The following is a 72089-nucleotide window of genomic DNA, read 5'->3' as shown; positions in this document are numbered from 1 at the left end:
AAAATGATAAAAAAAGATAAAACAAAATAAAACATATAAAATATAATAATGATAATGAAGTATATATAATAATAATAGTAAAGAAAAAAATATAAAAAAATTAAATTTTTTAAAGCTCTTCCCCTCCTCTTTCCAAATGTCCGAACGATTTTCACAAAATAGCATCGGGTTCCTTAGATCTAAAAAGTTAGTTTCGAAAAAAAAACCCTCCGGTCATCAGCCTTTCGAGTTTTTGTAGTTTTACAAATCGAAAACAATAAACAAACGACACATGCAAGCCTAACAATCGAAAAATGTAAAGTTTTTTTTACCTTTGTTGCCTTCGAAACTTTGCAAAAAAAATGCTTTGATTGCTCCAAAATTTTTGTTCGTATTTCGTCTATCAATTGTGTGTTACAATAGTGACTTACAATGGCTATTTATAATGCTTATGATCCTATTTTAGGAGTTTGAATCATAGTAAAACTCTATCCTATTTTTAGGAGTTTGAATCATGGTAACACTCTATCATATTTTTAGGAGTTTGAATCCTAGTAGAACTCTAACGTTATGTTTATTTTCTGAATCTCACTAAATCGATCGGGACTGTTGAAAGTGTTGTACCTGAGCGAAAAGGTGTGTTGACAGTTGTCCATCTTTGCCCATAGTCGTGTAACAGGGATAGAGCAAAGATTAAAAGACACGTTTTTCGTACAGTGGAGTTGAAAATTGACTCTGATGTTTCAATAACTCCCTGTCGAATTGAGTTGCGGATGACTCCTCCGTCGTGAAGTCGAGTTCATCTTGAAATGATATGGAATTGAAGCCGTAATTCAAAATTTGAATCAGCACTTGGCTTCTCATTGCCCTTCGGTCTTCTTCTCGGTTTAAAGACCTTAGATCGGAATCGAACTCAAAAATCTTCGTTGACATATAGTTTTTCTTGACTTAAGCTATTCTGCTTGAAAATGGTTGCTTGTTACTAAGGCACGGCTAACCCAGGTCCTCTTCTCGACTTGAAAACCTTGACTGCCATCGGAAAGTAACGTGATTGATGTGTCATCGAGCTGAATGGAGTCGAACTCGACCAATTTATTGACAGATAGCCCTTCTTGCCTTGGGCTATTCTGTAAATTTGGTTTGCCTTTGAGTTGAGTGTAATCGAACTCGAAGGTCTTCGGTTGGCAGATAGCCCTTCTCGACTTAAGCTATGCTGCAAATGATGTGTCTTGGAGGTGAGTGTAGTTGAACTCGAAGGTCTTTTGGTGACAGATAACCCTTCTAGCCTTGAGTTATGCTTAAAATGATGTGCCTTCGAAGCTGAGTGTAATCGAACTCGAGGGTCTTTAACAGATAGCCCTTCTCGACTTAAGTTATGCTGCAAATGATACGCCTTGGAGCTAAGCGTAGTCGAATTCGAAGACATTTGGTTGGAAGATAACCCTTCTCGACTTAAGTTTTGCTGCAAATGATACGTCTTGGAGCTGAGCGTAGTCGAACTCGAAGGTCGTTTGGTTACAGATAACCCTTATAGCCTTGAGTTATGTTGTAAATGATGTGCCCTCGAAGCTGAGTGTAATCGAACTCGAGAGTCTTTGGCAGATAGCCTTATCAACTTAAGCTATGCTGTAAATGATGTGCCTTGGAGCTGAGTGTAGTCGAACTTGAAGGTCTTTGGTTGGCAGATAACCCATCTCGACTTAAGTTATACTGCAAATGATATGCCTTGGAGCTGAGCGTAGTCGAACTCGAAGTTCTTGGTGATAGATAGCCCATCTGGCCTTGATCTATACTGCAAATGATGTATCTTGGAGCTGAGCGTAGTCGAACTCGAAGGTCTTTGGCAGATAGCCCTTCTCAACTTAAGTTATGCTACAAATGATATGTCTTGGAGCTGAGCGTAGTCAAACTCGAAGGTCATGGTGGCAGATAGCCCTTCTGGCCTTGAGCTATGCTGCAAATGATGTGACTTGGAGCTGAGCGTAGTCGAACTCGAAGGTCTTGGCTGATAGACAACCCTTGAGTTATACTACCCATAGTTTATTAAAAAATGGCTTCCATTCATAACTCTAAGCCTGTCATAATTCTCCAAGTGGTTCCCTTGAGCGGGTCTGAACAAAACAATGTGATTTTTGGATGACTCCCCTTCACAGGAAAGCCCACTGATAAATTCCTTCATCCGGATATCTTTTATCGTGGAATTGAAATCTGGCTTGAAAACATTAATCGGGAACTAGCCACTCGTCGTTGAGTTGATTTGAACTGGACACTTTCTGAACTGGTTCTCGAACTCATCTGAAGTTGATTATCGATCTTTCAATCTGTCGAATTACTTGAGGTGTAGCTTCTTGTTGCTGATTTAAACAACCACCATCAATCTTTAAAGGTTCTTTTGAATCGAGTATCATTCGTCTTGAAGTCGAAACTTGAATCTAAAAGCTGTAAAAAAATCATGTATGCAAAAAATAATAAATGTGATGCTCTTAAGTATGCCTAAGATGCATGCAATATGAATGAGTTATGTTTTATTTCTTGGATTGGAGTCCCATATTTTGCCTTCCAATCTCGTCCATGGAATCGATCGTGCCCCATTCTCTTTTCAAGCTTTGGCTTTACAGACCTTTCATATATGAGACTGTGCTGTTTGAAAATGTTTTTCTCCTTTTTCTTGTTTTAGGAGGGAAAAGGATAACAATTATGGAAAATATTGTTCCTTAATTCAGTCTCGCAATTGAATCAAATTATAAACATGAGTTCAAAGTATATCAAAAGAATCAATAGCTCTTTTAATGCTTTTAGAGTTATAGCTCTTTGAAAAATGTTCAAATGGATGAGTTGACTTTAGGTTGACCTAATGTTTCAGCCATAAAAGGTCATTTTTTCGATTATTGCAACATGTTTTTCTTTGGCTTGGCATTTTAATTGGATGTAGACAAAATGACGCAACTAGCATAACTAATTACTAGACCTTTTATTTCAGTTCTCTGTAATCTTCCGTTTGTTCAAGTTTTGTAAGCTCCTCTAACAAAGGTAGTGCAGAAATATCGGTCTAAAAATGAAATTCTTGAGTGCTCGTGTGTATTTGACTATAACAGGTGTTCTTTAACTCCCTTAGTCCATTTTTACCGAAAATCATTTTTTAAATTAATTCGTCATTATCTGGCTAGCTAAATCCATAAAGCCGGGGCGTTTTACCAATTGCTCTAAAGGGATAGCTCAATATGTAAATACCTTTATTGTTAGCTGAATCTTATCCATAAAGTCAGGGCGTTTAACCAATTGCCTTAGAGGGATAGCTCAAACTTTATTGTATAGTATAATCACCTTTATCTGGCTAGCTGAATATTATCCATAAAGTCGGGGCATTTAACCAATTGCTCTAGAGTGACAACTCAAGCTTTATTGTATATATATAATATTATAATCTGGGTATACGGATCCAATTTCTTAAGTTGGTCAAGAAGAACATGTTATAGTCTAGGTGTTTTTGAACGTCAAGGAATCTCATCTTTAGAGTTCAATTTCCAAACAACTGACCTAAACTAGATTTGCTTACTTGACTATTCCATCTGTGAAGAACATTATCATCACTAAACGTCTTAAACAAAAAGTATAGAAATGTCATATGCAAAAGATGTCCCATGTTGTCCGCACCTATGCGTATCTAAATACCTAAGTCTCTTTTCATCAATTCTTGTAAGGGAAATGTATGGTGTTCGGGCTTTTCGGGGTAAAGTCCTTGTTTGTCACTTTGCCAAAGATCTGTAATTCTGAATCATTTACAGAGTTTTTAATTCAACTGATATTCAAAGAATTTCAAGTTGTAAATTTGATTTAATGCTTAGCGTAAATTCATTGAAATATCCTTTTAAAAAGAAATATATCAAAGTTCAAAAAATAGGTTTCAAAAAGAAAGATGAGAAAGTTTAAAAAACAAGTCCAAACAGAATGCTGAAAAATATAATAAAGCCTCATTAAGATGCCCCATTATTTCAAGAATATCGAGGATTAGGGCCTTCATTTGCACTTGCTCCCCATTTTCAACTGTTTCACTTACCGGGACTCCTTTTGATGTGCTCTCAGCTGCATAAATTTTTACTTCGGGAATGTCCTAACTTTCATCGTAAAATTCCCGCCCTTTTCTATTTGAACGAGTGTTATGTGGATGAGGTGTGTCCAACTCATGTTAGTTAATGTGAGTGAAAAAAATGAAAATAACAAAACACAAAATATGTTTAAATGCATAATGCATGCAATGTTCGAGGCATTGATCCAAAATATGTGTCTGTTATTATAAATAATCCTTATTGGGGATAAAAGTGTTACGTCTTAAGAGACAAAAAACATTTTAAAGGTATAGACCCCGAACAGCTTCGGACTGGTTGATTCATCTTCTGCCTTTTTCTATCACCTGTTGAATATCCTGTCGAGCCGTTTCAGCTTCTCAGGTTAAATTATGCAAGTGTCGAGCTTCTTGCTCCAAAAAGTCTTGAATGATTGCATTTCCGACTTTCACTCCCTATTGAGCTTGCTCCTAACGAAAGCGCCATTGAAGCCCTCCATCGATAGGAACTATCCAAAGTTTATCTGCTTGTTTCTTGAATTCGTAAATAATGGTCTCCAACTTAGCTAGGGTTTCTCCATCTTGTTCTCGTGATTTTTTAAAGGACCATCTTGCCTCTGTAACCTTTGTCAGCTCATCCCGGTCCATCTTGAGTATTCTCTAACCATAGCTAGACTTATGAGTTTTACATCTCTTGTATTATAACCCCTTTGTCCATTAATGCAAATTGCTCATGTTTAACAAACACGTTTTTGGTGGATCAACACCTCTTTTAAATGATGTGAATGATGAAAATAAAATAAAAGAGAACAAAAATAAAAAGAGTTAGTGAGGTAGATCAAAACAATAAAAATGAAAAAATCCTACCCCATAAGATATCTACCTCACATACTTATTATTCATACCCAGACATGATCTCTAACCCGCATGCTAATTTCAAACAAATCCTAACCGCATATTTGTCTAGTTCGCATGCTTTGAACAGAAAGTAAAGCAGGAAACAAAATAGCCTAGGGTTTGGAATGAGGTTTTGGGTGGACTCTAATTCTGGGTAATCTCCCGGTTTAGGTTCTAAAGAAGGTACCCGAGTTCCCCTTGCTGGTGCCCCCTTGGGCTTGACAGACCCTTAGTACTAAGCCCATTACAAGCTTGTGTGGACTAAGTTAAACTCGAGAGGAAACATTCTCTTATGCCCGCACGGTGAATAAATTCACACAAAGACATAAGTTATATGAATTCCGAAGGCTACTTGCTAGGCCCACACGGTGAATAAATTTACACGAAGGTGTCACTTTCACCCCCACTTAAAACGGATTTGGAGCTCGGGTTTAGAGCCTTAGATGAAAAACAAGTTTTGAAAAGCTAAAATCATTGAGAAAACTGTCAGCACAACTATTTATTTGAAAAAATATAATCAGAAATAAGTAATAATGATCGAAAAATTATCTTAAAATTTAAACTTACCATTTTCATTAAAAAGATAACTGGAAATTACCTTAGCCTGACTCACTTACCTATCCCCAACGGAGTCGCCAAGCTGTCACGGTCGTCTTTCGGGTTGGGCCCGGAATATGGCTTCGACTTGAATAGAATATGTTAGAGTCGCCACCGATCATTTTAAAATAATATTTAGGTAGATCGGACACCATCTTACATGATCTGCGTTTTACCAGAGATATGTCGGGTTCGAGAGTCGGTTACGATCAAGGAAGGATTAGCACCCTTGAACCACATTTTCGGTACTACGCAATTTCTAGTTGTCTTAAATTAAGAAAATTGTAATTTAAAATTTAAAGGTAAAAATATGATCTCAATTACTTACCTTATATAGTTTTAAAGGTGTACCTTAAGAGAGTCAAGAAACGTGTTAGATAAAAAATAAAAATAAATAGAATAAAAAAAATAAAAAAAACGATTGATAAAAAGGGATAAAAAAAGAGTGAAGATAAAAATGAATACGATAAGAAAAATAAAATGAAAAAGAATGATAATATATACATAATAAACAAGTAAATAAAAAATAAAAAATAAAACAAATATAAAGAAGATAAAAAATAAAGATAAGGAATAAAAATTAAAATGAAATAGAGGAAAAAATAAAAAAAAAGGTAAATAGAAATAAATAGAATAGAATAATAATAATAATAAATAATAATAAAAACAGTAAGTAAAGAGTAATAAAAGAAAATAAAAATAGAAGGGTATAAGAATAATAAATAAAATATATGTATATATGTAATAATAAATATAATATTTGCAACAAATACAAAATAAGTGAAAAAAATGTATATATATATATAATAGTAATACATATAGATAAATAATAGAGAGAAAAAAATATAATAGTGGTAGGAAAATAAAATAAAATAAGATAAAAAAAAATATAATAAATATGCATATAAATAAAATGTTTTAAAAAATAAAAAAAAAAGATAAAACAAAATAAAACATATAAAATATAATAATAATAATGAAGTATATATAATAATAATAGTAAAGAAAAAAATTATAATATAAAAAATTAAATTTTTTAAAGTTCTTCTTCTCCATTTTTCAAATGTCCGAATGATTTTCACAAAATAGCTTCGGGGTTCTGTAGATCTAAAAAGTTAGTTTCGGAAAAAATCCCCTCCGGTCATCGACCTTTCGAGTTTTTGTGGTTTTACAAATCGAAAGCAATAAACAAACGACACATACAAGCCTAACAACCGAAAAAATAAGGTTTTTTTCCTTTGATGCCTTCGAAACTTTGCAAAAAAAAATGCTTTAATTACTCTTAATTTTCTGTTTGTATTTCGTCTATCAATTGTGTGTTATAATAATTAGTTACAATGGCTATTTATAATGCTTATGGATCCTATTTTAGGAGTTTGAATCATAGTAAAATTCTATCATATTTTTAGGAGTTTAAATCATAGTAAAACTCTATCCTATTTTTAGGAGTTTGAATCCTAATAGAACTCTAATGTTATGTTTATTTTTTGAATCCCATTAAATTGGGGTTGTTGAGAGTGTTGCATCCGGACGAAAAGATATGTTAACAATTATAATACAATAAAATATTTTACCTTTTTAATAGAATTTGAGCTTTGAGAGGGTTTGAGTTTGAGAGGGTTTGAATGTTTGTGTTAGATTTATGTTTGAATGAAGAGGGGAGGGGTATTTATAGGAACAGGGGATGGGGTTAGTCGGATTTCCCATAAATGGGAGAAGTGTGAACGGTTGGGGTATTAATGGAAGGCGCGGATGGTGATTGGCGTCTTATTGACGTGTGTCAGAAATTTAGAAAGGTGCAGATGGCGATCCGCGACTATCATTACGTGGCGCTCAGATTTGGCATGGATGACTATCTGCTCCTTTCATGATGTGACGTAAGCTCAAATGAAATCTCGTAAAGGCACAAATAATTATCCGCGCATTGTCAGAAAGGGTGTTAGATCGATAAAATTAAGAAAATAAGTGCTTAATAAGTAATTATTACATGTCATGTTGATATTTCGTTAAAATTGCCCCCTAAAGAAGTAAGATCAGCCACAAACTGACACTTCAAAAATTCGTACAGGAGGAAACGGCTGTCAAATTTTCGTTTGGTCTTTTAAGTGACTCGAGGTTTGGAGTCAACGGTTTGATCTTGACATCTTTAATAAAGTTGATGTTATCGCTCCCAGAATTTCACTGCTTTTTTCCTGTTATGTTTGCCCTACTATCTGTCAATGGATTTAGACTTTTTTTCAAGTATGATTGTTTTTGTTGTATGAAAAATATTATGTTAAACGGAAGAAAATTTGAATTTAGGTTTACTTAAAGACATGTATTAGATATTATCTTTAAAAATCTTTTGAAAGCTGTATTTTTTTTTACAATGATCGGTTGTACAAATATATTATTTTGATGCAAAGAAGCTTATGAGAAGGGAATGAAAAAGGGGATAAGGAAGGGGTATAGATTTGGATAGTTTTGTTGTACGATATTTTAATTTAAGGTTAAAAAACGACGAGAAATAAGTGCGACCTAAAATATTATAAAAGTTGTCACATTTTAAGTTGGATGTTAACTTAAAATATTAACTTTTTTAATATTTTCGATTGGTAACCGAAAATATTATAAAACAGATTTTCAATCGAAAATTGGTTAAAAAAATTAACATTTTATTGATATTGTCCACCTAAAATAATATAAGGATGGTTACGTGTCCTCCTAAAATTCAATATTCTTTCAATTAGTTATTTATTTTATTGAATGCTTGAAATTTTTTATATCCACCATGAAATCTGAATTTTCTTTGATTAATTACTTATTTTATTAACGGTGTTCACCTTAAATATTTTTTGTACGCACCACCCTGTTTTAAAAAAATTATGTTGTTAATATATATGTGTCAATCTTAAAAAATTATTTTTAAATCCGTCACTAACAAAGCTGTCCTATTACTATCGCAACCAGCGGAGAATGTATTAAATCTCTTAAAGGAAACAAGTACGTTTCTATTATTTTTGAAAATTTTGTAAAAGTAGTTTAATATGTTAGGGGAGGAGAAAAAATAAAAAAATTTGTATACCTATTTTCCTTTTAGAAAGAGAGAACTAAAATCTTGAGCCCCTCATTTTCTAAATTTATAATTGGCCAACCCTCCATTGAACTGTATGCTTCTTGGATCCAGAACTAACATGTTTTTCATTTTTATAGTATATAATAATTCTCTAATAGTTGGATAATGAGGCTGATCAGAATCAGGTGAACCTTTTTCTATATACAAGTTCGGCAAATCTATGGTCCTTACATGTAACTCTTCTCAAAGTAAGAATCTATTAGCATTTTGGTTTTCTTTATTGCTTGAAATAATTTAAGACTTGAATGTAGAGCTATATAAATACAGATGTATATACCATTCCTAATTATTTTTGGAAGATGATTTTGACACGAAATTACTACAACCATGTCACACTACCTTTTATCTATGCATGCAACCCTTAACTACCATCCCAACAGAATAATAATTTCGGGTTACACTAGAAAAAGGATATTTATGCACAAGAAAAGCCAACTCACCTTTTTGGTCACACCCGAACAACTCTCCCTTTAACATGAAATGTAGCATTCGACGAGTTATTTCTAAGCTGAAATCAGTCACCTTCGTTAGGCAAACTTCGAGTATTAATAAATGCTTTCCACTACCCTACCATCCTCAGCAATATAAGGAAACAAACCAAAACACTACTTCGTTTACTTTATAAAAATGCTAGCAGCACATAGCAATGAAAATATTTCAGCATTCGCATGGTAATGACGCATCGCATTCACCATTTGAATATGAGTTGTATGACACTCGTGTTAGGCATACTCTTAGACATTACAATATAATTCCCAATAAATAAATAAGAAAATCAGCTTGCTTATATGGCTTTCTCAAACTTACAAGAAAAAATGAGCAGCTTTCTCATTTACAAATCTATGTATATTTTCCAGAAAACCAAGCAACTTGTTCTAAATCCCCTTATTCCTTTGGGAGTACGAGTGAGCAAATTTCAAGGCACAGTTTATCCTAATATTATCAAGTTCTAAATGTATTTTCTAGTTATTCGTACCAGAAATTAAGTATTTGCGATACAGTATGTCTCATCGGTTCTCGTAGGAATCCTGAAAAAAGATACTTCTGAATATATACACCCACACATATATAACGACAAGGAAATTTTATACATACGAGGGTATTCTCAGATTCCAAGGTGTTGTAAGGCCGGTAAATAAAATCAGGAAGAAGACTTTCCACCTTTTACAGAATCAAGACTGATGTTTCTGTTAGGTAGCGGTTTCAGCTCTGCACATCATCACATGCCAACCCCTAAATGGCTGCCGTATGCTGCCAACTTAGCAAAAAGAAGAGCAACATCTAGTCCACAAGAGCAAGCGGATGCTCAACAAATAATGGCATGACTACACAGAGAAGCAATCAAGAATTCAGAGATAAAAGGAACATAACCAAATAAGCCATATGTATATGCTGCTAAATCATCTTCATCCACGTCATAAACGGGCATAGTATTGATGATAACGGGGACCTCTAATTACTTTACCAGGCTACAAGTCTAGCAATATGGAAATGACCAAGACAATAAGAACAAAGGAAACCATCTTTATAATGTGAGAACAGAAAATATAGCTTTCATTAGTAAATAAGAAACTAATAACTATGCATGTATATTCTTTTCAGTATGGTAACTGGCAATTTACACTCCGCTTTAAGTACATGTACCCACTAAGTGCTGAAATGAATCAATCCGTATATGTAATATGAACAGATTTTAATTTGAAACTTTTACGTACAATTGATGGTAGAGCCATCCCCCGGAAAAAATGGCAGTGATTTTACGGTTGCCAAGCATAATATACAGAGTGGTTGTCACCTAATTAAGGCCATTTTAGTCCTTAGCCAATATGAAAAACAGATGACTTGAAGGAACTTGACAGATCAGGCAGCCTAAGAGTTGCAATAACCCCGGCGGCCAGAGCACAGAAGGAAGCCAAAATAAAGGCTGGTATATTTCCCCCACCAAATAGAGCGTCCCACGGACCTGCACCAAGAGATACAATCATCTGAAGAAATCAATAATGCATTGAAAATCAGTGTTAACTAAAATGACTAACTCAGAACACACAATACCAGATCTTCATTCAATTTACAATACAATCGATATTTTGCTTCTTTTCCCAAAATGTCAAAAGAATACGAGCTTATTTAAATACAGAGCACCCAAAATATCCAGATATTTGAAGCTAAGATTAGGTAGAGCATAAGAACAAAGAAAAACCCTTAAACAGCAAGAAACCTTAAGAAATAACAAAAAGAAAAATAATATATGCCAACATATCATATTCTATACATGTGGAACAACAATTGCAAGGTTCAAAGCTCCAATTGCCAATCCTGAACAAACACCTGTTGTTACAGCCTTTTTCCAATTTGGAAACTGTATAGAGCAGAACTAGATAAGATAATTGATATATAAACCTTGGCCACCACCAGAATCTGCAGTCAACTCTGCTGTAATGGAAAACGGAACGCTATAGGTAATCTTTAAGAAAGAAAGAAAAAACAAATTAATTTGCAAAAATTGCATCAAATTTTCAAACAAAACCTGAAGGATTATAGAAATTTACTCCAAGTAATTTGATACATACAGCTAGAGGAAAGCCAAGAAGGTTGAATACAACCAGGACAGCACTCCTGATTGCTGCACTCCCTCCAAATGCATGTTCAATCCCTTGAGAACATTCTTTGACAGATACCAAACTAATGATAGCTGTAAGGGCCATACAAGCAAACACAGTATAGTTACTCATTGCCCAAACAAGTCTCGACCCCATCCGTTGACACATTGGTTTAATAAAGAATGAACTAACACCCAGAACAACCTACACCAAAATTCAACGGAAATATGACAGCTTTTTGAAATGAATAAAAAAGATATCTAATCACCTACATCCCTCAAGGAATATTATATTACAATAAAGCCAACAGATGAAGTGAAAGAAAAAAACACACACTAAAGACTAGCAACTGGTGTTCAATTTTGAGTTCTTATAGAATTTAATAGCAAACCAAATGCACCTTCTCTGACACCTTGATCATACAACTTTATTTCAGAAGCATTCCCTTTTGGATCACCATGGTATACTTCTCTTCCCATCCAATCCGTATCTAATAAAAAAATGGAAACCAGGAAAGCTGCAAATAAGACCCGAATAGACATGAACACAACAATAATTAATTTTTGCTTTCCCTCTTCCTGCTATCCTTCTCACTGGGGGAAAGGAAAGGGTAGTGAAATTGAAGGCAACCATCAAACAATTGGCTCATGGCCATTTCTCATTTTTCAAAGAACAAATAGTGTAGATAACAAATTGTTGAGACTTACCCAACTGAGAGCCTTAACAACAAGAACTGAGTGCATTCCAGGCGGTAAATGCCTTAAACTAGTCAATAAGTTGACCGATACAGCTCCAGGCCCATCACTAAAAACTTCATTTTGAACATCTGTATCTTTTGAATTAGCATATCTGGAGTTTGACACTCGTTCATATACATTTTCCGCACTGTTCCTGTTAGAATTGGCAACAGCGGACACATCAGGTTTTAATTTCGAGTGTTCAAAGCCATTTTGTCTGGAATCATCCAACAAAGGAGCAGAATCTGATAAACGAGTTGACTCATTTGCTGGCAGTGGAAGTGGAACCTCCTTAGCAAAAGATATAGTCACAGCAGTACAAAATAAGAGAAATACCTGCACAAATGCCAAATTTTTTAACACATACAGGATGGCATTGATTAAGTGATAGGAAACATGTGCAACCACAACATGCACAAAATTGGCATTCAAACAAACAGATATTTTAGAGAATATACACTGCAACTTCATTGTGAATCTTAGACTATAGAAGCAAAAACTATTTCTAGGTCAACTCCGGACAATATAAGGATGACAATAAATGATTTTCCTAGCTCATTGAATCAGCAGTATAGTAATAGATGCAACTAATGGTCCACCACATAAAAAGATAATGGAACTCCAGATCAATAGTTTCACTCACAGTACATGTCATGCTCATTTTAACATACTTTGTCTAAAGAATCGATAAGCATAACTAAGCAACACGGCATGATTCAAGCCATAAATTGACAAACAATGTACTGAACCATTATAACATCCTAGAAAGATCTATCCTTGTGAAACTTCAATGTGTAATGCTACTTACAACAGAGACAAGAAATGCTGCTTAAAGATTGGCACAGGCTTCATAGCAAGCTCTACTTTACAAGAAAGGAAATCATCTGTATCGATATCATTTATAAGAATTAGATCAATAATCAAATGCAGTATAAGATGAAATAAATAACTTTTGTCTCCATAATTGTTCATTTTATCACAGAAAAAACAGATGAAAATCTTTTTACCTATGCCAACTCCAACTAGCACCAGCTGAAAATCCCAAGATGTTTCCAACAGCCATCCATAAACAAAATATAGCATTAGAAGAATTGTGTTGATCAGGACCTGTCATGTAGCATTTTGTCATGCATGGTATTAAAGCACGCATAAAAACTAACATCATAATGTTACCATGTACAGACTGGAAATTCTCCGTATTTCTTAAGAAATAAGTTCACCTGATAGATCTGCCAGAAGGGCACAAGCTGGTCCCTAAGAAAATGAAAATTCGTTATCCACACACACATACAACGGCAAACTTGAAAGGAAGAACAAATCACCATGGGAGGCTTACCTGCACTGTATTGTTGGCAAGATCCAACATCCAGAATCCAATAACAAAGACAAAAGCCGCCCTTGTTCGTGTACCTTTGAATGTACTGCATTGCATAGATTATATGGAAAATATCATTCAAATTTTTCCTCTTTTTTTTGGAGATTGGGGGAGGGACTATAAGAGCTGAGAAGAAATCAAAGCAGAAATGAATACCAGCAATGATCTGTTGTATCACCTAAAATGTATCCAACATCTGCAGAAACCCCGATTACTATCACCTAATGCAAAACTCAGTTTAGCAGATATAAAACACAGAAACCTAGTATATAAGAATGAATCATGTAAGACTTCAATGCTTACAGCAACAGAGATCATGAGTGATCCAGCAAGGATAAAAGGCCGTCTCCTTCCATACTTTGATGTGCATTTATCACTCCAAACACCAACACAAGGTTGAACCTAAGATCAAAGTACACAGCCCAATAGATCACAAATACAGATATGCCTTGTTTTTCTGAGTTCTTTTAACCATAGTCAATAAACCAATTTCTGCACTGCAAAATCCATAGCCAAGAGCCAGTTAATAACTAAGATATCCTGTTTTCTAATTTTCACACACAAGTTCAGGATATATAGATAGATAGATCCCCAGGGGTTGGATTCTCATCCTCCCCCTTCTATATGGACCTAGGATACATGAAAGCCAGCCTCAACCTTTTATTTGTTAGTTCAAACATATCAGAGTAACAAGTTACCACATTAAAATATCACGTTACCAAAGGATTCCATAATAACAAATAGGGGATCAATATAAAGTTATATGTAATATCATTCCCATCACCTACCACCAAACCAGTTATTGGACCGCAGAGCAAAATAAATGAAGAAAAAGCATGCTCTATTCCAAGTGTCTGCATGAATCAGACAAATATAATCAGTCAAACAAAAAGGGAAAAGCGTCATAAGCTCAAGAGAAGCTCAGAGCAGGGGAAAAGCAATCATGGCAGAGGCTAATAAAAATAAAATAAAATTAGAGATAATGTTGCCAAGTTGATACAATGTTTTGAGAACAGCGTTATCATCGAAATTAGAGACAATGTTAACAAATTTGTTGATTCTTTTGTTTAATTCATCTTTTTCTTTTTGAAATACTGTGAGGGCCTTATTTAATACATTAAAAACTACAAGTATTTCAAGAAATTATGACAAGAGTTTGGAGCAAATGATAATAAATAAATTTTCTCTCAACGTCATAATCTATCTTTGCAAAATTAAAATTATACCCAACTTCTATTCTAAACGTCATGAGGATTAAGCAAATTACTGAGTACTGACTAAACAGTAATGAATAATGTATTGCAGTGTCTACTTCTAACTAATGATTCAAAAATGCCAACGGAGTACTCGCTGCTGAATGCTTGTCTTTCTTATTTAAGGAACGCCCATAATGATTGAACAATGAGTAATTAAGTATATCTAATAAGCAAATTAAAATTTTATATTAATTTTAACACTTAACTTTAAGGGTGAAATATATAAATGGTCCATTGACTATATGGTGTTGCTTTATTAAATTCTTTGGCTATAAAAAATTATTAAATGGTCTTACGAATATAATATATTGCTTTGTTGAGTCACCAACTATTAAAAGTTACAAAACAGTCATCCAACTATTCATTATGATCTAAATTCATCCCTTTTATTAAAGTTGACGAGAGTTTGAGTTGGATGTTAATATGTTGTTTAAGATATGATAAAATTTAATCTTAGAATCTCAAATGATTATCATATCTCAAACACTATATTAACATTCAACTTAGATTGTAGTTAATTTCTTTTAACGAAAAAGAATAAGTTTTGAACGTAATGAATAGTCAGGTGACTATTTTGTAACTTTTAATAGTTGAATAACTCAACAAAGTAACATCATATAGTCGGGGGATCATTTATGTATTTTACCATAATTTTAAAATGTTTCAATGTTAACAATACACTTTGATTTTAAACTCAATTAAAAATATTAAACCGTTAAATCATTAACAATGTGATGAGATTATATACAACATTGCATTGTCTTGAATTTAATGACATGATGTTGTAATTAAATTTAAATTTAAATTTAAAGTTTAGTACTTGTTTTAAAGTGTTTAAAAATTTAGTGTTAACAATTACATATAACCTAAGTTTAGTGGCTAACTTTATAGTTTACTCTATTTGACATGTAATGAAATTAATTATGTTTTTCTTAATTACTATTTTAAAATAAATAAGATAATAAGAATTGATTAATCTATTTGAAGAATTAAAATACTACTGTTATAGTATCGAATAATAATCATCAAGTCACGTGACCAATATTTGGTAAAGTCGGCATAAAACAAAAAATAAACATTTCTCTTTGGATGCCATTTTTGTTAAGACAAGCATTTTTAAATGAAAAATCATATAGCGAATTAAAAATAATAATAATGAAAACATCATTTCAAATATTGGATTTTGGGTTGAAATGGTAAAATAGTATTTATGTTGGGCTTATTAGACGTGATAAAAAAAACATGATTTTATTGCAAACACAAGTTAAATCTCTCACCATCAACAGCGATGTATAAAAATTTATAATTATTATATATTTTAGATTTTTATATATTTTTTTATTGAAATTATATTTTCGCTCTCTTTGAATTATACAAATTGAAATTTGTATCTTAACATAAAATCATACGTCTATCCATGAACATAACTGTGTCATAGGGATAAAACTGAACTATCAAAGGTTAACCTTTAATGAATACGATTGTTGTTTGCTATCCAAATTGAATCTATTTTGATAGTTATTTTCTCTATAATGAATTTTAGGGTCTGTTTGTTTGGTTGTAATTGGTTTTCCTGAAAATGAATTACTGGAATTTGAATTACTGGAAAATGAATTACTGGAATTTGAATTCTGAAAAATGAATCACATTTCTGGAAAACGTTTTCCAGAAAATGTTTTCCGTAAAATGAATTACATTTTTCTGAAAAACATATGGAAAACGTTTTATGATGTTTGGAAGATGTTATTTAAACCTTTTTTCCACTAGTTGAAGAGTTTTTTTAAAATTATTTATTACAAATATTAAATACAATAAATAATATTATTTATCATAAAACTTTTTTATTATTAAAAATAAAAAATTTTGTATATTTTAGTGAAATAAAATATTATAAATATTATAAATTATTTATTAAAGTAATAGTGTTATATTATATTTTAAAAATATTAATTAGTACATTTTAAATATATTTATTAAAATATTATTTAAATATATATAAATAATATTATTCATTATTAAATATATAAAATTTTTATTATATATTATTAAAATAAAAATATAATATCTTATATTATTATAATATAATTGATTATTTTATATAATATTAAAAATATAATTATTATAAATATTAATAAATAAATAATATTTTGATGAAAATGATATTAAAATATTTTATTAATATTAAATTCATAAAATAAAATTATTTTGAGTATTTATTCTTTGAAGTGAAAAGTTCGTAAAATGACTTACGGAAAATGAATCAGTAAGTCATTTTACAGAAAACAATAAGGAAATTCTATTACTAGGAAAATGAATTACGTTCCGAAAAACCAATTACGTGAAACAAACACGGAAAAACATTTTCCGGAAAACGAATTACGTGAAACAAACACAGGAAAACATTTTCCGGAAAACGAATTATGTGAAACAAACACGGTAATTCGGGGAAAATCAATTCCGTAATTCCAAATACGGCAAACAAACACACCCTTAATCTTATTTCAAGTTTTATTATATTAAATATATTTATCAACATATTCAATCCTTTAATTATCTATAACCTTTAAATTAAATACGATTGTTGGTTGAATATTTTTAAACTCATAACAAAATGAGGATGGCTCTTTGTACATATAAATTGTTTTCAAATGTATCTATAAATTTAAATAAATGATTGAGATTAAAATATGATGAAAATTTAGAAGAGACTTCCCTTTGTTTAACCCTCGCTCAGCGTAACTGTTTGCAAGTAGTGGTGACGGTGGTCACCAAACCCTAAATACAGAAAGCAAAAGTGATAAAAACAAAGGTGTAGGACAGTGGGAAAACGATGTTTTATTACATAAGTAAACTCCTAAGTGTCGCAACCGTCTTTCGGTTGGGCCCCAGAATTGGGCTTCGACTTGAAAAATGTAGATTGGAGTCGCCACCGATCATTTACTTAAAAATAAATGGGTTGATCGGATACCCTATTTATTACCTGATCTACGTCTTTCCAAAGATGTGTCAGGTTCGGGAGTCGGTTACGGTTAAGGAAGGATTAGCACCCTTGAACCGTCCTTTCGGTACTACGCACTTTCCAGTTGTCTTTGATTAAGAAAATTGCATTTTAAATTAAAAGGTAAAATAGCGATCCAAAACTTACCTTTGACGGATTTAAATCATGCCTTTTAAAGAAAATCATAAAATGTTAGATGAAAAGTAAGGAATAAATGAATAAAATAAACAAACCCAAAATAAAACAGAAGAAAGAAATGGTAAATAAATGACTTAAAAAAATAAATAAAAAAGATAAAACAAACAAAAAAATAAAATAAGATAATAAACAAATAAAATAAACAAATAAACAAATTAGAAAAACCAAATGAAAATGAAAAATGAAAATACAAATATTAAGTAAAATAAAAATAGTAATAACATAATAAAATATGAAAAGAATACTAATATATAGTTATTAGGTAAAAATAATAATGATAATAGTAATAAATAGTAAAAAAAAAAATTGAAAATAATCCCACCGAAAAAAAATAAGTCTAAGTTTGGTGAAGCATGAATAACGGGAAGAAAGGAAAAAAAAAAAAAAAGAAAGTGGACCCTAGCTAATAAATGTGAGGTGATGTATATATAATAGAGTCTTTAATAAAACATGTAATATATATATATATATATATATATATATATATATATATATATACTATTAGTTAAACAAAAATAATAGGTAAAATATATATAAATAAAATACCTAAAAAAAAATATATATAATAATAAATAAAGAAAACGAATAAAGAAAATTAAAAAACGTATATATATATATATATATATATATACATACATAAATAAGTAAAAAAATAGTAATAATAGAAATAATAAGGATAATATAAAGAATAATAATAATAAAAATAAAAATGGTAAAAGAGTATAAAAAGAAATAAGTAGATATATACATATATATATATACATATAATAATAATAACAATAATATATATATATATATATATATAATAAAACGTAATATATAAAAAAAAATTTAAAAAATACGAATTGAATTTAACAGGGACCAAATTGAAAGTAAAACGAATTGAGTGGTCGAATTAGAATAATATTGGAGTTTGAGAACCGGATTTGGGGATCAAAATAACAGAATTTTAAAATCGGAGGGACCAAAAGCGTGTTTACCCTAATTTATTACAAAAAGCACGAATCTGATATAAACATGGATCAAATGTTTTTTTAGTTTCATTTTCTCTTCTTCACACCGAGAGAGCCTTCTCATTCTCTCAATGTTCCTCTGTAACGTCCCAGATTCCGGCCGCCGTTGTCGGCGCCGACCGCCGCTCTCCGGCGGCAAAATGTAAAAAGTTTTCGTTTTTTTGAAAGCTCTTCGTACACTCGTTCCAAAAATATCCATAGTTATTTTAGATCAAGCCTCGAGGAGAGTGGATCTACGAACGGATATTCGAAAAAATCCCCACCTCCTCTGTCATTGGCTTCTTGTTTCGAACCAACAAAGAAAGAGCATGAACGACACACATGCAAGGCAACGAATGAACCGAAAGCAAGGTAAAAGAGAGAAAAAAAAACCTCTTTTATTTCTTTTCGAACTATGTACAAGGCTTGGATTTATCTCTGTTTTTGGTATTTCTCGTGCAAATCCTCGGTGAAATCGTGTGTGATATTGCGTACAGCCGTGTATGTGCTCACGTGTAAACTCTCTCTGTAAATCTTGTGATTTTTTTGTCTCCCCCCCCGAAAACGGGTTTGATTACACTTATTTATAGTAAAAAAACCTATTTTTAGATTTCATTTGAGTCCTAATAGGACTCTAACATTTGTTGGTTGTGGATGAGCCTTGCGAGATTCTTGCGTCGCACGTTCCGGGGTTGGAGTCTCACATATCCACGAAGGTGGTTTGTTGCCAGGAATTACGGGGGAGAGGCGTGACCAGTGAAGACTCGTGAGGCATGGGGTCTTTGCATGGCTGGAAACAAGGGATGCGGCGCTAGGGTTCAACATGGAAGCTGATGATCACCAACCGGGCCTTCTGTTGGATCCTCTTGTATTTGCCGGGCCATATGTGATCTTGAATTTGGGCCCGACAGACTGCAAAACAAATATATATATATGTAAATACGATATATGTAATAAAATAAAATATATTATATAATATAAGTATATTATATAATATCAAAAAGACAAAATCTGGTGTCTTCAGCTGCCCCTCTTTGCTCCTTATCGTGTAACGAAAAATAGAGCAAAGATTAAAAGACACAGATTTCGTCCACATCGACTATCCTCTGTCGTAGAGTTGAAACCCAATGTTGAAATCGTGAAGTTGAGGACGAGCTCAAAGCTTGTGGCAAATGGCATCTGAATTGTCTTCTGGCTCAAGATACTTCATCGTGAAAGTGAAACTTGACCTAAAGACTTTGGTGTTGTGGTGTTACAGATGACTCCCTCGTAGTGAAGTTGGGTCCATCTATTTGTGAAGTCATATATGTATATGGCCCCTTCGTCGTGAAGTTGAGCCTTGACTTGAATATCCTCCGTCGTGAAGTTGAAATCCAAGTATCGTTCCGAGTCCAACATCCTCCGCTGTGAAGTTGAAATTGGTTCTGGAGCTGGAAAATTGTTTATTGACAACCAACGGTCCCTTCGTCGTGAAGTTGAACTTGCGTTGTCTGGAGTCCAATATCCTTCGTTGTGAAGTTGAAATTAGGAAATTGTTTATTGACAACCAGCGGTCCCTTCGTCGTGAAGTTGAACTTGCGTTGTCTGGAGTCTAATATCCTTCGTTGTGAAGTTGAGATTAGCTCTGAATTGGAGAAATGTTTGGTGACAACCAGCGGTCCCCTCGTCGTGAAGTTGAACTTGCGTTGTCTGGAGTCCAATATCCTTTATTGTGAAGTTGAAATTGGCTCTGAATTGGAGAAATGTTTGGTGACAACCAGCGGTCCCTTCGTCGTGAAGTTGAACTTGCGTTGTCTGGAGTCCAATATCCTTCGTTGTGAAGTTGAAATTGGCTCTGTATTGGAGAAATGTTTGGTGACAACCAGCGGTCCCTTCATCGTGAAGTTGAACTTGCGTTGTCTGGAGTCCAATATCCTTCGTTGTGAAGTTGAAATTGGCTCTGAATTGGAGAAATGTTTGGTGACAACCAGCGGTCCCTTCGTCGTGAAGTTGAACTTGCGTTGTCTGGAGTCCAATATCCTTCGTTGTGAAGTTGAAATTGGCTCTGAATTGGAGAAATGTTTGGTGACAACCAGCGGTCCCTTCGTCGTGAAGTTGAACTTGCGTTGTCTGGAGTCCAATATCCTTCGTTGTGAAGTTGAAATTGGCTCTGAATTGGAGAAATGTTTGGTGACAACCAACGGTCCCTTCGTCGTGAAGTTGAACTTGCGTTGTCTGGAGTCCAGTATCCTTCATTGTGAAGTTGAAATTGACTCTGGGTAAAACCTGCAAAGATATGCATATATGCGATTGTATGGATGTCATGCTTTTAGGTATGCCTAAAATGTGTAGGTAACATATGTTATTCTAGGCTCTGGAGAGAAATCTTGATCTCCGGTGGCCTGTCGTTGTTGACTCTTGATTTTGAAAGCTTGAAGTACCGATCCCTGATCTTCGAATTCTTCAAATGTTTGAATCTGATGTGCACATTCTGGGTTTTTTTTTTTTTTTGAAAGATGCTTCTCAACTATCTCAAGCATGTGCATGAGCCTTGATCGGCTTCTGGGTACCTGTACTTTTCAATGAATCTTTGTACAGTAATATAAGCTTATCTTTCACAACAAATAAATAAATCATTAGGTTTAAATCTAATTCAAGATGCTCGGAAGGAATTAGAGGAAATATTGTCTTTATTCACAAGGGAGGAGAATGACAAATAATACATGGCAAACATTCTAAAAATCGAATACACGATGATGTGTAAATGGATGTCTTAGATCTCGATAACGTGGGCACTTCTGGGCTGAAAAGCCGTTTGGCGACCTTGAATGCAGCCTTTGCCAAAGGATCTTTGAAAATGCGACAACGTTTGGGAGGGTGCGACATTTCTCCGATTTATTGAGTTTGTAGAAGATTCATGTGCCGGGATGTTTCCACTGTTAATATCCAAATCGCCCTTTCCGGGTTTTCAACTTGGACTCATCCTTGGTTACAAGACACCCTTTGCGGGTTTTCATCTTGAACCCACCTTATTTTTCTTCTTTTATTCTTTTTTCCTCTTTTTCTTTTTTCTTTTCTCAATTTAGGGCGCCCTTTCGGGTTTTCACCCTAAACGTTCTTCTCTTTTCTTTTGTCTTTTGTTTTTTTTTTCAACTTAGGACGCCCTCTCGGGTTTTCATCCTAAGCGAAGTACTTCTTGACTGTGTCTGAGTTAATGGGATGTGGCAGCTCAGGTCCGTCCATTTCAGCCAGGATAAGGGCTCCTCCGGAGAAAGCCTTCTTCACGACATAAGATCCTTCCCAATTTGGCGTCCATTTTCCTCGGAAATCTTTCTGGACTGGCCAAATTCTTTTTAGCACTAGATCCCCTTCACGGAATATTCTCGGGCGCACCTTTTTGTCATGTGCTCGGATCATTCGTTTCTGATAGATTTGACCATGATGAATGGCTTTCAGTCTTTTTTCATCTATCAGATTAAGCTGATCATATCTGGTAATAAACATTCTGCCTCACATTTTTGTTTTTCTAGTTCGATTGAATATAATGAATTTTAAATAGAATTTTGCCCAAAAATGTGTCCTGCTTTAAAAGCTAAAAAAATAGAAACCGAAAAAATGACTCCGAGGCCAAGGTACGAAATGAATTGGTTATCCATAAAGATAAAGAAAGCTTTCTTGTAGTTCCGCTTCTTGCTCTAAAAATGAAGAAAGACTTGTCGAAAATCCCCGGTTGGGTAAGAGACCCTTTGCGGGTTTTCATCTTGAACCCACCTTATTTTTCTTCTTTTATTCTTTTTTCCTCTTTTTCTTTTCTCAATTTAGGGCGCCCTTTCGGGTTTTCACCCTAAACGTTCTTCTCTTTTCTTTTGTCTTTTGTTTTTTTTTTTCAACTTAGGACGCCCTCTCGGGTTTTCATCCTAAGCGAAGTACTTCTTGACTGCGTCCGAGTTAATGGGATGTGGCAGCTCAGGTCCGTCCATTTCAGCCAGGATAAGGGCTCCTCCGGAGAAAGCCTTCTTCACGACATAAGGTCCTTCCCAATTTGGCGTCCATTTTCCTCGGAAATCTTTCTGGACTGGCCAAATTCTTTTTAGCACTAGATCCCCTTCACGGAATATTCTCGGGCGCACCTTTTTGTCATGTGCTCGGATCATTCGTTTCTGATAGATTTGACCATGATGAATGGCTTTCAGTCTTTTTTCATCTATCAGATTAAGCTGATCATATCTGGATTGTGCCCACTCTGCATCGTCCAGTTTGACTTCTGACAAGACCCTGAGAGACGGAATCTCGACTTCAATGGGTAGCACTGCTTCCATTCCATAGGCTAGTGAAAATGGAGTTGCCCCAGTCGAAGTTCGTACCGAGGTTCGATAAGCGAACAAAGCAAAAGGCAACTTCTCATGCCAGTCTTTGTAAGTTTCAGTTGTTTTCTCCACTATCTTCTTAATATTTTTGTTTGCTGCTTCTACTGCTCCGTTCATCTTTGGTCTGTAAGCAGTGCAATTGTGATGTTTTATGTTGAACTGTTCGCAAGCAGCACTCATCATCTTGTTGTTCAAGTTTGTTGCGTTATCGGTGATAATCCTTTCAGGTAGACCATACCGACATATAATTTCTTTCTCCAGAAACTTGCAAATAGTGGATTGAGTGACACTGGCGTAGGACGCAGCCTCTACCCATTTCGTGAAATAGTCAATTGCTACGAGAATGAAACGGTGACCATTCGAAGCCTTCGGATGAATTTGCCCGATAACGTCCATGCCCCATATAGAGAAAGGCCATGGTGACGTCATTACATGAAGCGGATGGGGTGGAACATTTATCTTGTCTCCATAAATCTGACATTTATGACATCTCCTAGCATAGTTGATGCAATCACTTTCCAGTGTGGACCAAAAATATCCGCATCTCATTATTTGTCTTGACATCATATGCCCATTTGCATGTACTCCACAAACTCCATCATGTACTTCTTCCACTATCATTTTTGCCTCTTCAGCATCGACGCACCTTAACAGAACTTGGTTATGGCTTTTCTTGTATAAAACCTCTCCGTCAAGGACGTATCCAGCTGCCAACCTTCTAAGGGTTCTCTTATCGGTTTCGGTGGCTTTCTCTGGATAACTCCGATGCTTGATATACTGCAGAATGTCGTAGTACCAAGGCTTAGTATCTTTCACTTCTTCAATTTGGTAACAATGAGCTGGGTACTCATACGACTGCATGTTGATTGGCATCATTTCAGACTCCCCACCAACCCTGAATGCGGCTGCCAATGTAGCTAAAGCGTCAGCCATCTGATTTTCTTCTCTAGGCACGTAGTGGAAGGTGACTTCGTCAAACTCTTCGAGTAGATCCAGCACTAGTCTCCGGTATTCTAACAGTTTTATATCCTTAGTTTCCCATTCTCCTCGGAGCTGATAGATTACTAAGGCTGAGTCTCCATACACCCGCAAAGTCTTTATATTTTTGTCCCAGTGCAGCCCCAATTCCCAAGACACAGGCTTCATATTCTGCCATGTTATTGGTACAATCAAAGTTCAGTCTGCTGGTAAACGGGTAGTGACTCCCTTCTGGGGAGACTAGGATTGCCCCGATGCCATGTCCTAGTGCATTTGATGCCCCATCGAAGTGCATTCTCCAGGAACTGTCCGCTGAAGTGCTTGCTTCCTCTAAAGATACGGCCATTAAGTCTTCGTCTGGGAAATCAAAGTCCAGCGACTCATAGCTCTCTCATCAGTTCTGCTTGCCAAAAAATCGGATATGGCGCTGCCTTTTACCGCTTTTTGGCTCACGTATTCGATGTCAAATTCAGACAAAAGCATCTGCCATCGGGCTAACCTTCCGGATAGAGCAGGTACACCCATCATGTATTTTAGTGGGTCTAACTTGGAAATCAGCCAAGTGGTGTGATACAACATGTATTGTCGAAGTCTTTTTGTAGCCCAGACCAGGGCACAACAAACTTTCTCAATAGGAGGATATCGGACCTCGCAATCGGTAAACTTCTTGCTTAAGTAGTAGATGGCTCTTTCCTTCTTCCCAGACTCGTCGTGTTGACCCAGGACACACCCCATGGAGCTCTCGAATATGGAGAGATACAAGAACAGAGGTTTTCCTGGGATAGGGGACATCAGGACAGGAGTGCGAGATAAGTACTCTTTTACCTTCTCGAATGCAATCTGACAGTTTTCATCCCATGCCCCAGGGTTATTTTTTCGAAGAAGGCGAAAGATTGGATCACACTTGTCGGTTAACTGAGATATAAACCGAGCTATGTAATTCAGTCTTCCTAAAACACCTCGGACCTCCTTTTGTGTTTGTGGTGGAGGTAGACTCTGGATAGCCTTGACTTTATCAGGATCAACCTCAATGTCTTTTCTACTGACTACAAAGCCTAATAGCTTCCCGGATGTCACCCCGAAGGTGCACTTGCTAGGATTCAGCCGTAACTGAAATTTTCTCAATCTCTGGAAGAGCTTTCTCAAATTCTTGACATGTTCATTCTCAGTCTGTGCCTTGATAATCATGTCGTCGACATAAACCTCGATTTCTTTGTGCATCATGTCGTGGAACAGGGTCACCATATCTCTCTGATATGTTGCCCCAGCATTCTTCAATCCGAAAGGCATCACTTTGTAACAGAAAGTTCCCCACATTGTGACGAAAGTGGTCTTCTCCATATCTTCAGGATGCATCTTGATCTGATTGTACCCCGAAAATCCGTCCATGAACGAAAAGTATGCGTTCCCGGCCGTATTATCCACCAGAGTGTCTATGTGTGGCAGAGGAAAGTTGTCCTTGGGACTGGCCTTATTAAGGTCCCGGTAATCGACACACGTGCGCACTTTCCCGTCCTTCTTCGGCACAGGCACTATGTTGGCCACCCACTCAGGGTATTTGGCTACTTGGAGAAAACCGGCATCAAATTGCTTCTTGACTTCCTCCTTGATCTTAAGGAGCATTTCTGGTCGCATTCTTCTCAGTTTTTGCTGCACAGGTTTGAATTCTGGTTTGATTGGCAGTTTGTGAACTACCATATCCGTGTCTAGTCCCGGCATGTCTTGATACGACCAAGCAAACACATCTCCGTACTCCTGAAGTAAGACTATCAGGATTTTTCTTGCTTCAGTCGAAAGAGTTGTGCTGATTTTGACCTCCTTTCGATCTTCCTCAATGCCCAAATTTAAGATTTCGATCGCCTCCTCATGTGGCAGTATTTGCTTTTCTTCTCTTTCTATCATTCTCAACAATTCGGTAGGCAAGTTGTACTCCTCTTCATTATCGCATTCATCAAATTCCCCAAGACAAATGGTTGATTCAAAATCCACCTCCGGATCAGGATCATCAGTGCCCACATTATCGTTATCTGGGAACCTGAAAGGAGGAAGATGTGTATGTGTGAGAGGATAATATCCCACACGGAACGGTCAAGAACTAACTTTGAGAGTAACTGGAAATGAGGTACTGGAATGAAGGAGATAGATAATGAATAAAAGAAAAATTTGTTTGCCATAGAGAAGAAAAAAGCATCTTTTATTAAACTTAAACCAAATGTTTATTTACCCTTACAAAAGATCACCTATTGCCCCGGGTATAGGCAAATAGGGATAGTTCGAATATTACTCTGAAAGATTCTTGTAAACCACAGGTAGTTCTTCCACCGACCAACTGCTAGGTACGAACCCATGCGGCAGAGGGCATATCCTGGATCTATCTCCGTTGTCAACATCTTCTGTGGTCACGGCATTAACGTTCAGATCTTCCAGAGCCGTTTCTAACTCGGACATGGTGGTCTCAAACACATAACCATCTGACTTGAATGTTCTGAAGAGCGGCGGGAATGTCATAGGCTTCCATTGGAGTTCGTTTCCAGTCAATCTGGCTAACCTTCTCTCCCGGTTCTTTTGGATTTCCTTTCTCTTTTCATGATAACTGGGCTGGAAACCGAGCCCAAATTGGTCTAATTTTGGGATAGGACGGACAGGGTTGATCTTTCCTTGCAAATATTTCCCAAAACCTCTCCCGGTTCTTGCGCCTCGGCCTAGGGTTTGCTTGATCTCCATCCTTGTGCATTTGGAGAGTCGAGGTCTTGGGATTCTCTTTTCTTCTGCCACGAATGTGGCATTCACAAATTCCAGGGAGCGGAACGAACATTCTACCGCTTCCTCGCCTACTTCGATGTATGGAGCCTCTGTGGTCACACTTGCCACGATATCTTCCTCAGCGTTGACAATTACTAAGGCCCCATCAATGACAAATTTAACTTTCTGGTGCAACGTGGAGGGTACTGCACCTGCTTGATGAATCCACGGCCTTCCCAAAAGACAGCTATAGGACGGCATGATATCCATCACAAGGAACTCAACATCATAGGTGGCTGGTCCGATGGTCAATGGTACCTCAATCTTTCCGATTACCTCTCTTTTGGTCCCATCAAATGCTCGGACCACATTCTGACAAGCTCTCATATGAGAAGTATCTATTGGTAGCCTCTTCAATGTAATCGAAGGCATCACGTTCAGGGCTGAACCATTATCGATTAAGACACTTGGTAAAGCGTGCCCCTTACAGTAGGTAGTAATGTGTAACGCCTTCGTTCGGCCTCTTCCTCCTGATGGAATCTCATCATCTGAAAACGAGATGAGATTATCACTTTGAATATTGTTCACCAGTCGATCCATCTTGCTGACTGGTATGTCTTGTGGCACGAACGTTTGACTAAGGACATTCAACAACGCTTCTCGGTGTGCTTCCGAGCTTAAAAATAGTGCTAGCATTGAAGTACGTGTAGGTAAGTTGTGGAGCTGTTCTACAATGTTGTACTCGCTGTGCTTCAAGATCCTGAGGAACTCTTTAGCTTCTTCCTCCTTTATAGGTTCATTGACGACTAGCACATCTTCTTTGAATGGCTCCAGTGGTCTTTGCCCCACTTTACTATTACCTCCTCCGGAAGTACTCACCTGACATTCGTACTTCCATGGCACTTGCCGATTGTCCTTATATTGAAAAGGCCGCGGTGCGGAGATTACCACCTTGGCTGGTGTTGTCACTGTCATGCTTGCCTTAGGAGTAATTATCAAAGGACTACCCCTACCAAATTTTCTATCTGATGATTCTCCGGTGGCACAAACATCTGCTTCCAAAGAATCTTGAATTTCTTCGTAAAACTCCAGCTCCTTTCGATCCATCATGAGCTGGACTAACAATCTGAACTCTGGGCAATCTTGCACTTTATGCCCTTCTTTGTTGTGGTAACAACAATGGATACCATCTTCATTTTCTGTCGTATCTGGATATGGTGCAGGAAATCCTGCCTTTACCATTTGGCTCCATACCCAAGCCAAAGGAGATGAAATTTCCGAAACACTTGATTTAATTCTCCTTCCCCCTTCAGTAGTAATGGCATTGATTCCTGTCTCCTGATGATTGGGCAAGGGATTCTGGGCGACGTTTGGTGCTCCGGAGTTGAAAGTGATCCAATTCTTGTTTCTCATTCGTTGCACAAGTCTCTTGAATGCGAGACAACTTTCAATCGAATGCCCCTGCACACCACCATGGTACTCGCAGTGAGCGCTCTCGTCATACCATTTCGGGTAGGGGGGATTTATTGGATTCATAGGATAAGGCGACACTGCATGAGTGTCGAAGAGCTGTTGGTATAATTCTTTATACGTCATGGGAATGGGGTCAAACTGTTCCCTTTCCCTTTCTCTTCTTGGTTCTCTCTGGTTCTGTCTAGAAGTACCGGATGGTACAGCTGCTGTGGAATTTGAGCTTGAGATCGTAACCCCTTTGCTGACATTGTAGGTGTTCACATTGTTGATCTCTCGCTCCTTGTTTTTCATGGGAGGCTTTTTACTGGAGTCTCCTCCCTCAATCTTCCCTTGTTTAATGGCCAACTCGATCATTTCACCGGCCATGACCAAATCTGAGAAACTTCCCGACGTGATTGCTACCAAGTGCCCGAAGTAAGGTGCCTTCAAGGTTTGTACAAACAGCTTTCTTGTTTCCTTTTCATCCAAGGGTGGATGAACTTGCACAGATAAATCCCTCCATCTCTGTACGTACTGTCGGAAACTCTCATTGTGTTTCTTCTCTAGGCTTTGTAACATGACCCGGTCTGGTCTCATATCATTGATATGCTTATACTGCTCCAAGAAAGACTTGGCTAAGTCTTTCCACGTCTTGATATGAGTTCGACTAAGCTGGTTGTACCACCGAATAGCTGAACCGGACAGGCTCTCTTGAAAACAATGGATCAGGAGTTGGTCATTCCCGCCATATCCTGTCATCTTTCGACAGAACATAGTAATATGGGCTGAAGGGCAATTGTTCCCGTCGAACTTCTCAAACTCAGGAACTTTAAACTTTGGTGGAAGCACCAAGTCTGGAACTAGGCTCAGCTCCATTGCGTCCACTCCATAATAATCATGGTCTCCCTGGACCATCTTTATTTGATCTTCTAATATTTTTATCTTTTCTTCCATCTTTTTAGCTTTATCTTCCTCGTCAAAGTCTGGGACGTGATAATCCTCCGGATGATCATCAGGGATGATTGTAGAAATTTGTATCTTCACAGCAGGTGCAACTTTCGCTTTGGTAACGAATGAGTCCCCGGGTAGTGCTGCTTTCCCTTTAGTAGCAGATGCGTCCCCGGGTAATATTCCGGGTGAGAGAACCACTTGCGGGGTTGGTGGTATGGCTACCCCCTCGGAAGAGATGCCCCCTGATGCACTAGCTTGCTGTAGACCTGACAACTTGGCTACGATTTGGTCGACCAAGGACTCCTGATTTTTCTTGATGGACTCAAGAGTACTTTCACTGTTCTGAGCCATCTTATCTTCTAGTTCCTTTTGAAGTCTTGCCATGTGCTCTTCGATTTTCTCCATTCTGGCTTCCATTTGTCTCTTTTTTGCTCGAGTATTGTGCGGGTGATGTGTATCTGATGCTTGCGGTGGTAAGCTCGGTGTCTGAGACATGTTCTGTTAGTTAATACGAATGTAAAAACATGGAAAAATATAAAATAACATACATGAAATATAAAATGCAAGAAATGCGATGCATGATGTATGCAATTGGAGGCATTGATCCAGAAAAGTGTTCATTATTATAAATAACCCTTGTTCAGACAAAAATGTCTTATCTTTTAAGAGACATAAAAACATATTAAAGGTACATTCGGACTAAATCCTCTAGACCCCGAATAGCTTCCAGTAGGTTGACAAGTCTTCTGCCTTCATCTGTCACTGGTTGAATGCCTTGTCGAACCACACCAGCTTCCCTTGCTAGGCCGTGAAGATGACGGGCTGCTTTTTGCACTTGATCCAGGAAATCTCGGATGGTTGCGTCTCGGGCCCTCACCCTTCGCTGTGCTTGTTCCCAACGGAAACGCCATTGTAATCCTCCGTCGAATGGCACTATCTGAAGCTCGTTTTCTTGCCTCTTGAACCCATCTACAATAGCTTCTAACTCAGCTATTGTATTTCCATCTTTCTCATGTCGTTTTTCTAAGTCAGCTATCCGAACTCTCAAGCGCTGGTTCTGATATTGACTATCTTCCAAGCGTCTTTGGGCAATCTTCATTTGTTCTTTCCAAGCTTTCTCATCAGGCCCCTCAAACTTCCTTTTCAGGCTATGAGCTTCGTCTTTCCAGTATTCAGAGGTTACCTTCAACTTGGAGTTATCCTTGACCTTATCTTGATACCCCTTCCTCAAGTCTTCGAGCTCAAAACGGACTCTTTTTTGTTCTTTTTCCAATTTTTCTGCCCGATCTTTCTGAGAGTCAGCATCAAGCTTCCACTGATAACGTTCAGCTTCAAGTTCCTTTATCCTTTGCTCCAGCTCATTATTCACTGCTTCAAACTCGGTCTTGGCTATCTCGAGTTCAGAAGGGACATGCCTGAGATGTTCTTCCATGGTCCGGGTGTCATCACAGTCTGGCACAGGGATGTTGTCATTCTTTCTTAATCTTCGCCACTCCACATAATCCGGAGTGAGCATGCTTCTGGCAGCTACAACATCCATCCGGAATACTTTCCTCCACGAATCGGCCGCTTCTTTGATCATCTTTTTATAGCTGTCACCGTGATACTCAAACTCTGACCTAGCCAACCCGCACGTTGCTGGGACAAACTGACGTGCTCCATATTGTCTAAGTGCTAATAGCGGAGCATACCCGACTGCTCCCCAAAGTCCAAGTAAGGTCACAGTGTCGGAGTCACCACACCGAAAAAGAACATCACTGAGGAATAACCAAGGGGCTCTCCAGACAATATCTCGATCTTGAAGATGCGTGAAGACCTTCATCCATTTTTCTTTCGAAGCGCCTTCATGCCATTTTAAGGTAATAAATTCACCTAGAGGTGAATAGGTGGTGCTGAAACGGCGGTAGGCAATCCCGTCAGTCTTCCAGAAGTGGCTGTGAATCCAGACCTGAAGGAGCTGAATGCACCCGGTGAATCTTCCTCCGCCAGTTCTTCGGCAATGGTTGAGCGATCGAAAGGTCTCGGCCAAGATGGCTGGTGCTGGGTTAACTCGTTTAGAAAGTTGCTCAAATAATTCCACCACGGCATCGTCAATGCACCCCAAAGCCTTCGGAAATATGATTAAACCGTACAGACCCAGTGCAAAAAGGTCTATAGTCTTCCACTCATCAGGGTGGTTTTTCATTAGTTGCTTTATATGGATCCACTCGATTCCTTCCCCGCTACCTTTGTGCCGGAGTCGATCAGTCACCCACTTTTCATCAACCCCTGCAATCTTGGCTAGTCCGTTCTTGAAGGGCTGACTCTTGATATGTTTAATATATGCCCTTTCTAGTTTGATGCTTTCGCAGTGCAGTAGAGTAGTATACTCTTCGATAGTAGGCACCATGTCTTCCTGGTTAAAGGTGAAACAACTATATCCCGGGTTCCAGAATTGAATTAATGCTCGGAGTAAGGGCTCATCAGTCTTGACATGGAGCAAGAGGGTGATATCACCATATCGTTGGCTGAACTTCTGCTTTCTGTCATTCTTCCAACTGTCCCAAATGTTTCGCAGCTCTTGGACATCATTCTGTTTCAGGCTGACGGCGGCATAACTAACCAGTTCTGACACATAGTTTCCCTGAAGACTGTCTCCCTTCTCTTTCTGAGCCTTTTCGGACCATAGTCGTGCCTCAGCGTTTTCAATCTCTTGTATTACAACACCTTTGTCCATTAATTCGAATTATTTTGTGTATAACAAACGCTTTTTAGGGATCAATAGCCTCTTGTAATGATGCAAATGCTAGAAAACAAACACAAAGGCAAAAACGTTAGTAAAATAAAAATACAAATAGAAAAATGACGGAAGGAAAAAGCGCAAAAAAAACATGGATAGGGTAAAAATATCCTAAGTTTTGGAACGTGGTTTCGGGGTAGGCTCTAATTCTTCATGGTCTCCCGGTTTAGGTTTTAAAAAAACGGTACCCGAGTTCTCCTTGTCGGTGCCCCCTTGGGCTTGCCAGACCCTTAGTCCCAAACCCATCACAGGCTTGTATGGACTAAGTTAAACTCGATGGGACACATTCCCTTATGCCCGCACGGTGAATAAATTCACACGAAGACATAAGATATATGAATCCCGAAGGCTACTTGCTAGGCCCGCACGGTGAATAAATTCACACGAAGGCGTCGCTTTCACCCCCACTTAAAATAGGAATTGGAGCTCGGGTATAGAGCCTTAGATGGAAAAAAACTTTGAAGTCTGAAATCATGAGAAAACGATTAGTCCAACTATTTACTCGAAAATATAATCAAAAGTAAGTAAAAAGGATCGAAATATTACCTTAAAATTTAAACTTACCATTTTCGTTAAAAAGACAACTGGAAATTACCTTAGCCTGACTCACTTACGTCCCCAGCGGAGTCGCCAAGCTGTCGCAACCGTCTTTCGGTTGGGCCCCAGAATTGGGCTTCGACTTGAAAATTGTGGATTGGAGTCGCCACCGATCATTTACTTAAAAATAAATGGGTTGATCGGATACCCTATTTATTACCTGATCTACGTCTTTCCAAAGATGTGTCGGGTTCGGGAGTCGGTTACGGTTAAGGAAGGATTAGCACCCTTGAACCGTCCTTTCGGTACTACGCACTTTCCAGTTGTCTTTGATTAAGAAAATTGCATTTTAAATTAAAAGGTAAAATAACGATCCAAAACTTACCTTTGACGGATTTAAATCATGCCTTTTAAAGAAAATCATAAAACGTTAGATGAAAAGTAAGGAATAAATGAATAAAATAAACAAACCCAAAATAAAACAGAAGAAAGAAATGGTAAATAAATGACTTAAAAAAAATAAATAAAAAAGATAAAACAAACAAAAAAATAAAATAAGATAATAAACAAATAAAATAAACAAATAAACAAATTAGAAAAACCAAATGAAAATGAAAAATGAAAATGCAAATATTAAGTAAAATAAAAATAATAATAACATAATAAAATATGAAAAGAATACTAATATATAGTTATTAGGTAAAAATAATAATGATAATAGTAATAAATAGTAAAAAAAAATTGAAAATAATCCCACCGAAAAAAAGAAGTCTAAGTTTGGTGAAGCATGAATAAGGGGAAGAAAGGAAAAAAAGAGAGAAAGTGGACCCTAGCTAATAAATGTGAGGTGATGTATATATAATAGAGTGTTTAATAAAACATGTAAATATATATATATATATATATATATATATATATATATATATATATATATTAGTTAAACAAAATAATAGGTAAAATATATATAAATAAATACCTAAAAAAAATAATATATATAATAATAAATAAAGAAAACGAATAAAGAAAATTAAAAAACGTATATATATATATATATATATATATATATATATACATACATAAATAAGTAAAAAAAATAGTAATAATAGAAATAATAAGGATAATATAAAGAATAATAATAATAAAAATAAAATGGTAAAAGAGTATAAAAAGAAATAAGTAAATATATACATATATATATATAATAATAATAATAACAATAATATTATATATATATATAATAAAACGTAATATATAAAAAAAATTAAAAATACGATTGAATTTAACAGGGACCAAATTGAAAGTAAACGAATTGAGTGGTCGAATAGAATAACATTGGAGTTTGAGAACCGGATTTGGGGATCAAAATAACAGAATTTTAAAATCGGAGGGACCAAAAGCGGGTTTACCCTAATTTATTACAAAAAGCACGAATCTGATATAAACATGGATCAAATGTTTTTTTAGTTTCATTTTCTCTTCTTCACACCGAGAGAGCCTTCTCATTCTCTCAATGTTCCTCTGTAACGTCCCAGATTCCGGCCGCCGTTGTCGGGCCGACCGCCGCTCTCGGCGGCAAAATGTAAAAAGTTTTCGTTTTTTTGAAAGCTCTTCGTACACTCGTTCCAAAAATATCCATAGTTATGTTAGATCAAGCCTCGAGGAGAGTGGATCTACGAACGGAGATTCGAAAAAATCCCCACCTCCTCTGTCATTGGCTTCTTGTTTCGAACCAACAAAGAAAGAGCATGAACGACACACATGCAAGGCAACGAATGAACCGAAAGCAAGGTAAAAGAGAGAAAAAAAAACCTCTTTTATTTCTTTTCGAACTATGTACAAGGCTTGGATTTATCTCTGTTTTTGGTATTTCTCGTGCAAATCCTCGGTGAAATCGTGTGTGATATTGCGTACAGCCGTGTATGTGCTCACGTGTAAACTCTCTCTGTAAATCTTGTGATTTTTTTGCCTCCCCCCCGAAAACGGGTTTGATTACACTTATTTATAGTAAAAAAACCTATTTTTAGATTTCATTTGAGTCCTAATAGGACTCTAGCATTTGTTGGTTGTGGATGAGCCTTGCGAGATTCTTGCGTCGCACGTTCCGGGGTTGGAGTCTCACATATCCACGAAGGTGGTTTGTTGCCAGGAATTACGGGGGAGAGGCGTGACCAGTGAAGACTCGTGAGGCATGGGGTCTTTGCATGGCTGGAAACAAGGGATGCGGCGCTAGGGTTCAACATGGAAGCTGATGATCATCAACCGGGCCTTCTGTTGGATCCTCTTGTATTTGCCGGGCCATATGTGATCTTGAATTTGGGCCCGACAGACTGCAAAACAAATATATATATATGTAAATACGATATATGTAATAAAATAAAATATATTATATAATATAAGTATATTATATAATATCAAAAAGACAAAATCTGGTGTCTTCACTGAGAATGGCTGCTTGCTCAGTATCGGTGTCTGTCGAAGCCAACAGCTGGGATAACCGGTCGCTTAAGCCCTCCACCTCACTGTGTAAGTTTCTGATATAGTTGCAAGTCTCTTGCAACACCCTAGAAGCATTTACCTGGACATAAATTAAAAGATTATTAAAAATAACATGGTTTTTTCTTAAGAATAATTATGAGGTTTCCTTTGTTCTGTTAAATTTTCGTTGATAAGACTTGAGTGTGATAGCTATACATAATGCATGCTATAAGGGAACAGCCCGAGACCTACATCTCAACTTGTTTCAATAGAATAGATGTGACTTATCTACAAATTGGAAGTGAAGCAAGGCCACTCAAAAAGAAAAGAAGAGAGTGGGAGTGTTTGGCACCTTGTCGGAGCGCCGTTGACGGAGCTCAGGGATAAGCCGTTGCAAGTTTGATACAAGAAGGGCAATTTGATCATCAGTGATCCTCGAAGCACCAGTTGATTGCCTGGAACCTGATCTTCTGCTTGACATTGTGTTCAATGTACAGCTTTTACCACAAGCTAAGCTAATTATGTTGCGTCGAAAAACACACAAATGCGGGTGTTTGTTTTTTCAGAAAAGAAAACCCTAAGAAAAAAGAGACAAATTGCATGGAAGAAAGCAGTGGACTATGGAGCTTATTTATATAGGGCAACCCTCGCCCTAAAATGCATTAAAAACAAGGGGAAAGGGAATGAAGGAAGAGAGATACGCCATACCGTCCTTCGTCCCACATAAACTTAGGGTAAATATAAGCAAGTGGGTTAAGTTAGAAGGGGAAATGTGGTGGATAAATCTCCCCAACCACGCACAAGCCCACGTTATCCTATTATTTCCTGACTTCCTGTCTTTTCAACTATACTCCCATTCATTCTACATTCAATGTACTCAACATTATTATTATCCTATCTTTTTAATGAAGTGTTTTACATATAAATTTATAATACAGCGTTTAACCATTATATATAACCTATAACCTATATATATTGGACTTGAATATAAATTATCAAATCATGCATTTAACTAGCGATAAAATCAGATTGAAAATAACATAGCTATGGATGGAATGGAATGTGTTTTGGCATTGCAATTGGGACGAGAAAGTCGCAAAAGAGTGGAAAAAATTACAAGCATGAGGTATACGAGGGGCCGCCATTGTTGACAAGTCATCCAGATTTTATCACCTTCCCCTTCCCCTTCCCCACTATAATCTCACCCATACTTTTGGTCACGACATGCCACGTGTCGTCTCCTTGCCTATTTATGCACCCACATGGATTCTTCCACAATTTCTTTTTCCTTAGTCGTAAAAGAAGGGTAGTCTTTGTTGGACCTTTTTCCTTCAGGTGGAGTCATGATATATGGCACCTGGTGATGAGTCAATAAACATTAATTCCATAACAATATAATCTAAAAGGAGAATTTTATTAATTATAACCATCTTGAAATCATTAAGTAATGTCTCAGGTTCGTTAAATAAAATATTAGGTTTGAGTTATTGTATATATATAAAATCTCTGTTGGGGACTGAGCAACAAAAAAATAAATGTATTACCTAAGACATTCAAATTAGTCCAGACAATCATAAGACTAAAAATAGAAAATCATGGGAAATGAGAGAAAAAAATCGTTTCTCATGTGCCATGCATGCTACCACTAAAGATTCTTATAACGTGCAACGCATATTTGCAAACTGTTTTGGCTGCAAAAGAAAACCAATGTTTTAGCTGCAACTGTCTGTGTTCTTTTCCTTTCCGGTAGGGAGTAGTTGAAGTTCTCCATGTGCATGCATTGAAAATGAGTTAATTGCATCATACGTCCTTAAACTATGATTCTCTTTCTAAGTTGGTCCCTAAACTTTTAAACATTTTAATTTCATTCCTAAACAATGAATATTATTCTAATTCTTTTTTCAAACTTTTGAACATTTCATTCTAAATTGGTTCCTAAATTTTTTCAACTTTTCATTTCATCCCAAATTTTATGTATATGCTAATCACATTCCGTGTTAATAAATCGTTAGACCAACCTATATTATTATATGTTTGAAAAAAATTAAAGTTTTGGTTAAACTATGGTTAAAACTAATTATATATTTGGATGAATTTGGGATGAAATTGGAAGATTTAAAATGGGATCAACTTAGAATGCGGGTCATTGTTTAAGGATGAAATTGGAATGATCAAAAGTTTAAGGACTAATTTAAAATGAATATCATGATTTGAGGATGAAATTAGAATATTCAAAAGTTTAGAGATCAATATAGATGAGGGTCATAGTTTAGGGACATATGGTACAGTTAACTCCATTACTTTAACACAAAATTTGGATCTTAATAAAATTTCCGCATCATAATCGGCATACAACTAGGGATACCATTGCTTGCTTACTTGTCATATGTTCAAATGATATAATTTGAATAAAATATATACTTTCTTTTTCTCAGCAAATATGATTTTATTAAATCATAAAGTTTTGCCTAAATGAGAATATCTCATTAAAGACATATTTAAGTTTAAATGGAGAAAAAGAGTACAACTCTTCAGCGAAGAATAAACAAATGAGACAACAATTTTCGAACACCCCCAACCACAAAAACAATCAAAGACAATAAACCACCTATAGGAGGGCCTCCCAAAATCAACCTGAAACAAAGCAAAAACACACCAACAGAACAAGAAAGGAGTACGCCTACTAATAAACAAAAGCTACGAAACAATAGAGAAACAGAAGAATTTTCAACAGAGGAACGAGAACAGACCAACTTCTAAAGGCTATTAAGGAGCTTGTTCGTTTCAAACTCTGTGCCAAAGGTTTTAATAGACTAGACTATGTTAATTTTAGACTTTGTAATTATTGGGGTATAGACTAATTCTGTAAATATGTGTTTATACTCCCAATTGGGATGACAGTTGTATGATGAACCATTTCTATTGGGTAATAAAATTCTACTTATCTAAAAAAAAAAAAAGCTACGAAACAACATCACCTAATGCATTGCTCTTAGAAGGCATAATAAACCCAGCCACCAAAACCAAAATCAAGAAACACCAAATAATTGCACGAGCCAGCAGCACACAATCAGGCTACTTATTCACCACCAAGCTTTAAACAACTTTGATCTCTGTTTCTCATCTTTAACGAGCTTCATAGTCGAAACATTGTTAGATCTTAAGACATGAGAGAACTGACTACAACCGAGCTTATTATATGCAAATTATATAACTTTAACTTATCTTTATATACGACGAGTTTATTATATTTTTTAGTCATTTCTGTTGATATTCATCTAATCAACGTACATGTGAATAAAATTTTAAAAAATTGTACCTTACATAAAAAAAATCCTAAATTTTGAAGGCATGAAACTATAAAACCGGACATTAAGTCATAATTCTTTTATAAATCTCATAAAATATACTTTGTAAAACAAGTTTTTCTATTTTATTAATAAAATAATATTTTAATATGTCACGTCAGACCCATTATTAGAAGTGTAACTTGTAATACGTCACTGGTCTCAAAATTTAAGGTCTTGGACTTTGAACAACTCTAATAACTTTAAAAAGTTACTTTTCTTACTATATGCAGGTGTGAAAAAAATTAAATAAGGAAAATTCAATAAAAATTTTAATTTATATGTTTGAACTATTTATTTTAAAAACAATCGTAATATGATAAAAATTCATATTTTACAATTTCTTTTTTATAAAATATTTTAGGAACATCATTTTAAAAAATAACACATGACCTCCACTTCTTTTAGAACGACATGTGTCACGTAAGATATAGACATTTAATTAGTTATAGTTTTATCATTTTTTAACTAGATTTTCTTTCAATATTTTTGTGTCGCCGTCCTCTTTCCTTTTGATTTTTGTTAAGCTTAAGATGAAATTAATTTTAATATTAGTTCTTGATCGTCGATGATTATTAGTTCTCTTATATTTATATTATTTCATTTATTTTTATTTTTTCTTGAGTTTTCTTTTAAATTTGAAAAAGAACATATGTTGTTGTGACACACTTTTCTCTTCTCTTGTGTTGCACACGTCTTCTTTGCTCTTATGTCACGACTCTTATGACTTTTGGTATGTTTTTCGCATATTTTTGAGGTCGTTTTGGTGCTCACATAAAGACCCTCACAATATTTATTTTTTGTTAGGTTTGTCGGTGATCAAGTATTGTCAGATCCCTCTTTGGTAAAAGGTTGTTTGTTGATATAATTAGAATTGTGTAGCGAAACAGTTTGTCAGATAATTTGGTTCGCTCACCACTACTTTATTACTTCGTAAAACATCTCGTTCGATAGAGACAATAATTTTTTATGCATGTTACTTGGTTTTTTAACGTTGATCGTCATTTTCAAAAGAATGTTTCGTATTTCTTTGTATCTTTAGATTTAATATATTTTATTTTTGTATGAATTTTTTATGACTATTATCCTCATTTTTCTCTCTATAATTGGGTGCATTGAAATTCTGATCCATTTCTTAATTTTTATTAATCAAAATCAGTTGTCATTATTAAAAAAAATAGTTAGATATTTCAAAAATACAATAAAATTAATTACATTCTTATTCTACATAACATAAAAGGATGTTAATCCTATCAAATTCAAACAACTTCAATTTTTGGAACAGTATTTTGAATCAGTAATAACATAACAATGGCATGTAACAGAAAGATTAGGGTTGGCCGTTGTTGTCCGTAAGAAGCATGGCAAGCTACGAGAGTGGCCATTTGCAACCCAGACTGCTGACCAATTGATGTTGTTCAAAACCCAGACAGGCAAAGCCATCCATTTCTTTGATCTTTTCTATATATTTTTCTTTTCTTTTTAATTTGTTTATATTTTCCTAGACTTTCTAATATAAACGCATCAAATTAATTACATGTCATTTCTGTCTACACTTTGCAGGAAAATAAGACCTTAATGTCGGCATAAAAATGATCTAAAAAGTTCAAGATAACGATATATAAATATAATATTTAAAAATATTATTGATCAGTTTCCTTTTTTCAATTGTATTAGCGGATCTAATTAGCCTTATAAACATATATTAAAAAAATCAAAATACTTTTACAATTTTTAGCCTGACTAAATTATCTCTATGGTTAAAAGAACAATTATTATTTTTTATAAGTCTTAGTTTATAGCATTAACGACTGCAACAAGGATGATTAAACGTTTATTATCAAATAATTGAGAATATTTAGAACAAATATTATTTTATAATTATCTTAATTTAATAAAATAATAATAATAAAATGTGATTTTTAGAGGTTGCTCGAACTACGATCCTCAAGAAAAATAACATTTTTTTATTATTATTTTAAGTTCACTCAATAAATTTTATAGGCGAGTGTTTTTAAGTTCTCTTGTGTTAATTGATTTTAAGTAGTCCTGTATATGGACCCATCGATGCAGATAACCAGACATTAAAATGTGAATGTTTTTTGCTTGGTATTCATGTGACCCTTTGTTTTGTTGTCTGATAATAAGTCAGTCCCCATTAAAATGAATTGACCCAAGCCAAGAGCCAACAAGGATAAGAAAAGTATGTATGTGGACCAAATGGATGTATTGTAATTTCTAGGAACCAAACCCTTGTGCCACTGTCATTGAAATCTAGCCATGTGGGGGCTGTTTCCATTTCTGCCTTGTTTCAGACATATCAACTGATGCATCCTATGACTGCTGCATGCCAGAACTCGGCAACCTTCGTATCCTTTCATTTCCACTCCAACTGATGCATTGTAATTGAATGCTTCATAATACCAAATTAATGTTATATATATATATATATATATATATATATATATATATATATATGAAAATTATCTTAATATATAAGTTATATATATCATTTATTCCACTTTCTAGTATAAGTGATAAGTGATTAAGAGATGATAATTATCTATAGAAATCTTCATTTCGAGTATGACATTTGTAAATGTGTTTAAACATTTATTTTTAAATGATTAAGAAATTGTTTTACTCAACAAAAGTTATTTTATTTATAATTAAAGCTAAATTAAGTCTATTTATGAGTCTCATTAAAAACCTATCTAATCTAATTTGAGGAAAAAATTACTACGTAAATAAAACAATACAACCAAAGATAACATGTCACGAAGATGTTTCTCAAACAAGCTAAAAACTACCGAACAAATTTTTTTTCAGCAGACTTGCATCCTCTTAAAACTTGTATTTCGTTTCAGTCCAACAACATACCACGTTTTAAAAATTGTTTCAGCTTCTTCTGCTCTCACAAAATCAACAACACCTCCACATTCAACCTCTTCCATGATACATTTAAACATATGCTATCTAATAATCACTTCAACTAATCAAAAAATTAATTTGTTTCATTATTTTGATTGTTAAATTATAACTATTTGGTTTAAGATAAAATTTATCCATTAGATTAATTATTTAAATGTAAATAATGTGCGAAAGATTAAGTTGCTTGTGCTTGTTGTGTCTAAACAATAATTAGTTGTTCATCTTTGTTCTCTTGTATTCTGTTAGGTTATGGATACTACATCCACTAAGAGCGTTTTTTTCTTCTTTTTTCTTCAATCTTTTTTTCTTCTTTTTTTCTCTAAGTTGGAGTAGAATTAGATTTTAAATTTATAATAAAATAATAAGATATCAAAGGATGCACAAATTTTAATTTCAACAAAGAAAATCATTTACAACATCAACCCTTTATTCATGGACGATTGAGTTCAAGTGTACTTGAAACTTTAATTTTATGAAGGGTGCAACAGACACGGTCAATTAAACTAATGTTAAATCAATTGTTTACTTTTTTTTAATTCTAAAAAATAATAAACCAAAAAAAATAAAAGATTTACGAACGACCAAGATAAATATGATGAAATTCAATGTATTAACCCTCAATAAATTATGCAAGTATCAAATGAGTTTCCCATATATACAGTTTTAAATTTTAAATTAGCTAATGAGTAAAAACTTTAATGAAATATAAACCTCTTAAAAGTAAATAAAATACTTTTATATATTAGTCTTCAAGTGACATGGATCTACGATTTTGAATGGTTCAGAATACAATCGGATTGTATAAAATCTGTGAAGTTAATTCTTTTTCAGAACGTAAATTTTAACCTTCTCCAACCGATAAAAACTATTTATGTTATTTAAAATTGAGAATGCAACATACTGATTGACTGAATGATGAAAATATTTGGTCTTGACCATTATTAAATTTCATTATTTAACTTTGTACCACCTAACATTCAACCGATTATTTCATATATATCAAAACATATATGTTATAAAATCATTAATGCTTAGATCATTACCTTGAAATCACCTTCTAATTCAAGAAAAAATATGTCGAATGAATAATACTCCTGCCAAATATTAATAACATGGGGGCACCATCCAACTATAAAATTTCTTGAACACTGTAAAAAATGTGGTAGATCCCAAAATAAACTTCTATATATCTTATTGAGGTAATACTAATAAAACTATTTGTCTTTTTAGGCCAAAAACCCAAAAGTTCACAAACTGTTGGCCCAATCGAATGGGTCGATGGTCATCATTAAATCATCATGCCTCACTCTGGCCCATGAATCTTAAATTTAAATTTCAGTTACTCCTTTTTTTTCTTTCTAACAAAATGAAACTATACTTTATTATTACGAGAGAAAATATTAAAAATGTAACAGAAACGAATAATAAGGAAACACACCAAGAAAAATAATCAAAGATCTATAAATTTATTTATTCTTCGATTTTAAGACAAATAAACTGTTGGACTACCCACCTGCTGCTTCTCTTACAACATTATGGCAACTTCAATAAAAGAAAACGATGAAACATTAGATGGAACACTCAAAGGATATGATTCCGAGCTTCCATACCCACCTCACCACAAATCATGCAACCATCCTCAACATTAATCCACATCCTCCTCAGATGATTAGCAGTTGTAAGCCTGTCAAGTATTTCCAATCAAACAATGGGAGAACGTTTTGAGACATTCATGAAAAACCAAATGATTTTTTGTCATCCAACTTTAGGACCCCTGTCCCTAATCTCATTCAATAACAATCGTGCAGAAATCTTAGCCCAATTTGTAGCATTGTCAAACAAAGGCCTAGCATCCTTTCTCAACTTTAGAATTTTCCTCAATACCCAGCTAAAAGAGAGCTTGTTCTCTACCTACCAAAAGTCCCTACCTTTAAAAACATGCATTCTCACCCAAACAACCCATAAGGATCCCTCGGAAGTTAATAAGTTCTTCATAAAAAATAACACGTAAGCTTTATTTCAACAAGCTAGATTCTTGACTCCCAATCCTCCCTCAGACTTAGGGGTGCGAATACCTCCCTAATTCACTCTAGCACCCTTAGCATACACATCACCACCTTTCTAGAAAAACTTAGAAAGGAGCTACTCAAACCTCCTTATCACAGCAACAAACAAAACCAATTGTCTGCACTAAAAATTAAATATACTAAACTGTACAGTCTTCACCAACTGCAACTTGCCAGCATAACTAAGTCATCTATTAGACCACAGTCCAAGTTTGGCCTTGATCCTCTTCACCAACCCAGACTTTCGAGTGACTAAAGGGACCCCCAAATATCTAACAGGCAACTTTCACACTTTAAAACCAATAACATCATGGACAAGCGTCAAAAGAGCATCAGACATACCAGAAACAAAAATCTCAGTCTTGGAAGCATTTTAGCCTAAATACTAGAGGCATTGTCTTGAAAATCGGACTGGACCGATTCAACCGGTTCAATCGGGAATCGCTGTCTAGTCCGATTCAATCTACACCGGTTGAACCACTATTAGTGAACCGGCCGAAATCGCTGAACCATTCAAATCGGAAAAAACCGGAAAAACTGCCAATTTTTTTTTTTTTTAAATTAAACCAAACAACGTCGTTTGTTAAACGAGCCAAGTCAAACTCGAGTATTGCTGAGCTCGACTCGAACTTGAAAACTTTAAAAATAAGCTCAACTCAACTCAAACTCACGAGCTAAAAATTATCAAGTTCAACTCGAACTCGAAATATAATATTGAAACTTGAACTCAAAAAGGCTTGAACTCAAAAAAAATTTAGAAGCTCGATTGAAGCCTAAAATTCGAGCTTGATTGAAGTGAAAGAATAGTTCACTCAATGCTCACCAAAAGGCTCCATGATTTTGAATGTCAAATTACCTCTATTATTTATAGAAGTTAGTTGGGATGTTCTTCTATGTTTCTTAGCCATGTGAGATTGTTTTTTAAAAAAATTAAACCAAACAATATTATTTTGTTATGATTTTTTTAGCCCCAAATTTATTTTTTAATTATAGTTATATAATTATATTTATTATTTAATATGTTTTACCTTAATTATTATGTTGTATTTAATTTGAATCATTTTGTTTCACTTGATTTTATGATTTTTAACTTATATATGTTATGACTTTCTTTGAATATGTTATTAAATATTTTTTTGTATTTTTATTTAATTTTTTAAATAATTATGACGTCGTCCGGTTCTTCCGACCGTTCAGACCGGTTCGACCGGTTGAACCAGTGAACCGGTAGCATGACCGGTTCGCTAACCGATCCTGTTCTAAAAACCATGACTAGAGGTATAAGCCATTAATATCAAAAGGTTAGGACTATCTTTTAATAAATACTATCTTATATTTATTCCAGATTAATAAAAAAAACTTCACTTTACCCTGCCTTGGTGTGCAAAAAAATATTTTTAACATATCAAATACATATTTTATTATATATTATTAAATAAGATTATAAAATTTCATTTTTTGTAATAACATTTTATTTTAAAAAATAATAAAATATTTTATTTTAATCATTCATTTCCATTAAAATATTAAATCCATTTTTTAATAAATTAAGAAAATGGATTTAATATTTTTTTATGTGAATGAAAGTTGTTTCCAATGCATGTGCATGAGTACAGTTCGAGGTTCATGTTAAACAATTAATGATTATTATAACAATAACGTTTCATAAGGCATAATGCTTATATTAATAGACGTATTGATTTGGAGTTCGAAGGGTTATCGTACTTATACCAGCTGTTGGACTACCATTTTAGGACCTTATTTCAACATTAATTCTAACTATATATATATATATATATATCTTTATTCACACACAAATAACTTAAGCTTCACCTAATGATGAGCTTTTATAATTTTCTTCACTATCATAATTGTTTGCAATACCTTTTTAAGATAACTATATAAACTGAATCTATTGAGTAGCCATAGAGATTAAAATAGTATTATAATGTTGTTATCTTTACTTTTTAGATTGAATTAGAATTTAACTCGTATAAGAAGTTTGAATCCTGGCAATTGCGAATGAAGCAAATTGGGTTGAGAGAGTTGCCCTCCCCTCTGCAGTACCCGATCCAGATTAACCGATCAATAGATCGGAAATCAGTGGTTATACCCAAAAAAAATTATGATGTTTTGTGTACAAATTATTTGTGTTGACGAAAACGGGTAAAGAAAACGAAAGAACACGAGAATTTTACGAGGTTCGGCAATGTGCTTACGTCCTCGGTGTCTAGGCGGCGCTAGAATTTTATTCAATGATATTTTAGGTCTAGGTTACATCACTATTTATAATAGAAAACCCTGGTACATAATTACAAAATTAACCATGTACCGTACCGCGAGGGCTGCGCCCCCGCACCCCCAACCCACATAATTCGTAACCCCACAACGAGACTTTCTTTGTAAGGACAGTTGATGTTCGCTTCACTCACTCCGCTCCATCTCCTGTCCTCTTTACTGGTATATTTATGAGTCATACCTAACAATTTGATTACTATTAAAAGTTGGTTACGGGGCTTACACATTGTATGTAGGCTGGTACATCATCACCTCACGTAGGTAGAATTTGAGACTGATAAGCAAAGGATTGTGGAGTTAGTTGCAGCAACATTCATGGATGAATCCATCCCTTATTATCATTATCAGTTCATCCTCGAATGAGAAGAACTTGTATCTAGTTGATCTTGGTTAGGGTATAGCTGTTTTCTGCTCCTTATACTGGAGATGCTTTACTGTTTTTAAGCGTATATTGTGGCATGACCCACAATTCTTGATCCTTTTCAGCTTCAAGATGGTAGGAGGCAGCATCTGCACGCCATGCTGAGTATGACCAAAAGACTGATGTATTTAGGTAATTGACTCTAAGCAAATAAGACTGCTTCTTTTGGGTCACGAACATGAACATTTTTCAGCAAAGGCACATATGAATATTTATATTTCCAATTTGGATTTATTACTATGTTTTTCGTTTTAGGGGAACTGTTCGTTATGCAAGTGTACATGCTCATTTGGGTAGGACAGGAAGTCGACGGGATGACTTTGAGTCATTGGCTTATACACTCATAGTTCTACTTAGAGGGAAGCTTCCCTGGCAAGGTTATGTTGCAAGTTCTTTTAACTGCTCCACCTTATTTCGGAACTTTGTAGCATAGTTATTGTCTTCTGCCATTAATGTCTTGGGCTTTAATGTTTTATGGGGCTGCAGGGAGAGAACAAAGGATTTGTTTGTAAGAATAAGATGGGAACTTCTCCTGGGATGCTTTGTTCCTCGCGTCCTCCTCCATTTCAACAGTTTCTCGAGATTGTCGCCAATATGAAATTTGATGAAGAACCCAATTACTCCAAGCTCATCTCCCTTTTTCGTAACAGCATAGGTTTCAACTCATCAATACATCCTATCCAAATTGATGGTGTTATTAAGGTTGTTAAGTGGCATTTATCTTGTCTTGTGCCAATACCTTTTCTTAAATATATATACTTATTATTTAGAATTTCTTGATAAATCTTTAATGCATCAGGTAGGTCAAAAAAGGGAAAGACCATTTGCCTAGTTGGAAGATGGTGAGCAGCCTAAAAAGAAAGTTCTGCTTGGTTCCCCTGCTTCTCAGTGGATCTCAATATATAATTCCAGAACTTCGATGAAGCAGAGGTAAAAGTTCTCTTCAGAACCATAGATGTAGTTAGTAGAAACTGCTCATACCATATATTTTGGTGGCTTCATATACTTCACAGGTCATTTGAATGGGGAAATATTCTTATGGAAATATAAATTTTGACTCATTGTACTTATTGCAGATATCGTTTCAATGTTATGGATTCAAGACTCAACCAGCATGTGGAGAAGGCAAAGGAAGATGACTTGTATATTAGCAGTGTAGCGTCATCATTGAATCTGTGGGCCATTGTTGTGGATGCTGGTTCAGGTTTTACATCTCAGGTTTACGAGTTATCATCAATCTTTTCGCACAAGGTAGAAATAACTATTCAGTTGTCAGCTTTTTTGTTTCATGATTTTAATCAGTGGAGTCTCGGGAAGTTTATCCTTACAGTTTGTATGTTCAGGAGTTGATAATGGAACAGTGGGAGAAGAATTACTACATCACTTCTGTTGCTGGTGCGTGCACCGGTTGTTATGTCCTAATTTTCCGAAGGGTGACTAGTTTCATAAGTTTTAAGATTGTATGTTTACTTTGTCAATGTATGTCAAACTGACGGGACTGTAAATTCGGGTTACTAACGTAATATTGCAGCTTAACTCAAGCTAAGCTTCAAGATTAGGAAAAATAGGCGTGATTATCATGTTTGATCAATCAAATCTCCATGATGGTAAGGCTGATATTGCGTTTCCTCCTTGTCGCCACTACAGGTACTCCCTACACGCAACAATCATACAAAGTTACCGATGTGCTTCCCTTCAAATGGATTAATAAGAAGTGGAAAGAAGGCTTCTCTGAGACCTCAATGACCGCTGCAGGCAACAAATGGGCCATTGTCATGTCCCGAAATGCAGGTTGTCTGATTCCGGTCTAATAATGCAAATTTGCATAACAGTGTGGCAACCACTTATTTGTCTTGTACTTGTTTACTAGGTCGTTGAACTCGATTTCCTTTATCCGAGTGAGGGGATTCATCGAAGATGGGAAAAAGGGTATCGGATTACAACAGCGACAGCTACGGGGATCAAGCTGCATTCATACTTAGTACACCTAAGAGGAAATCACAAGATGTAACTTTGAGTACACCTGCTTTTCCTAGTATCCAAGTAAAGGTAATATAATTTTGCGTGATTTGGTCTAGCTATGGTTTTAGTCTCACAACTATGCTGAAATTTGATATTTAATCCCTTTTACTTTAATTTGGCATAATTTGGTCCTTCTACTTCTACAATGTTATCAGTAGAACCAAATGGACAATACTATTAGTTGTTAAAGTGAGGTTAAATTTTTTTTAGAACAACATTAAGCATTTGACTGACGTGTAAAATTTTTATTGGTTGAGATTGTGATCGAATGACTGTAAAAGGAGAAGTTTCCCTTCATTACTTGTATTATAAATTTAGACCTATTAGTAACATTACAAAATTAAAGAGTTTGAATTATGTCAAATTAAATTAGAGGGATTAAACTCATAATGAGAATGCATGGTATTTATTGGTCTATGATATCATCTCTACCAGTATCTTTGGTGTTTGATGTTGAAAAGTCATCATCAAGTGGCCAAAATTGGTGGCCTAATTTTCCACCGAAAGGTGATTTGAAAATTAGAAATAATAATTCACCTAAAATGTTGAAAAAACTGGAATGAAAAAATTAATTTTAGTCATTAGACTTTAGGGTATTTATAAGATTAGTCCTTAAGCTTTAACTATAAATACCCTAGCTCATTTAGCTTCAAAACCATCCCAAAGCATTCTAGCTTTCTTCCAATACTAGAGAAAATTCATAGAGTTTATGGAGAATTGTTTTCTTCTTTTTTATCAAGAGAGAATTATCATTGTTTTCTCCTTGGTAGATCGAGAGAGGTTGTAATTCATATTTTCTCATGGTAAAATTCTTCTACCGTTGCCCATGGTTTTTACCCTATATTATTTAGGGGTTTTCCATGTAAATTTTGTGTCTTCTTTATCTTTATTTTTTATTTTCTCAAATTATCAGTTGCGATTTTGCTCTATCTGATAGCCGTCTTTCGCAACAATTAGTATCAGAGCCATATTTGAGTGTGTAATATCTGCTTATTGTCTTTGTGGTTGCCACCAAAAGGTGGATCATCCAACATAAGAAAGTAAGAAGGTATTACCCATTCTTTGAAGGTTCCAGAGAACTATTCACGATAGTAAAACAGTGGGAGCTATCCGAAATAGAAGCTATGGCAACGAAATTTGATTTTGAAAAGTTCAATGGGAGAAATTTATCATTGTAGAAATTAAAGATAAAGACCATCTTGAGGAAAGACGGGTGTCTAGCGGCTATCAGTGAAAGGTCGGTGGATTTCACAGATGACAGCAAATGGAACGAGATGGACGGGAATGCTATGACAAACTTTCATCTAACATTAGCAGATGAAGTATTGTCAAGCATCGAGGAGAAGAATACAACTAAGGAGATATGGGATCATCTCACCAAATTGTACGAGGCCACATCGTTGTACAATAAAATTTTTCTTAAAAGGAAATTGTACACTCTCCGGATGCCAGAATCTACTTCAGTGGCGGAGCACTTAAACACACTAAACACGTTATTTTCTCAGCTTACATCTTTAAGATGTACAATAGGAGAACAAGAACGTGCTGAACTTCTACTTCAAAATCTACCTGATTCGTATGATCAACTCATCATCAACTTGACAAACAGTAATGTCACCAGTCTAGTCTTCGATGACGTTGCAGCTACTGTTCTCCAAGAAGAAAATCGGCGCAAAAACAAGACAGACAAGTAAATCTGCAACAAGCAGAAGCGTTGACAATGATGAGAGGGAGATCAACAGAACGTGGCCAAAGCAGCAGTCACAAACATGGTAGATCGAAATCAAGAAGCAAGAAGAATTTAAAGTGCTATAATTGTGGAAAGAAAGGACACTTGAAGAAGGATTGTTGGAGTCTAAATAAAAACTCTAATCCACAAGGCAATACCGCAAACACTTCAGATGATGGAGATGCTCTATATTGTGAAGCGTCAACCACCGTATAAGGTAGAAAAAGATATGCATATATATGGCTCATTGATTCAGAAGCAACATATCACATGACCTCAAGAAGAGAATGGTTTCATCATTATGAACCTGTCTTAGGAGGATCTGTGTATAGTTGCAATGATCATGTCTTAGAGATCATTGGCGTGAGAACCATCAAATTGAAGATGTATGATAGAACAATTAAAGTTGTTCGAGATGTGCAGCACATAAAAGGCCTGAAGAAAAATTTATTATCCTACAGATTGTTGGATAATAATGCAAGCAAGATTGAAACATGGAAAGGAATCATAAAGGTGTTCCGTGGAGCGCTTATGATACTAAAAGGCGAAAAAATAGCAGCAAATTTGTACATGCTGAAGGGAGAGACTTTGCTAGAAGCAGAAGCCTATGTTTCCTCATGTAGTTCAGATTCTGCAATGCTATAGCATCATAAACTTGGACACATGTCAGAACAAGGAATGAAAGTTCTTGTGGAGCAAAAGCTACTTCCAGACTTAACAAATGTATCACTTCCTTTGTGTGAGCATTGCATAACAAGTAAGCAACACCGGTTGAAATTCAACACATCAAATTCTAGAGGCAAAAGTGTTCTAGAATTGGTTCACTCTGACGTATGGAAAGCACCAGTTACATCCCTAGACAGAGCAAAATACTTTGTCTCATTTATTGATGATTACTCCAGGAGATGTTGGGTGTACCCTATTAAGAAGAAGTCAGATGTGTTTTCAACTTTCAAAAACTTCAAAGCGCGGGTGGAACTTGATTCTGGAAATAAGATCAAGTGTTTCAGAACAGATAATGGAGGAGAATACACAAGCGAAGAATTTGATGACTTTTGCAGGAAAGAAGGCATCAAAAGACAGTTCACAGTGGCTAACACTCCTCAACAAAATGGAGTGACAGAGTGGATGAACAAAACCTTGTTAGAAAGAACAAGAGCAATGTTGAGGGATGCAGGCCTAGAAAAATCTTTCTGGGCAAAAGCAGTCAATATCGCCTGTTATTTGGTGAATCGGGCTCCATCAACTGCAATAGAGCTGAAGACATCAATGGAGATGTGGACTGGTAAACCAGCTGATTATTCAAACCTCCATGCATTTGGAAGTATTGTGTACGTGATGTACAACTCCCAAGAAATCTCAAAGCTGGATCCAAAATCCAGGAAATGCAAATTCTTGGGGTATGTTGATAGAGTTAAGGGGTATCGCTTGTGGGATCTCACTGCCCGCAAAGTGATCATCAGCAGGGATGTTATCTTTATAGAAGATAAACTACAAAGAAAAGAAGACGATAATAGCGCTGAAAAGTCAAAGACTACACAGAAACATGTGGAAAAGGAGGTTGAACAAGGAGATTCTTCAGAAGCAGAACCAGCACATGATGAACAAGAATCAGAGAGTTCTGAAGCTCCAACAACTCGTCAATCAGATCGTGTGAGAAGATGTCCCAATTGGCACTCAGATTATGTTATAGAACGAAATACTGCATACTTTCTTTTAACAGAGGACAGTGAGCCATCAATATACCAAGAGGCAATAAATAACTCAGATGCTTCATTATGGATGATGGCGATGCAAGAAGAAATTAAAGCCCTTCATAAAAATAATACATGGGACCTTGTGCCACTACCACTAAGAAGGAAGTCAATTGGTAACAAATGAGTCTTCAAAATCAAGCGAAATAGTGACGATCAAGTTGAGAGGTATCGTGCAAGACTGGTGGTCAAAGGATATGCTCAAAAAGAAGGTATTGATTTCAATGAAATATTTTCTCCTGTGGTTCGACTAACAACAGTTCGAGTAGTTTTGGCAATGTGTGCTACATTGAACTTACATATAGAGCAGCAAGATATTAAAACAACTTTTCTTCATGGAAATCTTGAAGAAGAGATTTATATGCTCCAGCCTGAAGGTTTTGAAGAAGAAGAAAAGAAGAACTTGGTTTGCAGGGTAAACAAATCTCTGTACGGTCTAAAGCAGGCGCCGAAGTGTTGGTATAAGAGATTTGATTCCTTCATTATGTGCCTTGGATACAACAGACTTAATGCAGACCCTTGTGCTTATTTCAAGAGGTCTAGTGATAACGATTTTGTTATATTGTTGTTGTATGTGGATGACATGTTAGTTGCATGACCCAACAAAGATCATATTGAAGAATTAGAGGCATAATTGGCTAGGGAATTTGAAATGAAGGACTTGGGATCAGCAAACAAGATTCTAGGGATGCAAATTCACCGAGACAGAATAAATAGGAATATTTGACTTTCACAAAAGAATTATTTCAAGAAAATCTTGTCAAGATTCAACATGTAAGATTGTAAGCCAATTTCTACCCCTCTTCCTATTAACTTCAAATTATCCTCCAGTATGAGTCCTAGCAGTGAAGAAGAGAGTATGGAGATGTCTTGAGTACCGTATGCATCAGCAGTGGGAAGTTTAATGTTCGCTATGATATGCACAAGACCAGACATTGCACAAGCAGTGGGAGTGGTTAGTCGGTACATGGCGAATCCAGGAAAAGAGCATTGGAATACAGTAAAGATGATCCTAAGATACATCAAAGGGACCTCAAATGTTGCATTATATTATGGAGGATCAAATTTACTAATCAATGGGTATGTAGATTCTGACTATGCAGGGGATTTGGATAAAAGCAAATCTACTACAGGATATGTGTTTAAAGTTGCTGGTAGAGCTGTAAGCTGGGTTTCAAAATTGCAGTCAATTGTGGCTACATCCACAACAGAAGCAGAATATGTAGCAGCTACACAAGCCAATAAAGAAGCAATTTGGTTGAAGATGCTATTGGACGAGCTTGGGCACAATCAAGAGTATGTCTCTCTGACAGTCAAAGCGCCTTGCATCTAGAAAGGAATCCAACATTTCATTCAAGGAAAAAGCACATACGAGTTCAATACCATTTCATTCGTGAAAAGGTGGAAGAAGGGACGGTAGATATGCAGAAGATCCATACCAAAGACAACATAGCATATTTCATGACGAAGGCGATCAACGTTGATAAATTTATTTGGTGTCAATCCACTTGTGGCCTGTCAGAGACGTAAGCAACATGATGGTACAAGGTAGATAGAATGGTGTGAAGATATGATTGTTCCAATCAAATCTTCAAGTGGGAGATTGTTGAAAAGTCATCATCAAGTGGCCAAAATTAGTGGCCTAATTTTCCACCGAAAGGTGATTTGAAAATTAGAAATAATAATTCACCTAAAATGTTGAAAACAAGTGGAATGGAAAAATTAATTTTAGTCATTAAACTTTAGGGTATTTACAAGATTAATCCTTAAGCTTTAACTATAAATACCCTAACTCATTTAGCTTCAAAACCATCCCAAAGCATTCTAGCTTTCTTCCAATACTAGAGAAAATTCAGAGAGTTTCTTGAGAGTTGTTTTTTCCTTTTTTATCAAGAGAGAATTATCATTGTTTTCTCCTTGGTAGATCGAGAGAGGTTGTAATTCCTATTTTCTTATAGTGAAATTTTTCTACCGTTGCCCGTGGTTTTTACCCTAAATTATTTAGGGGTTTTCTACGTAAATTTTGTGTCTTCTTTATCTTTATTTTTTTTTCTCAAATTATCAATTGCGATTTTGCTTTATCTGATAGCCGTCTTCCGCAACATTTGAAGCAGTCTTAGTGAAATATCATTGGAAAGCAACCTACCTAAAATAGTTCAATTGATTTGAGGTTGCATATTTTAGATTAATAATGTAATTTGTAATCACTAATGAAACACTGAAAAATAATAGAATTGGTGCCAAGGCAATACTCATATCACTCTGATGAACATACACAAACACTATGTAACATATTCTGTGTCAAAATCTATATAAACAGTTAACACCTCAGATATGATCATGACTTGAGGGGGCAAAAGTACAAACACGGTATACACGAGTAGTTGGGTTTGTAAAAGCACCAGACTTGTTTTCTATAGGACCATTGTTGATATCAGATCGATTCTTAAACATGGAATTACAGTTCAAAACTTTACAACCATCAAATCCAACAAAGATACTTAACCGGAAATGGGTGTTTTGTTGTTATATTCAGCCAAATGGGTTTCCGCCACCAACAGAAGCGAAAGGCTGTGGGGTAGCAGGTGCTAACAATCTATCGGTATTTATAAAACCATACGATGCCTCACTGACTATGTCTCCAACCTGACGGCTGCAAAGCAACAAAGGGTAAAATGTTCCATAAAACCATTCTTGAGAGGCTGCATCTGGCAAGTCTAGAATATAAATCTCGGCAATCTTTTATCCCCGAGCTGACCTTTGTATCCCAAACTAAAAAGAAGTAATTCTAAAAGAAACCAAAAATGATTTACCTGGGTTGTTGCAAGTTACCAGGTAATTGAGCTCCTGAGTATGTCCCTGTATAGTTTTCTTTTTCTTTTCAGAAGTCAGCACGTTTTAAAGTAAAAAATGAAGTAAAAAACAAATAGAGGGGGAATCAAAATGGTTTACTTGGTGGCAATTCTGATGAATCAGTCGGTGATTGTGATGGCATCCCTGATGCGTAAGGTATAGATTGAGATGGCATCCATGCTGATTATGGAGTACCAAGGCTAGAAGTGCGCCGTAGGCCAGGATGAGGAGGGGCATTCGGTAAGGCACCTTGTAAGGAAGCCGTTGAAAAGGACTGCACCACAAGCAACATGATATAAAGAAGATTGCAAATAAATAGAAGAAAAATATGCAACTGTGATAGTTCCAAGGACGGATGATTGAATTTCCAAAAAGTGAGTAGGATGGGAGTGTAGCAATTCGATGAATTGATCATGCATCTTCAGAGTCAAATGAACACCCAGCTCTCCTCATAGGTTCAGCCAAACACAGTCAAAATAGCATCAATAAAATTAAGCTGCGTGACCAAGTCAGTCTGGCAGAAGCAACGAAATAATTCAAAAGAAGTAAATAACGTACTGTTTGAGTTTGGGGTTGAGGTACTTCACCGCCAAGATCAAATGGGTTTATCAACCTAGTTGACTGTGGAAAAGTAGATGTTGGCTGTAGGAACAAAATTGTGGAGAATTACAAGTCATTCATCAAATAACGAGACATGCAATTTAGTGAGAAAGAATGAACTTGTGAACCTAATTTTCCAGAAATGTAACAGTACCACTGCAGAATTATATTGCATAGGGAACCCCATGCCACGTGGTGAAGCGGTTTGCCATCCTGGTGAAGCTGCAGGATAGGTTGCAGTAAATAGATCCTGCAAAAAATAGGAGGCTAAAACAATAATCTCACAACAAAAAACTACATGATACACAATGTACAATATCCAATGTCTAAAAAGAAATTACCGCAGGTAGTTCATGCCTTCCACTTGCTTTTGCTTCTGTAGGGGGATGCTGTGGTGAAACAGCAGACGTGACATCCTGGAAAGGTTTCGAGACAGCTTGAGGATTTTGTGCAACTGATGCACTCAAAGGCCCCTGCATATGCTGGGATGGAGCAAAATTCTATATATGCCAAAAATATGAGATTAAAATAGGTGAATGAGGAGTCAATTATCTATAAAATACTAAATATATAAGTAGTGGTGGATCCATAAATACTTTTTAGAGTAGGCACATATATATTAAAAACAAAATTTTTGTAAAAGGTGGACACAAATAAAATTTTAGGTTGACACAATCAATAAAATAAGTAACTAGCCGAAGAAAAATCAAATTTTTGGGTGGGACTTGCCCATCCTAAGATAGGCGTGGATCCGACACAATAAGAACACAAGAAAATAAAAACCTGATTGATTGAAGGTTCATCAACATTGGCATAAATTGTTGGCTGTTGGACTGACTGCCAGCTGAAGAGAAAAAATGAGTCTGTTGGTGCTGCATATTAGGCCATTTTTCAGCATTGTCATCACCAAGATGGAAATCACTGCTGCTGATAGGCATTGTAGGCTTTAATCAAGAAGCAGCTGTCAGAGCATCAGTAGGAGGTAATGTTGAGAAATTGCTACCTGGTGCAGATGCAGGGGGACAAGCTCCAAAGGGCAATGTTAGTATCTGCCCTGTGAATGCAACATTGGACGGTGATAAATTCACATTGGCCACAGGAGCAGGTACCTGACCAGCGACACTGCTAGATACTCCATACAGATTACCAGGTACAGATGCTGGAACTGACAACTGAGAAAGAACAGCATCCAGGTTGTTCACATTATGAGCCGGAGAAACATTTCTCTGAGGGGGAAGATCAACAGAGGCCCAGTTGTTGTCATTGGTAAAAGCCGGGGGTTGCACAATTGTTTTCGTTGCGGTAGTTTGTTGTGTCTGAGTAACAGTAGGAGCTACCGGAGGTTCAGGATCAGCATCAAAATCAATTAGGCTAAAAGTTGTGTCCAACTTGGCTTCTACTAGATTTCCACCGAAGATCTTAAGCTGCTAGAAGATGCAGATCTCTGCTAGAAGAAATCCTACAATAAGTCCATTTCCTTTTCCTTTTAACCGCATAAAAATGAGGGGGGGTGGAAATACAGGAAGACGATCCACTTTCTTCATGCAAAAATGAAATAAGAAAAGAATGTTAATAAATGATTAAAGTTCTAGACTATTGAGTTTTGAACGTTCATTTATTTGGTGACAGTGGGACACCCGTGTTATATTCTGTTGTACATAAATTCATCATTAGCATTACAAAATATCAATCTCTATAGCTACCATAAGTCACGTCCAGCAAAGCTACCAAGTGGTTCCAATAAAAGGTTTTCAACTAATGAAAGTAAGAAAGCATAGAGGGATTCCTGATAGGATGAGAGTCCAACAAAAAGTATGATAAATACTCTGAATAAATTATAGAAAGAAAGGAGAAAATAGTAAAATTTAAAAGGAATTAGAACTTTGACAAGTGGATAATTGTGAAGAAAACATCCAACTAACACAACAGACTTCTTCAATTATTTCAGAGGGGCATAATATTAAGACATAAATAAATTACTTTTATGTGAGACGAGAAGAAAAGCCTATAGCTGGACAATATCAGCAGAAATAAACAAAGAAAAGATATGTGAACAAGCAAATTAAACCACAACAAGATCAGAACATTAAACTATTGTTTCCTAGCACACAGTAGAAACTACCTATGTCCGACGGCCATCGACAGCTCTGCCTCCATTTGCTTTTGGAGGTTCACTTACACGAAGGGGTATCACGTTCTCACCCAAAATTTCTCTAACAGGACGAACTATTGGGGGATTCAATGACTCTTTTGGACGCTCAGGTGACCTCCATTCTAATTTTGAATCTTTGTCAGAAACTATGCGATCTTCAGCTTTTCTCTCATTACGAAACCTATCTTCCCGGCGCCAATCATTGACAACCTCAGGGCGAGCAGGACTTCTTCTGTAATCACCATATTGTCGACTTTCTTGATCATATCCAGGACGTCTCCTTTCATCAGATCCATATCTAGAATTTCTATCATCATTTCTTCCCCCTGGACTGGACCTATCACTGTAACGGCGATCATAGGTATCTTCATTTGGTGGACTTCTGGACCCTCCCTGATATCCATCTATCCTCTTATTCTCATAGAAGTCTTCCTTGTCATCCTACATAATGCACAATTCAGATAATCGTTACACAGCACTCTTCAGCTGCTGTTTCAGTAATATCAATCTAAAACTCCCTCTTAAGGAAGCAGGGACATAACATATTATAGTGTCACCATTTGTCATATCGTATCTCACAACTGCGTAACTCATTGACAATCAATGGAACATAGTAATAGGGAACTGAATCTTACCATCTTTCCTCGAGGAGGCTTGTCATAGTTTCTCTCACCACTTCTATCCACGTAGACATTGAAGATACTAAATTTTTTTTATCCATATTATTATTATTAATATTATTATTATCCTTATTATTATTAATATTATTATTATCATTATTATTATTATTATTATTATTATTATTATTAATTATATTAAATATATTAAATACATAATAATAATTACAGACCCATTACATTTGGACCGGCCCAGTTACAAACCAACCAGAACCGGTCCAGATCCAACCAGAAACCCTAAATATTTGGGTTTCCAGTTAGGGTTTCCTAACCCTAATCTAACCAGCCGCCTCAGCTCATAGCCGTTGGATCTGGCAAGATCCAACGGTCCAGATGGCTCCAGAGAGGAACCCTAGGGTTTGATACCCTAGGGCCACGCGGCGCCGCCCCAGCTTCCACGCGGCTGCCGACAGTCTTCTCGCCGCCACGCCGCTGCCACGTCCCAACCGAAGACTCCAGAAGATAAAATGGCAGCCGTCCACGCCATGGCTACTCGGTGAGTCACCACTGGTAGTCCGGTGACTCACCGAGAGCCCTTCTTCGGACCGGTCCGACGGCTACAACGGTGGTGGCTATAAAAGCCACCACCCCACCTGCGAAGAAAAAAAGAAAGGGACAGAAAAACAGAGAGAAAAAACAGAGAACGGAAAAGAAAAAAACAAACACACAGAAAAAGAAAAAAAATACTAACCAACGATCTCAGCCAAATATCCCATAAGCAGAAACAAAAAAAGAAGGAAAAAGGAAGAAGAGAACTTACCGAGGAAGCTCCGACTACCAGATCTCATCGGAACCTTCGAAACAACGAAGGTACTTTTGTAGATTTGCTCCGATTGGGAGCCTTTTAGGAAGAAATAACACCGGAACCGTCCTTAGGACGGTCCGATCTATATATTAGTGTAAAAATCTTTTTTTCCGGCCACCGGATGCGGTGGCCGGCGGTGATGGTCACGGCGGCAGACGGTTGCCGTCCGGTGACCGGCTTCCCTCCGATGAGGGAAGCTAGAGAGAGGGCAGAGAGAAATTTGTTCTCTCTCAGTTAGAGAGAACAGAAATGATGAAATGAAGCTGGCCCTTCGGGCCAGCCGGTTTTTGGACATATATAGTCCTTCCCGAACGACGTCGTTTCGGGAAGGACTATGCGCGTAATTATGAAATAGTTAAACCCCGTCCGCAGTCCTTCGTATTTGTAAATTTTACATTTTGGTCACTAAACTGAATTTATAATAATTTTAATTCAGTATTTGAATTTTAATTTTATTCATTTTAGTCCTTTTTATTAAAAATATGTTTAGGATAAATAACAGATTTAATCCCTTAATTTTAATAAATAAAGTTTTCATCCCTAGTTCATATTTTTAATTAATTTTGTTATAAAATTTAAATTTTAAATAAATTCATTTTGGTCATTAAATTATTAAAATTAGAAAATAAAATATTTAATCCCTATAATTTCAATTAATTAGGAATTAGATTTAGTTTTATTTTATTCATAATTTAGTTATTTATTTATATGTTTTCATTTTATTGCTTAAAATATATTGTTTTAGTGATATTTTTATTTTTTATACTATTAAATATTTTTATATATATTCATAAATATACATATAATAAATATTTTTTTAATATTTGTTTTTAATATCGAAGAAAAGGACAGTCTTAATACAACTGGATGTCCTATTCTGATATTTTATAATTAAAAAGTAAACAATATTATTTAAATCAATATTTATCAATGTCAAAGAAAAGAGCTGTCTTGAGGCACCTAGAAGTTCTTTTCGGATATTTTTAAATAAATAAATATTTTTTATATAATTTTGAAATAATAAGATTATAAATTAAATATATTTTTGAATTTTTAAATTTTAATAATAGAGACAATTTATAATTAAAAAGTACCAATTTTGGGCGTTGTAGGGGTGCTAATCCTTCCCTAAACGTAACCGACCACGAATCCCTTTTTATTATTAAAAAGAACGAATTTTTGGTTATAAAACGCAGATCAGTGCATCTTTTAAATAATGTTTTCTTAAAAAAAAAATTTTAAAAGATAATTTTTAGGTATTCGACCTACCTGACCCAAAAGGCCGATGGCGACTCTCAAATTATTTTCAAAATTATTTATTCACATCAATTTCCCCGCCAAAATTTAATATTTCGTGCCCGGACGAAAACCGGTTACGACAGCTTGGCGACTCTGCTGGGGACTGGTCAAACTTTTAAAAATTTAATTATAAATTGTCTCTATTAACTAAAAATTAAAAATTCATATATTTAATTTTTAATTCTTTCTTTTCAAATTTTTTATGTATTTATTATTTTTATAATATTTATATGTTTTATTTGCAAGTATTTTATTTTATTAGTTATTTTGTCAGAGGTATCAACATTTCTCCTCACACACAACACTTGCATTGCATAACATAAAGCTCTATAATTGAGTTGTCCCTTTTAAGTGGGAGTGAAAGCGACGTCTTCGTGAGAATTTATTCTCCGTGTCAGACCTAGCAAGTAACTTCCGGGGTTCATATGCTCTCTGTCTTCGTGAGAATTTATTCTCCGTGTCAGGCATAGAGAAATGTATCCCCTCGAATTGAACTCGATCCACTTTAGTCTGTAATGAACTAGGATTGAGGGTTAGCAGCCCAAGGGGGCACTAACAAGGACAATTCGGGTACCTTTATTCCTAGATCTGAAACCTTGCATATAAAAAACCTTAGAAACTCTTCTGATCAGAAGTCATGCCGAAATTTTGTCCAAAATAGGTGTACACACAGGAGAAATGAATTCTGTCTTTCCTGTTAATTTATTTATTGTTTAAATTACATGTTTATTTAAATTATTTAAATTCAGAAGAGCATGTTTAAATAAAGAATACTTATGTTATTATTAAATTCCTTTATTATGTAAACTAATTTATTTTCTTTTTGTGTGTTATTTATTTTTCTGTTTGCATTGCATCATACAGGATAAAAGACATTGATCCTTGTGTTAATTGTCTCATTGGAAAGCCTTCATCTATGGATAAAAAGTGTTCAAGTCAAGTAATTCTAAACTCAGAAGTAAGACAGTGGGCTGAGGATTTACAAAGACAAGAAGGAGACAGTTTGCAGGATGATTATGTATCTGACTTGGCCAGTTATGCTTCAGTTTCACTAAAAAGAAATGATATGCAAGATTTGCGAAGCATTTGGGAAAGTTGGGATTCAAACAAAAAATTGCAGTTTTATCAGACTTACGGAGACATCCCATATTTGCTCTATGTTGAAGTTGATGATGAATTACTCAGAGCCCTAGTTCAATTCTGGAATCCAGGGTACAATTGCTTCACTTTCAATAAGGAGGACTTGGTCCCTACTATTGAAGAATATACAACTTTGTTACATCTTGAAGGTGCTTTGGAGAATCGAATATATTCAAAGTCAATTAAAACTCAACCTTTTCGAGTTAAGTTAGCAAAGATTGCCGGGGTACGAGAAGAATGGGTAGCAGCCCGTACAAAACAAAAAGGCGAAAGTGAAGGCATTGCTTGGACCAACATCAGAGAGCTTATTCAGAGTCATCCAGACGCTAAAGTACGATTTGATCTATTTGCTCTGGGTATATATGGTATGGTCATTTTCCCAAGAGTATTGGGATATATTGAAGCTGCAGTGGTAGACTTGTGTGAACAGCTACCGAAGAAGATTAATCCCGTTTCTGCAATCCTAGCAGAGACCTTCAGATCGTTAAATGCTTGCAGAAGATTAGGAGGTGGACGATTCTCAGGGTGTACCCAGTTGTTATATGTTTGGATCCGTAGTCATTTCTGGAGGACGGAAAAGGTTTCATACCGACGCTTCAATACGGATTATTCACCATTAAAGGAATTTCTGGAGCAGGAATGGCCTAAAGAAATTAAGAAAGATATGTGGATTAATGCCTTTCGAAATCTGCAAAGCAATGACGTTGTTTGGCGAGCCCCGTGGCAAATACATTGTTTCCTACAGGCATCTAAATACCCAGAATGGGTAGCCAACATTGTTCCCGTACCAAAGAAGAATGGGAAAGTTCGAATGTGTGTGGATTACAGAGATCTCAACAAAGCTAGTCCGAAAGATAGCTTTCCATTACCCCACATTGACACATTGGTGGACAATACTGCAGGGCACGCATGGTTTTCATTTATGGATGGCTTTTCAGGATATAATCAGATAAAAATGAATCCTGAAGACATGGAAAAGACGACATTTATAACCATGTGGGGCACATTCTGTTATAAAGTGATGCCATTTGGATTAAAAAATGCAGGGGCAACATATCAAAGAGCCATGGTAACTTTGTTTCATGACATGATGCACAAAGAGATTGAAGTATATGTAGATGACATGATTGCCAAATCCAGAACGGAAGAAGAACATATTCAAAATTTGAGGAAGCTTTTCCAGAGATTGAGGAAGTATCAATTAAAGCTCAACCCTGCAAAATGCACTTTTGGGGTAACTTTTGGAAAACTTTTGGGATTTGTGGTCAGCAAAAAAGGAATTGAGATTGATCCAGATAAAGTAAAAGCAATTCAAGATCTTCCACCACCCAACACAAAAAAAGAAGTTCGAGGCTTTTTGGGGAGATTAAATTATATATCTCGGTTCATTTCTCAACTGACTGACAAATGTGATCCAGTGTTCAAATTACTTCGAAAGAACAATCCTGAAGTCTGGAATAAAGAATGTCAAGAAACTTTGGATATTATTAAGAAATACTTATCCAATGCCCCAATTTTAGTATCACCAATGCCTGATAGACCATTAATTCTCTACTTGACGGTTTTCGAAAATTCGATGGGATGTGTACTAGGACAGCATGATGAATCAGGAAGGAAAGAAAAAGCTATTTATTATCTGAGCAAGAAATTTACTGATTGTGAAGTTCGATATCCACCAATACAAAAATTATGTTGTGCTCTAGTGTGGACTACTCGAAGACTCAGACAATATATGTTATACCATACTACTTGGTTGATATCAAAACTTGATCCTTTGAAATTCTTAATGGAATCACCAGCTTGACAGGCAGAATGGCTAGATGGCAGATGTTATTATCTGAGTTTGATATATATATGTCAACCAAAAAGCAATAAAAGGAAGTGTAATAGCTGATTTTCTGGCCAGTCGTGTATCAAATGATTATCAGCCTTTGAACTTCAATTTTCCTGATGAAGATTTGTTATGCATATCCATGAATGAAGAAGTCAGAACAAATGATGAATTTGCAACTTGGAAGCTTTACTTTGACGGAGCATCTAATGCTTTGGGACGAGGAATCGGAGCAGTGTTAATTTCTCCTGAAAATGTTTATTATCCCTTTACAAGCAGACTGGAGTTCTTTTGTACCAATAATATGGCGGAATATGAAGCTTGTGTCATGGGGTTAAAAGCAGCTATAGAAAGAAAAATCAAATTTCTCAAGATATATGGAGATTCATCGTTAGTGGTGTATCAATTGCGAGGAGAATGGGAAACAAAAGATCCCAAATTATTGGAATACCGAAATTTTACACTCGAATTAGTGAAAGAATTTGAGAGAGTTACCTTCAATTATCTCCCTCGAGAAGAAAATCAAATGGCAGATGCTTTGGCTACATTAGCTGCTATGTTTCAGGCAAATAAGAAAGTTGATATGATGCCAATCAAAATGCAAGTATATGAAATTCCTGCACATTGTTATAGTATGGAAGAAGAGGTAGATGGTAAACCATGGTATCATGATATCCTGCAATATATCAAAAATCAAAGTTATCCACCAAATGCATCGGAAATTGATAAAAGAACCTTGAGAAGAATGGCTGCTGGATATTTTCTTGATGGAGAGAGATGTATAGAAGAAGCAATGATCAAATGCTATTGAGATGCTTAAATACCAGCGAAGCTCGAAACGTCATTGAAGAAGTACACAGTGGAATATGTGGAACACATGCAAATGGTCTTTCCATGGCCAGAAAAATAATGAGATATGGATATTATTGGGCTACCATGTACACAGATTGCATTGATTACGCAAGGAAATGTCATAAATGCCAGATATATGCAGACAAGATTCATGTACCCCCATCTCCTTTACATGTAATGACAGCACCCTGGCCATTTTCTATGTGGGGAATAGATGTCATTGGGGCAATCACACCAAAAGCATCAAATGGACATTGCTTCATCCTTGTGGCAATTGATTATTTACCAAATGGGTTGAAGCTGCTTCATACACCAATATTAAGAGGTCCACAGTCTGCAAATTCATAAAGAAAGAGATAGTTTGCCGATATGGCCTACCAGAAAGGATCATTACAGATAATGCTCTGAACCTGAACAACAAAATGATGACCGAACTTTGTGCACAGTTCAAGATCAAACATGCAAACTCAGTGGCATATCGTCCAAAGATGAATGGGGCAGTTGAAGCAGCAAATAAGAACATCAAGAGAATCATTACAAAGACTACTGAAACTTACAAAGATTGGCACGAGAAGTTACCTTTTGCTCTATATGCATACCGAACTACTGTTCGAACATCTACTGGGGCAACGCCTTTTTCTTTAGTCTACGGGATGGAAGCAGTCTTACCAATTGAAGTTGAGATTCCATCGCTCCGAATATTGAGAGAAACAAAATTGGATGAATCTGAATGGATCCAAGCTAGAGTTGATCAATTGAACCTTATTGAGGAGAAAAGATTGAAAGCTATTTGCCATGGACAGATGTATCAGAAACGGATGATGAAGTCTCATGACAAAAAAGTACATCCAAGAGAATTCCAAGAGGGTGATCTAGTATTAAAAAAGATCTTGCCTATACATAAAGATTTCCGTGGGAAATGGATGCCTAATTGGGAAGGACCATACGTTGTGAAAAAGGCCTTTTCCGGAGGAGCGTTGATCTTGGCAGAAATGGATGGAAAAATTCTGAGAAATCCAATAAACTCGGATTCTGTCAAGAAATATTATGCTTGAAGAAAAAAGAAAAGAAAAAGAAAAGAAAGAAAAGAAAAAAGAAAAAAAAATAGAAAATAGAAAAAAGAGAAGAAAAAGAAAAGGGGGTCAAGGTGAAAACCCGCAAAGGGCATCTTGTAACCAAATGAAGGATTTGAGTTGAAAACCTGAAAAGGCGGCTCAAATGCAGGTTGATATTAGGCATCTGGCAATTGAACCCTCTTAAGATTTTGACAGTTTGGGAGAAACTTCACATCTACAAGCATTTCAACAACGTTTGAGATCTTCCAGACAAAAGCTTACATCATCTCTAAATTGTGTCAACTTGATTAATTTAGAAATACTTATGCTTATAATTTGTTGAGACATTTGAATTTTTATTCTTATGCTTGTCATAACTTTGAATACAATTATATCTATTTCAAGTTCAATTTATTTGAGATTCAATTTATTTTTGGAAATTCAATTTATTCTTTTCCATTGAATTAACATAATTTTGAAATAATTTAAAGATTTCTGAATATCACTTTATGTTAATACTTTTAAATACATGGAATACAAAGTAGGCAAATCATCACTAGCTTAAAGCCATAAACATCAAGATTGTTACAAGTGGTGCTACCGACAACAAGGTCGAATCCGCCAAATCTACTCATCAATTGCTCCAACCGATCACCATTCAGTTCTTGCACATCTGTTTTCAAAGATATATTAAAACAGTAGAAGATGATCTTTGCAGTACTGATTCCAGCAAAAAGAAACAAGACATTGATATCACTGGGAAATATGTCTCTATATAGATCCTTGTGTATGGTTTTTAAAGAAAGCTAGAAGCATTTCCACCTCATCAGGTTCAAGTGGAGCAACTTTATTCCTTCCAACCCATACTAGATTCCATTTTCAGCATTCATTAAGAACATACTTCTGGACACTCTAAGGTGGCTCATTGTCATAAGCTTCAAGAACCTTACAGATCCTTTCTGTCAATTTGGCACTTCCTGTACATGTTTATAAACAGTTTAACTTTATTCTTGGATTCCAAGAAGGCCATCATTTCTTGTCAATGGAAAAGCATCAGCACATGAAAGAAGCAGAATAAGAGAAACTCTGTTGGCAGATTATGAATATAGCCTTTTTTAGTGTAGCAGCATGGAAATGCTTCGAATCTACAAATTCTGGCTTTATATCGAATAAGTACTGTGATATCGCAGAACAATCATTGAAAATGGAAGATGAATTTACCAATAGCATCTTCTGGAAGTGTTCTTTGAGTTATCTGACCTGGTTTAGCAGAACATTCATTGAATTTGGAAGATGAATTTGCCAATAGCATCTTCTGGAAGTGTTCTTTGAGTTATCTGACCTGGTTTAGCAGAACCAAGCATTGAATTTGGAAGATGAATTTGCCAATAGCATCTTCTGGAAGTGTTCTTTGAGTTATTTGATCTGATTATATAGAACCAAGCATTGAATTTGGAAGATGAATTTGCCAATAGCATCTTCTGGAAGTGTTCTTTGAGTTATCTGATCTGGTTGGATAGAACAATCATTGAATTTGGAAGATGAATTTGCTCATAGTAAAAATAAGGATACTCAATAGCATCTTCTGGAAGTGTTCTTTGAGTTATTTGATCTATTGAAGCTTCAGCCTTTGAGAATCCCATTTTTGTCAAGTATAACAGTTTATTTTCATCATCAGAATCAGAATTCAAGATTTCTCGGTATTAGAAGAACTATCGATATCTGTGAAATCATCCTGAAAGGTTACTTCATAATCAGATGAGTTGTTATCAGAATCAACATGTTGCCTGAATGCAAGCTTTTCAAAAGTTTATACTATTGAGTTTTATTCTCAAGAGGTTTTGTGACATTATATCTACATCTACATTTGTCAAAGATGATAGATTCTTTGATGTGAAGAAGACAGATATATTAGGTTTTTACAATTGAAGAAATACTCAATTCACCAATCTGAAATCAAATAACTCAACATTCATGCATCATATTTAGGCATTTGCAAAAATAGATGCATTTTCATTCATTTTCATCTATGTTGAATTTTTAACAGGAATTTCAAAGATTTTAGCAAAGATTTCAAATCCACTTGATGGATCATTCTTTTCCAGAGAAAGTTCATAATGAGAAGAACTCATCTGAAGAAGGAAGAAGAAGTTCATAATGAGAAGAACTTGTTCAACTTTTTGTTTAAATTCATCATTTGATGGATCAACATTGCCAGAGAAGGTTCATAATGAGAAGAACTCATCTGAAGAAGGAAGAAGAAATTCATAATGAGAAGAATTTGTTCAACCTTTTACCTGAATCCATCATTTGGTGAATCATCTTTTCCAGAGAAAGTTCATAATGAGAAGAACTCATCTGAAGAAGGAAGAAGAAGTTCATAATGAGAAGAATTTGTTCAACCTTTTACTTGAATCCGTCATTTGATGGATCAGCTTTTCCAGAGAAAGTTCATAATGAGAAGAACTCATCTGAAGAAGGAAGAAGAAGTTCATAATGAGAAGAACTTGTTCAACTTTTTGTTTAAATTCATCATTTGATGGATCAACATTGCCAGAGAAGGTTCATAATGAGAAGAACTCATCTGAAGAAGGAAGAAGAAATTCATAATGAGAAGAATTTGTTCAACCTTTTACCTGAATCCATCATTTGGTGAATCATCTTTTCCAGAGAAAGTTCATAATGAGAAGAACTCATCTGAAGAAGGAAGAAGAAGTTCATAATGAGAAGAATTTGTTCAACCTTTTGCTTGAATTCATCATTTGATGGATCAACATTGCCAGGTAAAGTTCATAATGAGAAGAACTCATCTGAAGAAGGAAGAGAAAGTTCATAATGAGAAGAACTCATCAAGAGCTTATTCAACCTTTTGAATGACTCTATCACAAAAAGGAGGTCATCATCATCCCCAGCAGAAAGTTCATAATGAGAAGAACTCATCTGAAGAAGGAAGAAGAAGTTCATAATTATCCTTATTATTATTAATATTATTATTATCATTATTATTATTATTATTATTATTATTATTATTATTATTATTAATTTATATTAAATATATTAAATACATAATAATAATTACAGACCCATTACATTTGGACCGGCCCAGTTACAAACCAACCAGAACCGGTCCAGATCCAACCAGAAACCCTAAATATTTAGGTTTCCAGTTAGGGTTTCCTAACCCTAATCTAACCAGCCACCTCAGCTCATAGCCGTTGGATCTGGCAAGATCCAACGGTCCAGATGGCTCCAGAGAGGAACCCTAGGGTTTGATACCCTAGGGCCACGCGGCGCCGCCCCAGCTTCCACGCGGCTGCCGACAGTCTTCTCGCCGCCACGCCGCTGCCACGTCCCAACCGAAGACTCCAGAAGATAAAATGGCAGCCGTCCACGCCATGGCTACTCGGTGAGTCACCACTGGTAGTCCGGTGACTCACCGAGAGCCCTTCTTCGGACCGGTCCGACGGCTACAACGGTGGTGGCTATAAAAGCCACCACCCCACCTGCGAAGAAAAAAAGAAAGGGACAGAAAAACAGAGAGAAAAAACAGAGAACGGAAAAGAAAAAAACAAACACACAGAAAAAGAAAAAAATACTAACCAACGATCTCAGCCAAATATCCCATAAGCAGAAACAAAAAAAGAAGGAAAAAGGAAGAAGAGAACTTACCGAGGAAGCTCCGACTACCAGATCTCACCGGAACCTTCGAAACAACGAAGGTACTTTTGTAGATTTGCTCCGATTGGGAGCCTTTTAGGAAGAAATAACACCGGAACCGTCCTTAGGACGGTCCGATCTATATATTAGTGTAAAAATCTTTTTTTCCGGCCACCGGATGCGGTGGCCGGCGGTGATGGTCACGGCGGCAGACGGTTGCCGTCCGGTGACCGGCTTCCCTCCGATGAGGGAAGCTAGAGAGAGGGCAGAGAGAAATTTGTTCTCTCTCAGTTAGAGAGAGAACAGAAATGATGAAATGAAGCTGGCCCTTCGGGCCAGCCGGTTTTTGGACATATATAGTCCTTCCCGAACGACGTCGTTTCGGGAAGGACTATGCGCGTAATTATGAAATAGTTAAACCCCGTCCGCAGTCCTTCGTATTTGTAAATTTTACATTTTGGTCACTAAACTGAATTTATAATAATTTTAATTCAGTCTTTGAATTTTAATTTTATTCATTTTAGTCCTTTTTATTAAAATAATATGTTTAGGATAAATAACAGATTTAATCCCTTAATTTTAATAAATAAAGTTTTCATCCCTAGTTCATATTTTTAATTAATTTTGTTATAAAATTTAAATTTTAAATAAATTCATTTTGGTCATTAAATTATTAAAATTAGAAAATAAAATATTTAATCCCTATAATTTCAATTAATTAGGAATTAGATTTAGTTTTATTTTATTCATAATTTAGTTATTTATTTTATATGTTTTCATTTTATTGCTTAAAATATATTGTTTTAGTGATATTTTTATTTTATTATACTATTAAATGTTTTTATATATATTCATAAATATACATATAATAAATATTTTTTTAATATTTGTTTTTAATATCGAAGAAAAGGACAGTCTTAATACAACTGGATGTCCTATTCTGATATTTTATAATTAAAAAGTAAACAATATTATTTAAATCAATATTTATCAATGTCAAAGAAAAGAGCTGTCTTGAGGCACCTAGAAGTTCTTTTCGGATATTTTTAAATAAATAAATATTTTTATATAATTTTGAAATAATAGGATTATAAATTAAATATATTTTTGAATTTTTAAATTTTAATAATAGAGACAATTTATAATTAAAAAGTACCAATTTTGGGCGTTGTAGGGGTGCTAATCCTTCCCTAAACGTAACCGACCACGAATCCCTTTTTATTATTAAAAAGAACGAATTTTTGGTTATAAAACGCAGATCAGTGCATCTTTTAAATAATGTTTTCTTAAAAAAAAAATTTTAAAAGATAATTTTTAGGTATTCGACCTACCTGACCCAAAAGGCCGATGGCGACTCTCAAATTATTTTCAAAATTATTTATTCACATCAATTTCCCCGCCAAAATTTAATATTTCGTGCCCGGACGAAAACCGGTTACGACAGACATGTTTAATGAAGCCCCGAAGCCTCTCAAAATTGCTGGCAACAAAATTTTAACTCAGAAACATAGAAGCTACTAAAGGTACAGAATAAAGATTGGGTATTTGAGTGATAACCTGCTGTTAGGAGCAGAATCACGCTGAGGATCCCATTCTTTAAAATAGATTTCTTTTGCACGCTGCATGTAAGTGAAAGATTTTTTTTGGGTGGGGGTGGGGTGAGAAACTGGAACATCAGAATGAGAGGAAAACTACACATATGAAACAGATCTTTTCTTCTTTTCTTTTTCCTTTTTTCCATGAGAAGAAGGGGGATTTTATCTCAACCTGGTTTTCGCCTTCTTGAAGAACAGCAACTTCCTGAGAAGTGAACTTAGCCATTGATACGGATTTAACTATGTGTGTGAATTCCCGGCTGGAAACAATTAAAGCCAGGGACCAGTTTTAGTAAACCTATGGACTATAATTAGAAAGGCACTAAAGTTTCAAACATAACCTAATCGGTAGCCAAAAATGTGAATAAACCTTGATACTTACTGTATTCCACTACAGGTGGTGCAAACAAATGTCCAGAAGTTTGTGCAAAAATATTGAGGCCCCTGCTCAGGTGACAAGTTAGCAAACAATGTGCTAGAGAAAGTATATGCACTCCATATTTTACAAATTATAGGATACCAAACTCAATTTAGCATAAGCAAAATGCTGCAAAAATCATATTCCAATTATGAAATTTCAAAAGCAAGGGTATCCAAACAAATATTTTACGGAACAAACACTCCCCAAAAGGTTTACGAGTGAAGATTCAAGCAATCATCATAACATTTATCAGGCTTCCTAATTTTACAAAATTCAATCAATTTTCATAAAATACAACCTAAGCAGAACCAAATATATATGCTTGAGGAACAATTCACACAGTTATATTCCATTAATCTAATGCAGGACACGGCAGTGTGATCACCAAATATTCCTTCTCGTTTCTCCAACTACAATCATGGGATGAAAACATAAACAAGGAAAACAACAAAAAGAAAATAATACCAGACTGTTGCAGTTAATACATCTTCGATTATCCAGTTGTTTGAGGAGAGTGACATCGTCCGTATTTGGCCTATGTTGTGGTCACTCATTAGTTTTGTCTGTACTGTTTCGCTTCTTCCTTTTATTTTTTCTTTTTTTTTTAACCTTCATTTTCCATATCTGAATATTTTTATTTTGTTGAGCAATAATCTTCATTTTTCTTATGAAAACGATGCATGTTTAGTTTGCTCTTTAGTATATTTTTTAGGGTTAGATTTATCGTTATCTTTCTGATAAATGATTATTTAATTATTTTATTGATTTAAATTTAAACTGTAAAATCTTCTCCCATATTAATAGATGATTCCTAAATATGACATGTTTAAATTGTGGTAAAATCAATTGTTCAGAGGTCATCATGTTCTATAATATATTGATAATGTTTATTTGTTTGTATGGATAATGATTTTAATGTAAAATTTTTATCACTTTCTTTGTATGGTGGTATTTTAATTATTTAGGGGTTAATATTTGTATTTTTTTAGTTTAAAAGATAAAATACACAAATGATCATTAAACTATGATGACGTGATATATATTGCCATTAAACTTTTATAAGTTATAAAACTGTCATTAAAGTTTTGATTATGTTACAAAATAGCATGTTACATTAATAAATAATTATATATATAACCGCTCAACTATAAATAAAAGTTTATTCTAATATTTTAAGTAATAATTTTATCAAAAAATCAAACAAATGCCAAGTTAGTTTTAGGTTACAGTTGACCATCCTAAACCTTCGCAGCTCCCTGTTGTGCATTAAGTTTCAAAATTTTCTTCAAAATGGATAATGGGGTTTACAAATGAACTTACCGTGTAACAATATTTTTTGTTTGTTTATATTTCTCTAGCTGAATGATACAACATGATCATTTAAAACTAGTTGTAAGGAGGCGGCGAGCGGCGGTTGGATGAGACCATATGGAGAGTGGATTGTGGGTTATAGCCGGAATATTGGACGTTGCTCAGTGCTCAATGCGGAACTCTGAGGACTACTGGATGATGTCCAA

At 35.4% G+C, this 72089-nt stretch overlaps 5 protein-coding genes and 1 pseudogene across 5 annotated transcripts; 1 reads left to right on the top strand and 5 right to left on the bottom strand.

Annotated features, from left to right (window-relative positions):
• Window positions 1–10468: 10468 nt before the first annotated feature.
• Window positions 10469–12459, bottom strand: LOC120203340 (sucrose transport protein SUC3-like). Its single transcript, XM_039203653.1, has 5 exons — window positions 12427–12459; window positions 11959–12324; window positions 11222–11455; window positions 11052–11115; window positions 10469–10614 (listed from the first exon to the last, which is right to left on the bottom strand). Exons 1-5 carry the CDS (start codon window positions 12457–12459, stop codon window positions 10469–10471), a joined length of 843 nt encoding a protein of 280 aa, XP_039059584.1.
• A 365-nt stretch (window positions 12460–12824) lies between these two features.
• LOC120203328 (sucrose transport protein SUC3-like) lies at window positions 12825–14226 on the bottom strand. The gene is made up of 7 exons (XM_039203647.1): window positions 14152–14226; window positions 13667–13765; window positions 13520–13584; window positions 13325–13409; window positions 13209–13242; window positions 12996–13095; window positions 12825–12872 (listed from the first exon to the last, which is right to left on the bottom strand). The coding sequence occupies exons 1-7, from the start codon at window positions 14221–14223 to the stop codon at window positions 12869–12871; spliced, it is 459 nt and encodes a 152-aa protein (XP_039059578.1). The 5' UTR covers window positions 14224–14226; the 3' UTR covers window positions 12825–12868.
• Window positions 14227–34818: 20592 nt separating this feature from the next.
• Window positions 34819–35548, bottom strand: LOC120203339 (transcription factor PRE6-like). The gene is made up of 3 exons (XM_039203652.1): window positions 35420–35548; window positions 35032–35167; window positions 34819–34919 (listed from the first exon to the last, which is right to left on the bottom strand). Exons 1-3 carry the CDS (start codon window positions 35546–35548, stop codon window positions 34819–34821), a joined length of 366 nt encoding a protein of 121 aa, XP_039059583.1.
• A 10480-nt stretch (window positions 35549–46028) lies between these two features.
• Window positions 46029–48188, top strand: LOC120203338 (annotated as a pseudogene).
• A 6042-nt stretch (window positions 48189–54230) lies between these two features.
• On the bottom strand, window positions 54231–55983 carry LOC120203355. Its single transcript, XM_039203666.1, has 7 exons — window positions 55872–55983; window positions 55430–55594; window positions 55243–55338; window positions 55047–55130; window positions 54588–54762; window positions 54449–54494; window positions 54231–54288 (listed from the first exon to the last, which is right to left on the bottom strand). The coding sequence occupies exons 2-5, from the start codon at window positions 55565–55567 to the stop codon at window positions 54673–54675; spliced, it is 408 nt and encodes a 135-aa protein (XP_039059597.1). The 5' UTR covers window positions 55568–55594; window positions 55872–55983; the 3' UTR covers window positions 54231–54288; window positions 54449–54494; window positions 54588–54672.
• Window positions 55984–56038: 55 nt separating this feature from the next.
• LOC120203337 (probable ADP-ribosylation factor GTPase-activating protein AGD14) lies at window positions 56039–71839 on the bottom strand. The gene is made up of 9 exons (XM_039203651.1): window positions 71817–71839; window positions 71038–71107; window positions 70534–70595; window positions 70324–70411; window positions 70114–70175; window positions 69989–70036; window positions 57876–57942; window positions 57268–57681; window positions 56039–56515 (listed from the first exon to the last, which is right to left on the bottom strand). The coding sequence occupies exons 1-9, from the start codon at window positions 71837–71839 to the stop codon at window positions 56039–56041; spliced, it is 1311 nt and encodes a 436-aa protein (XP_039059582.1).
• Window positions 71840–72089: the final 250 nt, after the last annotated feature.

Source organism: Hibiscus syriacus, unplaced genomic scaffold, assembly GCF_006381635.1.
Source record: "Hibiscus syriacus cultivar Baekdansim isolate YM2019G1 unplaced genomic scaffold, ASM638163v2 tig00009840_pilon, whole genome shotgun sequence".
Classification (NCBI taxonomy): domain Eukaryota; kingdom Viridiplantae; phylum Streptophyta; class Magnoliopsida; order Malvales; family Malvaceae; genus Hibiscus; species Hibiscus syriacus.
The sequence above is the reverse complement of the archived record's forward strand: the minus strand, read 5'-3'. Positions and strand labels throughout refer to the sequence as shown.

What these genes read in the sequence shown, in the direction of transcription:
- LOC120203340 (XM_039203653.1), bottom strand. Translation starts at nt 12,459, where the DNA reads ATGAAGTTGCAGTGTATATTCTCTAAAATATCT. An exon ending in TTGTTAAGGCTCTCAGTTGG is followed by an intron (nt 11,456 to 11,958) that starts GTAAGTCTCAAC and finishes ATTTTGGTGTAG; the next exon opens with GTTGTTCTGGGTGTTAGTTC. An exon ending in AGATTCTGGTGGTGGCCAAG is followed by an intron (nt 10,615 to 11,051) that starts GTTTATATATCA and finishes CTCTTGGTGCAG; the next exon opens with GTCCGTGGGACGCTCTATTT.
- LOC120203337 (XM_039203651.1), bottom strand. Translation starts at nt 71,839, where the DNA reads ATGCACAACAGGGAGCTGCGAAG. An exon ending in GTATTAACTGCAACAGTCTG is followed by an intron (nt 70,596 to 71,037) that starts GTATTATTTTCT and finishes TCACCTGAGCAG; the next exon opens with GGGCCTCAATATTTTTGCAC. An exon ending in AGCCTCCTCGAGGAAAGATG is followed by an intron (nt 57,682 to 57,875) that starts GTAAGATTCAGT and finishes TGCATTATGTAG; the next exon opens with GATGACAAGGAAGACTTCTA.
- LOC120203339 (XM_039203652.1), bottom strand. Translation starts at nt 35,548, where the DNA reads ATGTCAAGCAGAAGATCAGGTTCCAGGCAATCAACTGGTGCTTCGAGG. An exon ending in GTCAACGGCGCTCCGACAAG is followed by an intron (nt 35,168 to 35,419) that starts GTGCCAAACACT and finishes ATTTATGTCCAG; the next exon opens with GTAAATGCTTCTAGGGTGTT. An exon ending in TGAGCAAGCAGCCATTCTCA is followed by an intron (nt 34,920 to 35,031) that starts GTGAAGACACCA and finishes TTTGTTTTGCAG; the next exon opens with TCTGTCGGGCCCAAATTCAA.
- LOC120203328 (XM_039203647.1), bottom strand. Translation starts at nt 14,223, where the DNA reads ATGCAGACACTTGGAATAGAGCATGCTTTTTCTTCATTTATTTTGCTC. An exon ending in GTCCAATAACTGGTTTGGTG is followed by an intron (nt 13,766 to 14,151) that starts GTAGGTGATGGG and finishes CTTTGATCTTAG; the next exon opens with GTTCAACCTTGTGTTGGTGT. An exon ending in CCTTCTGGCAGATCTATCAG is followed by an intron (nt 13,096 to 13,208) that starts GTGAACTTATTT and finishes GCTACATGACAG; the next exon opens with GTCCTGATCAACACAATTCT.
- LOC120203355 (XM_039203666.1), bottom strand. Translation starts at nt 55,567, where the DNA reads ATGCAGGGGCCTTTGAGTGCATCAGTTGCACAAAATCCTCAAGCTGTC. An exon ending in GAAGGCATGAACTACCTGCG is followed by an intron (nt 55,339 to 55,429) that starts GTAATTTCTTTT and finishes TATTTTTTGCAG; the next exon opens with GATCTATTTACTGCAACCTA. An exon ending in TGCAATATAATTCTGCAGTG is followed by an intron (nt 55,131 to 55,242) that starts GTACTGTTACAT and finishes TTGTTCCTACAG; the next exon opens with CCAACATCTACTTTTCCACA.